Source organism: Lactuca saligna, chromosome 5, assembly GCF_052625555.1.
Source record: "Lactuca saligna cultivar CGN05327 chromosome 5, ASM5262555v1, whole genome shotgun sequence".
In the NCBI taxonomy this organism is placed as follows: Eukaryota; Viridiplantae; Streptophyta; class Magnoliopsida; order Asterales; family Asteraceae; genus Lactuca; species Lactuca saligna.
In genome coordinates this window covers 244283553-244355641 of record NC_136421.1, presented here as the reverse complement: position 1 = coordinate 244355641, position 72089 = coordinate 244283553, and the positions used below count along the sequence as shown (strand labels likewise).

General features: G+C 40.2%; 1 protein-coding gene and 2 non-coding genes across 3 annotated transcripts; 1 reads left to right on the top strand and 2 right to left on the bottom strand.

The window, feature by feature from the left end:
• The first annotated feature begins 37837 nt into the window (after nucleotides 1–37837).
• Nucleotides 37838–38909, top strand: LOC145046456 (uncharacterized). Its single transcript, XM_078994741.1, has 2 exons — nucleotides 37838–38477; nucleotides 38578–38909. Exons 1-2 carry the CDS (start codon nucleotides 37838–37840, stop codon nucleotides 38907–38909), a joined length of 972 nt encoding a protein of 323 aa, XP_078850867.1.
• A 5161-nt stretch (nucleotides 38910–44070) lies between these two features.
• Nucleotides 44071–44177, bottom strand: LOC144999033 (small nucleolar RNA R71). The gene has a single exon (XR_013660560.1). It is a non-coding gene; the product is annotated as a small nucleolar RNA R71 (small nucleolar RNA).
• A 10921-nt stretch (nucleotides 44178–55098) lies between these two features.
• Nucleotides 55099–55205, bottom strand: LOC144998998 (small nucleolar RNA R71). The gene has a single exon (XR_013660528.1). It is a non-coding gene; the product is annotated as a small nucleolar RNA R71 (small nucleolar RNA).
• Nucleotides 55206–72089: the final 16884 nt, after the last annotated feature.

Sequence of the window (72089 nt, the reverse complement as noted above, 5' to 3'; positions counted from 1 at the left end):
CATGGATTGGTTGAGCCAATTTGGAGCTGTTATAGACTATGAGCGCCAACTGGTGATGATACGAGACCTTAGTGGGGGAGTACTGATGGTGTACAATGAGGGTACCCGAACTGGGTCAACATTTTGTTCGGCTACCAGAGCGAGACAGAGTTTACAGCAGGGCTTTAAAGGGTTCATAGCCTATGTGATGGACACACGAGTTGCCGCTGAGAGGCCGAGTTCCATCGAGGAGGTCCCGATAGTATGCAAGTTCCCGGATGTTTTCCCCGAGGAGTTGCCAGGTGTGCCTCCGGAGAGGTAGGTGGAGTTTCACATTGATTTGGTTCCAGGAGCAGTGCCTATCACCAAGGTGCCTTATCACCTTGCACCATCCGATACGTAGGAGTTATCCTTACAGCTTCAGGAGCTACTGGGGAAGGGGTTCATCCGACCAAGTAGCTCACCATGGGGAGCGCCGATCCTTTTTGTTAAGAAAAAGGATGGTTCACATAGGATTTGCATTGATTACCAGGAGTTGATCAAATTGATGGTCAAGAACCGTTATCCACTACTACAGATCGATGATCTGTTCGATCAGTTGTAGGGTGCATCTTGGTTCTCTAAGATTGACATGAGGTCAGGATATCATCAGATGAGGGTGCGGAATGAGGATATCCTAAAGAAGGCGTTCAGGACTCGTTACAGGTATTATGAGTTCGTGGTGATGCTTTTTGGACTCACCAACGCACCCGCAACATTCATAGATCTCATGAACAGGGTGTGCAGGCCGATGTTGGATCATTTGGTGATCGTGTTCATCGATGATATTCTAGTGTATTCGAAATCTAGAGAGTAGCATGAGGAGCAACTGAGAGAGATTCTCGGGGTATTGAGATCGGAGAGGCTATACACCAAATTCTCCAAGTGTGATTTCTGGTTATGAGAGGTCCAGTACTTAGGGCACCTCGTTAACTAGAATGGGATATTGGTCGATCCGGCCAAGATTGAGGCGGTTATGAGCTGGGAGGTACCGAGATCCCCCACCAAGATCAAGAGTTTCCCGGGGTTGGTCGGCTATTACCGGAGGTTTATCATGGATTTCTCCAAAAATTTTTTTCCTCTTCACTAGGTTTACCCGGAAGGGCGTTGCTTTTATTTGGGGTCCTGAGCGGTAGACCTCGTTCGAGACTCTTCTCCGGAGGTTGTGCGAAGCCACGGTGTTAGCCCTTCCAGAGGGAATGGAGGATTTTATGGTGTACTGTGACACATCTATATTGGGACTAGGTGTGGTGCTTATGCAGAGAGGGCGTGTGATATCATATGCATCGAGGCAGCTGAAGCCCCATGAGATGAGGTATCCCACCCAAGATTTAGAGTTGGGGGCAGTGATATTCTCCCTCAAGATATGGCTTCATTATTTTTATGGGGTTCGGTGTACCATATACATGAACCACAAGAGTTTGAAGTACCTGATGGGTCAACCCAACCGGAACATGCACCAGAGGAGATGGTTGGATGTGGTAAAGGATTATGACTGCGAGATCCTGTACCACCCGGGCAAGGCTAACGTTGTAGCCGATGCCCTAAGCCATAGGATGGAGAGTGCCACGATATGAGACATTTGTATTAGGATTATGGTGATGACTCTGGTGTTGGATACCATATGAGAGGCCCAGGCAGAGGCTGTAAGACTGGAGAACCGCAAAAGAGAGCGAGTGATGTGTCAGGTGAGGGATTTTGACCTTTTGGGGTCGGATTTGGGTGCCGTTTGCGGGTAGGGCACATGCCATACTGATGGAGGAGTCGCAGAGATCGAGGTTGTCAATCCATCCCGGGGCCACTAAGATGTATTTGGACCTGAAGAGAGAGTATCGGTGGCCCTGTATGAAGAGGGATGTTGCATGGTTTGTTGAGAGTTGCTTGACTTGTCGCAGGGTTAAGGTCGAGCATCAGCATCCGCATGGCAAGTTACAGCCACTTGAGGTTCCACAGTGGAAGTGGGAACAGATTTCTATGGATTTCATCACCAAATTGCCAAGGACTGTGAGGGGTGTCGCTGCAATTTGGGTGATCGTTGATCGGCTAACGAAGAGCGCTCATTTCCTTGCAATCAGTGAGACCTCTTCTATAGAGAGGTTAGCAGAGATATATGTGAGGGAGGTGGTATCACGGAATGGAGTACAGATCTCGATTGTGTCAGATCGAAATGTACGTTTCAGTTCTAGATTTTGGAAGAAATTCAATGGGGAGTTGGGTACGAGGTTGCATTTCAACACTGCATACCACTCACAGTCGGACGGGCAGAGTGAGCGGACAATTCAGATGCTCGAGGACATGCTTCGAGCATATGTGTTGGACTTCAGAGGAAGTTGGGACACGTACGTACCATTAGCTAAGTTTTCCTATAATAACAACCACCATTCGAGTAATGGTATGCCTCCCTTCGAGTTGTTATGTGGGTGGAGCAGTCAGACCCCCATTTGCTGCGGAGAGGTAGGGCAGCGAGTAATGGGGAGCACTGAGATAGTGATTCAGACGACTGAGTAGATACAATAAGTGGGAAAGAGGTTGCTGACAGCTCAGAGTTGCCAGAAGAGTTATGCAGATAGGCGACGATCCGAGCTTGAGTTTCAGGTTAGAGACTTCGTACTCCTGAAGGTATCTCCTTGGAAAGTAATGATTCGATTCAGGAAGAGGGGTAAGCTGGGGCCCCAGTACATCGGTCCTTTCAAAGTGACCGCAAGGGTGGGCATGGTAGCATATCATTTAGAGCAACCTGCAGAATTGATCCAAATACATGATACCTTCCACGTGTCTTAGTTGAGGAAGTGTATAGCCGATGAGTCGGCGGTAGTGCCACTAGAGGATATTCAGGTGGATGCGAGCCTAAATTATGTTCAGAAGCCGATCGTGATCCTGGATCGGAGGATCAAGGTTCTGAGGAACAAGGAGGAGTCCCTGGTTCAGGTCCAGTGGCAACATCGGAGAGGGTCCGAGCTGACTTGGGAGCTGGAGTTAGAGATGCGAGAGCAGCATCCAAAGTTGTTTGCAGAGCGAGACTTCGAGGGCAAAGTCTGATTCTAGTGGGGGAGAATTGTAACATCCGGAATTCCAGGTATCCTATTTTAATTAATTATTTTGTGTCATGGAGAGGAACTCGACGAGTTAGCGCTTAAACTCATCGAGTAGGATCGTGATTGCTGACTGGATTTAATGAATGGACTCGAAGACTCGACGATTGAGGAGCTCAGATCTACCACCATTTGATCAGAAGAGGCTGCTAGAGGTATAGATCTATGCTCTATATCGTGTTTATGGTGATCCACTTGAATCTAGGGTTTTCTTATGCCTTCTTTAGCTTGGATTCGATGTATATGAGGTCCCAAGGTGGAGTTCTTCTTAGATCTGGACCTTAAGAGGTCCAGAGAGTCCTATCTATCCTGGTTTATGCTATTCCATTAGAGATATGAACCTAAGTTGCCGTTTTAGAAGCTATTTCACGAAAACGGTCTTATGTGCGTTGCATGGGTGTAAAGATTGGACCTTCATGTAGTCATTGAGCATTGGGAAGTCAGATCTATAGGTTAGAAGAAGAAATTTGACCGTAGAAGGTCATTTGAGTGTTGCCATGGAAGGAACTCACCGAGTCGATAAGGGGACTCGACGTGTCGAGTCGGGGTTGCCCCGCGATTCATGACCAGTGGTAACCTGTCGAGTGGAAGGTTCACTCAACGAGTCGAGTGAGACCTCAGAAGAATTCAGGGGACACACTTGGACTTGTCGGGTCACCCATATGCACTCGACGAGTTTGGTCAAAGTTTGACTGTTGACTAGATTTGACTTCCGTTGACCTTGCGGTTTTGGTCAAGCTGATTCAAGAAAGGTCAAAGAGGGGTAGAACGGTCTTCTACCCATTATTAGAGATGAGAACATGAGAGTATTTTTATTATAGATGTTATCTTGTTTATAGGAGGAGGCTAGATCGGGATATTCGAGCACGGGAGTTTATCCGGCTTCATACGAGGTGAGTCTTCTCACTATACATTACCGAGAGTGGTATCTATGTACAGACCGGAGGGTCTTATGTGTTATGTGTATGATTGAGATTATGTTCCTTGTAATATATGTATGTTATATGTTATATAGACCGGACTAGAGAGTCCAACGATATAGACCGGACTGAAGGGTCCGACGATTCAGACTGGACCAGAGGGTTCAGCGAGCTATGACCGGACCAGAGGCTCCAACGAGCTACGAGACTTGAGGGTTCTACTGAGACACCTAGACTGGAGGTTCGTCCTGTGTTATAGCCTTGAGTGGCGTATGTGTTGTATGTCGTATTTTGGGGAACTCACCTAGCATTTATGCTTATAGTGTTATCTGTTATGTGTTTCAGGTACTAGCGAGGATTGCGGGAAGGCGCCGGCATGATCCGTACACACTAACAGAGGATTGTATTTTGTGATCTTGGTATATGTTTTATTATGATGATATTTTGACGAACATCAGATTTGAAAATATTGTATGAGTTTTATGTTGTTTTGAAAAATGAAAAATTGTTTTAAATTTTCACTTCGTTACAGGATTAAACCTACGGTTGTTGGAATCACTTCATGGAATTTATCACGAGTGATCGCAAGACGATAATATCATATTGCCTTGAAACCCAGATGTATGGTTTATTGCTTGCAAGTTTGTTGTGGCATTGATAGTGCGTAAACGCATCAGTAACTTGATGTTATAAAATGCATTGTTGTGCATGATTTGATGAGTGAATGGTAAATACATATAAGTCGAAGTTTATCTGCTTTTATCCTAAGAGGGTAAAATCGATATCGGGGCCCCTCGATGATTTGGTTTGACTTATGTGTCGGGCCTGGTCAGGATTGAATTGATGTGTTCAATTAACTTCTATGTCATACAAATATGAGATCGAGATGGAAACTCATGGACAATAAGTATGACTATGTTCCATGTAATTGTCTGCACGATATCCAGAACGGAGGACTATGCGATCCCTTATCTAAAGGACAGGTTACTGATAAGATCAGAGTTCGATAGTGTCTTTGAGAGCTACAATTGCTAATCGGATCCCAAAGTCGTACTTGTATTTGTAGTTATTAGAGTTATCTAAGCGGGAGACTATTGGATTAATGTCTAAGTCCATAACTGTAGTTGGTATGTACTTGACCCGGTTGTGCATTGTCCTTTTCGGTTGCCTTCACCAAAGCAACTTGACAAGTTGATTTATGGAGAGAGAGAGAGAGAGGTTATTATGGTTTATTAATATATTATATAAATAATATATATTTAAAGATAAATCATATTAGTTATTTAATATTAATCAAGAATTAATTAGGAAATTAAATTTGTGATTAAAAGAGATTAATTAAACTAGGGGGACTAGTATTGCCAATTATAAAATACTTGGATTTGCGCTATGGATCCCTATGGAAATAAGGGGGGGGGGGGGGGAATTAGTGTGGGAGCCCACTCTGATTTCGTCCAAGGGCCTTATTCCAGAAGGCTCTTGGAGCTGCTTAGGGCCTAAGCTATCCAATTAGGGTTTTGACTGAAACCCTAGCAGCTCAGCTACTTAAGGACCCCTATGGCTACAAATTTCAGCCACCTGAGAAACCCTAGAGTTACTATAGCCGAAATTGTGCCTCCTCTCCCTCTCTTCTCAATCATCTTCTTGCCTTGGTGTTTGTAAACCATTAGAGGTATTACACTTGTGATACTAAGCTCTTGAAGATTAAATATTCTTGCTACTATCAATGGTAATCATCTAAACTTTTATCAGATGTGGATTTCAATTTTTATAGAATGCTAGATTAGGGTTTACAAGCTTTGGATAAATTTGCATGTACAATAGAGAAACCTAGATCCAAAGCTTTAGGGTGTTGCATGTGTACATAGGAATGTTCTTTTCCTCAAAACCTATCACATACTACCTTCCACATCAATCCGTACTTTCCTCAAGAATCCCCATTGACTCCACTAAGTCCCTTACATTACTACTGCTTTCCACGCTAATCTCATCCTAGGCTTACCCTAGGGTAATCTTCAACCCACTCTCCGCCATCAGTTGTATAAGAAGTCACCATTACCTTTCCCTAACTAGCTTGTGAATACCATAGATATTACTAAGACAAGATAATTCTTCAAATGAGACGTCTCTCCATACAACGGTTAGACTCAAACAAGAGATACGAAATAGGGATAAACCTAACCTTCTGAAATCATTTAGTCCTCGTAACATGTAACTTAGAGTATTTGTTTACTAGTTAGTTAAAGGTAACTAGGACTCCTAAAAGCACCAAGGAAGCAACATTCGAGCATTGAGTAACCAAAACCAAGCATATCCTAATCAGGACATCATATCACCGACTAATCAGTACTAAAATTCCGTTAAATAAGCTCATACAGTAGGCATACAAGGCATCCTTCCAAGATCCTTAGATCTAATCTAGCATGTAGTTCACATATTCAGGATTCATATCACTACATAAACATGTATGGGTAATTTGGGAGAACTCACTTGAGCTCGACTGATTGCATGCAACACACCCTTTTCTATTTTTAAAAATCCTTTTGATAAAAATGATTTTCTTTTGAAAAATTTTCATACCAAGTTCTCAGTTTCAGTTCAGACACACCTGGGAGTGTGCCTGAATCCTTTAAACCAAGGCTTTGATACTAAATTGTAACATTCATAAAATACCGTCCCAAAAATTTAATTTTTAATTATTAAATAAAAACCATAGTTATCAAAACATCCGTCAAAACATAAGTCAAAGTATTCAAAACATAGCAATCAGAGTATCAATATCAAAACAACAGAGTAAACATCCCAGGCTAGGACATCATGGTGTGTGAAATGCAGTCATCCCGAGCTCTTTCCTTTGCTACTAGAAGTACCTGAAACCAAAACTAAAAACCTTAAGCACGAAGCTTAGTGAGTTCCCCCAAAGTACCACATACCATACACATAAACACATATATTGGGCCCTCGCCCGACATCAGGCCCTACCTGACATCGATCCTCGCTCGGTATACATATCTGTTTTTCCCAGGCCCCTTCTGTCACTAGGCCTTACCTGTTGTACACATACAATCAATACCATATAATCATGGTACACATAAATAAATCATACACAATACTATACGTTATAGTCTTAATGCATCGCCTATCATGAGCCTTGCCCCTACTCTGCTAATGATGAGATTTAGAACCCCGTCCACACTCAGCTAGTGATGAGATACAGGACCCTGCCCACATTCACTTCCCTAACCAGGAACATACAAGTATCAAACAGACAAGAAGTATAATCAAACATGTACATATCTATTGGGTACCACCCGATATCGAACCGTAGTTCGGAACACATATAAACATTCATCGGGTTCTGTATGGCATCAGATCGTAAACTGGAAAGCATACAAACATTCCTTGGGCACAGCTCGATATCGGACCTTGGTTCGAAAAACATACATTCATAAATATGGGCCGACATTGGTGCCTTCGACCCGTTCAAACAGGAGGAAAACTCACCTCCATTGTAGGATGATAGCTGAAAAGTCTCTACCCCGGAATCAGCTCTACTCACTCCCTGAACCAAAAAAACCCCTTTGATACCATTGCAAATTCATAACCCTTTAGGGTTAACTATGTTCAAAGTCAAAGTCAAGGTCAAACTCAAACTCAACGCTTCGAGTTGACTCAATTCGTCGAGTTATTCCTTCAATTCATCGAGTTTCCATAAACCACAAAATCGTGATCTCTCATATCAACTCACCGAGTTTTCCCCAAACTCGTTGAGTTCTTCCATTTCAACATAACCGGGACACTTAGAATCAACTTGTCAAGTTCCTATGATGAACTCGTCGAGTTCGTTAGATTGTTAACCTTCTTAATGCATTAAGCCTTTATTCTTCAGATGTGAACCCAATACTCTAGATCTAGACTAGAAATACCTTTTAGAAGGATAAAGTTTCCAACTTTACCCATTAATCCCTTCCTAAAGAGAATAAGCTCAAACCCAACCCAAAAAGGGCCAAAGTCTTAATCTAAAACCACCAAAACTATGAGGTAGACCATGAGGTCATAAATTCTGACCATAAGAACCAAAATATCACATAAATTTCCTAGCTTTCTCTACATACATGGCCATTAGAAGCTCAAAAGGCCAAAATGATGGCTTAAAGGTTGCATGGGACTTCCATGGCCATAAAGTTGGCACCTTTATGCCCTGAAAGTCCTTCAAGACTCTAGATCTGAAGTGATTTCCATTTGGGACGTCCAAATCTCAACAACCATTATACTTGGACCAAAACATGAAATAAAGCATTCTAAGACTAGATCTAAGAATGCCATGGAAAATGTTGAAGCTTTATAGCTCAAATGAACCAGAAACGAAATCCAACTTCTGGATTTAGAATCCTCCTACACGTTCATGCTCCTCCTTCAAGCTCCTCCTTCTTCAAACTCACCAAGAATGCACAAGATTAGCTCACAATCACACCAAATGGCTTAGGGTTTCGAGATTAAGGGTTAGGAACTTGGAGGCTAGAAATGAGGCTAAACCCTAGGGCTTAAGTTATTTAAATAGGGTGCCAAGTACTGATTTTAGGGATTCCCAAACGCCGTCCAACTTGTAAAATTGATCCTCGCCAACTCATTGAGATGGTTTTTAAATTCCCTCATGCCAAATTATTCCAACTCATCGAGTTCCCATCCTTGAAATCGATGAATTGGCCTCTTAATTGAAGATTTTATTTCCTTAATTAGCCTTCTGAAATCTAGGTGTTACAAAAATATTCATAAATAAGTCTAACTTTTTATTAGCATTATTATAACCATAGTTCTATTACTATTGCTAGAATTCTTTATATATATATATATATATATATATATATATATATGTGTGTGTGTGTGTGTGTGTGTGTGTGTCTGTGTGTGTGTGTGTATATATATTATTGGATTAGTGTATAAGTTCATAACTATTTTGGTATGTACTTGACCCGATGGTGCATGGTTCTTTTGGGTTGCCTTCACCAATGCAACTTGAGAGGATGCATTATGGAGAGAGAGGATTAATTATGATTTATTAATATATTATGAGAATAATATATTAAAAGAGAAATCATATTGGTTAATTAATATTAGTCAATAATTAATTAAGAATTAATTTTGTGGCTAAAAGACATTAATTAAACTTAAGGGACTAGAACTGTCAATTGTATGATAGTTGAATATTGGGCTATTGGAATCCATATTAGAGGGGTGGACAAATTCTATGGGGAAACCCATTAGAAATCATCCTAAGCCTCTAAGGAGGGAGTCCATGGGTTGCTTAGGGCTTAAGCAGTCAAATTAGGGTTTCCTTGTTAGATAACCCTAATAGCCTCAATATTTAAGGATCCCTAGAGCACCAAAAACGTGGCTAAGAGCTTCCTTAGGGTTTCCACACATTTTTGGGTGCCTCCTCTCTTATCATTCTTCATCCTCTTGCTCTTGGTGTATGTGAGCCATTAGAGGAGTGACACTTGTGACTGTAAGCTTTCTAAAGCCATTACAAGGAGGATTTGAATTGTTATTACTATATTGATGAGTTATAAGAACTCTTTGATCAATTAGATATTTCTAACAGGTAAATAATAAACGTAAAAACAGTGAAACAAAACACAAGTATGGATCTGAGTGAGTCGAATGATTAGATTACTCAATCCTCAGCAGAGCTTGACTAAGAACTTCCATTGTAGAGGATACTAGGGTTAAAAAATCAAAACGATAAACACGCTTGAAAATGCTTATCTAATCGCCGTATCCAAAGATGCATGCAAGCATCTATATATAATAAACCCTAAACAAAACTCACGGATAGACAAGCCCATACCGGAGACAAAACTTGGACTAACTAACGAGCCCAAAAGACGCAACACAAAACTAGTCCTAACAATCTCCCCCTTTGCGTCAATTTGGAGCGAGACTATTGTTTCTTCTTGCTTGGACCAGTTGCGGGAACCTTCTTGGTTGTATCAAACAGACGAGGGATAGTCGCGAGAATTGTCTGTTTGAAGCGAATGTACCATTGAATCATATCATCAAAGTACTTCTTGTCATCCGCTGTGTTTTGCTTGCACCGATGGATGGTCCCTAAGACATGTTCCAGACATGCAGTGGTGTAGAGATGTTTGTTAGCCAAAGCGAAAAGACATTTCTAGCCTTCGTTTCGGGTAAACATGACAAAGTTTCTCTTTGGGTCAATGTTACCCATCTGCATCACGTTGAGATCACTGGCTGAGCCAACAGGAGATATGGTAGGCTTTTTCTTGAATACACTCGCTATCTCCTGATCCATCTGGGCAACTTCCATGACATAGCATACAAGCATCCTCTTAAACTGGTCGATGATCGGACCATATTCTGCTTCGTTTGTAAGAAGGATGTTGTGCAAGATAATCCAGTCATGGGGATTTAAGTTGGGAAGATCCGCAAGTGAGATGGCATGTTCGGTCTTGGCAGATCCCTGCAGTATCTTGAACCGAACGTTGGTAAAGTTTCCTTCCCTGTACGGATTTAGGACCCAAACACTGATGATTTTCTGAGCGCTCCATGTTTGGTATTGTGGTTGACCGGCCCTCAGATAGAATTCGACTAAGTCCCGGTCAACCTTTGGATGAGGATGAGGGAACTCAGCAATGTTGGCAAAAGCATGAAAAATGAACGCCTTGCGGGTCAGTGGCATATCGAACTGAGAGTCGATAGTGTTAGACCGATCTAAAGAGATCACCGGTTCTAGCCACAAGATACTGGGTGTTTCGATGGCTTCTTTCATCAGCTTCTCAAGAGTCCAAGGAGGAAAAAGAGTTTTCATGCTCTCGAGAAGGTTGTGGGCTTCTTTCTGTCTTCTTTTGGCTTCTTCAGCCTCTCTAGCCACACGAGCACTGATGTCTACCTCTTAATCACGACCTTGCTTCTTCAGAAGGTCGGCAATAGTCTCTTTATCATCATCGTCGCTCTCCTCAGCAATTTTCTTGCCCTTGTCTTTTACACCCGAACCTGAGGATTGGCCTGTAAGAGGAGGTTCGGTTGTTTGTGTTGCTGTTGAAGTAGGAGGCGGTTGAGACACATTCTCTTTTTCCCCCCCTTGTTTTGGAATGGAAATGAAATCAAGGAGCCCTTCAATCTTGCTCAGGAGAGAGAGGGTAGGAGCAAGATTTTCCGCAAGAGAACGCCTCACAGAATAGTTGAGTATTGGGTCATGTGCTTCCAGGATGTTAGAAATAGCTGAGTGGACATCCGAAACACACGATGAAATGATCTCCCTTTCAGATCGAAGAGAGTCAATCTCCTTTTGAGAGTTGGAGAGTTGAATACTCTGGACCTTCAGAGCGGTGGTCTTCCTAGCAAGAGCGTCCATGAGGGAGTTCTCAGCCGCTAGATCTTCATGAAGCTTGGCTAGGCGTTCTTCAATGGTCGTCTGAAATGCTGAGTGGTCGTCCGAGAGAGTTTGACGAAGAGAAGAAAACGACTTCAGCTCTAATGCAACGGAGGTAGCCAGCTGGTGGACAATGGGTTCCAGCTTTGTTCTGGTCGCTTCAGCACCCTCCTGTAATGACTGTAACAAAGAAGAAGCATCAGTCAATAGTTTATCGACTTTTTCGGTCGCCGCCTCATAGGCTTTGGTTGAGGCATCAATGGCTGCAGTGGCGGAGTCCAGAGATACTTGATGAGCTTTGGAAAAAGCATCAACAATTTTCTGAATGGAAGCCTCAGAGATGGTAGACTGAGATGTAGAGGAGGAGGCGATGAGCGAATCAATTTTATTGTGAAGCTCCTTGAGATGCCTCTTTGTGACAGGAGCATCGTCATCGTCATCACTCTGAACTTGATACGAACTATAATAGACCGAATCAAAGGTCATGTCCTCTCTGCCAAGGCATGGTTCTTCACTCTCGGTTGCAGGAGCAGGAGATGAAGGTGGTGGAGAGGGTGGAGGCTCGGTAGTTGTAGTGGGTTCGGGTTGGGTTGTATGTTCGGTAGTTGGTGGTGGTTTAGGTGCTTCAGTAGGAACCCCCGTATCAAATACGTTGGTTCTTACTTCTGCTGTGGTGGTGGTTGCTTCGGTAGAGATGGGAGGGGGTATTGGGATGGAGGTAGGTGGAATTTCAGTGGTGGAAGTTATGGGGGGAATAGAAATAGGAATTGTAACTAGTGGAGAGGAGATTAGAGAAGAGGGAGAGTGAACTTCAGGGGTTGGGCATTGTGGTGGAGTGTTACCACGAGGAGAGCCTTCAGAAGCAGAACTCTCTTCCTCAGATTCGCTTGAGGATGAAGCGATGACCAGCTTTCGCCTCGGTTGTGTTTTTCTCCTCTTCAGCGGTGGGGATTGGGCAGCCTTGGTGGTTTTTCGTTTCTTGGGAGAGGGGCCTTTCGCTCCCTTTGCAACCTATTTTTCTTTGCTCTTTTCATTCTTCTTTCCCCTTGGAGCAGGCTTGTCGGCGTCGTGAATGGATTTGACCATCTCAGGAGTGAGCTCTCTAGGATCAGAGCAACGAATCTCCTTGTAAGTTCGAATGATACGGCTATCGGCAGGAACATCTCCAAACATCAACTCGGGGATGGAGCCAATGAACTGAAATTTGGATGCATCGGAGACTATTATCTTCGTAGTATGGAAAGTACTAATCGAAGATAGTGGGACACCAGCAACAATGGGGATGTGATACTTTTCCATCACCCATTTTGTGACTAGAGTTCAGAAGCGAGCACAGGAGATTTCGGAATGCCGAGATGTAGAGGCCAGACTCTGAATCAGCTGCTGCCATAGGACCGACCCATAGTCCAGGTTGATACCGTTGTAGACCCCATAAAGAATAGAGATGAACAGCCGGCTTGCTCCATCCGATCCAGCACTGCATTCAGACAACCCTTTGAACAGCACTGTAAACAGCCCATTCCACTGAGGAGGCAGGCACGACTTCTTGAACTTCGTGATTGTTGTGAGCACCTCAGTATATCCCATATTATAGAACATAGAAAATATGTGGCCCACTAGAATGGATTCATGGTTAACCCTAGATGAATCGGATTCAAACCCTAAAAGTGAGCAGAATCGCTGCTTGGAGATTGACGTCTTGTGATCAAGAATGTCGAAGAAGATCCTATCGACAGATTTATCATAATGAGCAGTGGCGAAAATTTGGGATAAACACTCCATAGGAACAACTTCAGCTTTGGTGAGAGCAGGAGCGATCGGCGAGTACTTGAGGCATTCAATGATGGGGAACATGAAAGCGTCGTATGCATGAGGAGTAAGATCGATGATCAGACTCTGTTGGGGATGAATCGGCAGGATGTGTGAAATAGCATGAACTGATGAAGAATATGCCATTGTTGTGAAGAGGTTGGGAGAGACGATGAACAGTAGAATACTTGCGGGTTCTTGCTCTCTGAAATTTGGGTGCAGTAAAGAGGTAAACAATGGTTGAAGTTACGTTTTATACTGATGGTAGAGGAGCGAGAAGAATCGTTCCCAAATCTTCAAGAAGAATACGAAGGGATTTCCGGAAGGGATTGGTGTGTGACAGCTCGTATGATCGATGATTACACAGGAGAGAGAATGTCAGTTCCGAGTCACACGCCTTCCCATCAGGTGCTGTTTTTTAAATGAAATGATTCCAATTTGGACGCCTGGCCTTCTAGCGCCGTTTGAAATCAAATTAATTGATCTCCCGCCTGAGTCAACACTTATCTTTTTAGATTAATCGTCATCTTAGAGCAAAATTAACCACGTGGATCAATATTAACCACAACCCTTTTATTACTTCGCATCCCATTAAAAATTATGCCTTGTAACTTATGAAACCAGAATGTTGGAAAATCAAAAGGATTTTCGTGCTTAGTGTGTAAAAGAAAAAGAAATAAAGCAACACATATGAGGAATTTTGTGATGTCAATAAAGACACGAAAGAATGGATCCCGGGTACGAATCTCTTCCTTCAAAGTCAAGAGAGACTTTAAAGTGTTTGTATGGTTTCCCGTTGAATAACAATCAAACACTTATTGAGAAGTGTTGAAAGGCTTCTTTTGATTAGGCTAATTTGGGTGGCTTTCGTTTCAATTCAGAATTCCTGATCTTGATATAAGACAGAAAGCGAACGAAGTACTTGTGAGACCAGTGTAGTTTGTTGAACAAGTAGGTTTGAAATGATTTAAGTGGCAAGGTAAAGATAGTGTATAGAAAATCTCAAGAAAAATTAAAACTGAATTCCAAGGGAAGAAATGTTATGGCATTTAACAATTTCATAGGAATCACACAAAAAGGAATTAGAGATTTCAATCCGTCAATTCATTAGTGAAAGCTAGAGAAAAATAATTTGTCACTGTCAATGCGTAGTAGGTATTGAAGTTTGGGTTTCACTTAGCACGTAGTGGCACGAAGCTAAGATCATGAACACATAAATTGTGTAACGATAAACCTCAGTAGCAATTTCTGAGAGTCTCAAGGGTTACGTGTGTGAAGCGAATGAGATGGAGAAAGGTAGTGGAGATGGTGTAAAGAAACCAAAGTACCTCTGCTGTTAAAATAGGGACCAAGCAGAGAACTCTTATCTCATGTGAGAAGAGAGTTAGGTAGCTCATGATTAGAATAAATATGAGATCCTAATTGGGAAGACAAGGTTTGTATATACCAAGTCAGTAAGGCTATTATTCAGAATCAGGTGAGGCTTTGGACACATATAGCAGCATGCTTCTAGGGACACTTAACTAGTGAAATGATTTCCCCACAAATAGACACACAAAAAAAATAAGATTCAAAAGAAAAAGAAAAAATAAAAATATTTTTGGAGTTTTTGAATTCACGAAAAGAAATTAAGAAAAAAAAATATTTTTGGAATTTTGGATTTAAAGAAAAATAAAAAATAAAAAAAATGAGATAATAAAAAAAATTTGGAACCGAACCCGAGCGTTCGGTCTATTTCGGGTAAAAAAAATTTTGGACCCGAACCCGAGCGTTCGGTCTATTTCGGTTGTTAAAAAAATAAGTTTGGAAAAAAATGAACTTTGAAAATAAGAGAGATGAGATTTGAGAAAAGGATACAAAAGGTTTACAACCAAAGAAACTACCGTTGCGCAATAAGCGAAGATCAGATGACACGACCGAACCGAGTGTTCGGTCTATTTCGGTATACCAGACAAGACCCGAACCCGAGCGTTCGGTTCATTTCGGCACACATAAGATCCGAACCCGAATGTTCGGTCTATTTCGCTTCCACTTTTAATTTTGAGAAGTAGTATTTGGTATTGACTCCGATTCCATCATTCCTAGTCCTTGTAGAATTTTGATGAAAGATGCTTCAGGAAGAGCTTTGATGAAGATGTCAGCCAGTTGATCAGTTGTTCGAACAAAGTGAATTTCGACGTTTCCATCTTCCACATGATCCTTAATAAAGTGATACCTCAGTGCAATCTGCTTGGTCTTCGAATGTTGCATTGGGTTATGACAAATCCTAATGACACTTTCACAGTCGCAATATAGTGGGATATTTTTCATATTGAGTCCATAGTCACGAAGCTGGCTTTGGATCCAAATCACTTGAGATATACAGGAGGCAGCTGCGATGTACTCTGCTTCGGCTGTAGACAGAGATACACATGTCTGTTTCTTTGATTGCCAACTAACCAACTTCCCGTCTAGGAATTGGCAGCCTCCAGTAGTGCTTTTCCTGTCTAAACCACAACCTCCAAGATCTGCATCTGAGTAGGCTTGAACGAAGAACCCTGAGTTTGATGGATACCATAAACCGAGAGAGGTGGTTCGTTTCAGATACCGAAGTATGTTTTCCACTGGAAGCATATGTGGTTCACGAGGATTTGCCTGAAATCTAGCACAATAACACACAGAGAACATTATATCAGGCCTGCTAGCAGTAAGGTACATTAAAGAACCTATCATCTGTTGATACAACGTAATGTCAACTGCCGGTTTTTCCAAGGATGGTGTGACCTTGGTGTCGAATGCCATTGGAACTTTAACCTTTGAATCTCCCATCATGCTGAATTTAGCAAGGAGAGTCTTGGTGTATGCTTCCTGGTTGATAAAGATGCCTTCGAGTCCCTGTCTAATATTTAAACCAAGGAAAAAGTTAATCGGACCCATTGAGCTCATTTCAAATTTAGTCTCCATCAGCTTTCTGAATTCAGCTGTTAAGCTAGGATTCGTTGAGCCAAAGATGATATCATCGACATAGATTTGAACAATCATAAGGTGGTTACCTTCCTTCTTACGAAAGAAGGTTGGGTCAACCGAACCTTGTTTGAATTTTGACATCTTTAAGAACTTGGTCAGTGTTTCATACCATGCCCTAGGTGCTTGTTTCAAACCATAAACCGCCTTGTCCAGAATATAGCAGTGATTGGGGTATTTTTCATTAACAAAGCCTGGAGGTTGCTCCACGTATACCATTTCTTCAAGTTCTCCATTCAGAAATGATCACTTTACGTCCATTTGGTAGACCTCAAAGTTCTTGTGTGCACCATAGGCCAGAAATATTCGAACAGATTCCAGACTAGCTACAGGAGCAAAAGTTTCCTCATAATCAATTCCTTCCTCCTGGCAGTATCCTTTTACCACGAGACGAGCCTTGTTTCGAATAACATTGCCTTCCTTGTCCATTTTATTTCTAAATACCCATTTAAGACCAACAACTAAGGCGTCTTTAGGAGTTGGAATGAGGCGCCAAACCTTATTTCTTTCGAATTCGTTAAGTTCATCTTGCATAGCTTGAACCCAGTCAGAATGATCAAGAGCAGTATTCACTGTCTTCGGTTCAACTTTTGAGACGGAAGAGTTATACATGCAGAACTCTACTTTGGAGAATAGAGATGTTTGCTTTGCCTTCAGTTAAGATCGGGTCAGGACCTTTTCAGAGACATTACCCACTATCTGGGATATAGGATGATCTCTGGTCCACTTAACAAGAGGATGGTAATTTGGATCCAATTCAACATTCACCATTTCTTCTAATTCAGATTGGCTATCGTCATCGTAAAACATATCAAAATTCTCCCCCTTGATTGATGAGCTTTCCGGTGTGGCTAGTATTTCTAGTGTTACAGGACTTCGGGTGTTGTTGTGCTTTCGGGCTGTGTTGAGCTCTCTGGCAGTGTTGAGGTTTCGGGTGCTACAGTACCTTCGGGTGCAGTAGAGCTTTCGGGTGCAACGGGAATAGAGTGCTCCCCCTCAACTTGTGAGCTTGGCTGTTTCGAACTCAACTGAAGCGCCTTGCTGAGGAGGTTTGTTTGGAACTTGCTCTCATTCACCCATTCGTTTGGCGGCATCTTCAACGATTTGCTTCAGATGGTCGATTTTGTTGTCTGCTGCCTTGGCTTCAGAGAGAGTAGCTTTCTCAGGTTCATCGAATAACTCCACAAACTGCTCAAACAAATTAGCAATCGAGGCCGTGACTTGACCTGTTTGAGTGAAAATTTCTCCAATTGCTTCTTCAGTAGCCTTTAGATTTTTGATGTAGCTGTCATCGAAAGTCACATAATATGTTTCTTCAATCTTCCTCGAACGCTTATTTAAGACCCGATATGCTTTTGAAGTAAGAGAGTATCCCAGAAAAATCCCTTCATCAGCTTTAACACCGAACAAGTTACGATGTTCTTTAGAGTTGAAGATGAAGCATCGTGAGCCGAATACATGGATGAATTTAACGTTCGGCTTCCTGTTGTTGATGATCTCATAAGGAGTAAGAGAGAAACGCTTGTTGAGATAAGACCTGTTCTGCGTAAAATATGCTGCAGAAATAGCATCAGCCTAGAAATATAAAGGTAAAGAAGCGAAACTTAGCATCGTTCGTGCCGCCTCACACAAGGATCGGTTTCGTCTTTCGACAATTTCGTTCTGTTGAGGTGTGTAGGGGGTTGAGAAGCTGTGACTGGTTCCTTTTTCTGCCAAAAAGTCTTCAAATTCTTTGTTCTTAAACTCCAGTCCATTATCGCTCCTGATGTTGCGAACGACTTTTGTAACGCCCGCAGATCCGGGCTAGTCAATTTAGAGGCAATATGGGTTGAAAATGACTTTTCGACAAAAGATTATTTAGAATAAATAATCTTAACCAAATTGTAGAATATGTCACAAGGTTTCCGTACATATAAAGAACGCCGAAATCCGAGTTATAACGAAGAAGTTATGGCCCGTCGAAGTTTTACGGCAAAACCAGCACGGCACCGGGAAGCGTAAATAGTGAATTTACGATAGAGCGAGATTTATCCTTAGCAATCTAAACCAAAGTCGTAGAATATGTTAAACTAAGAGCGTCGATAAAAAGAACACCCAAATCTGACTTCGTATGAGGAAGTTATGATTTTTCTAAGATTCGGCTTAGCAGTGCACGACCCGAAACTCGAATTTTAGTTTGAGCGGTTTTTGGCTTACGTGACCTAAATGAGAGTTCAAGATCTCATTAATAGGAACTCAACGGTAAAAATACAGACGAAAACGGAGTCGGTATGAAGGAGTTACGAATTCTTCGCGGTCATTTAACAGTCTAAACGCCTCGTACTGTTAAATTTAAGATCAGTCGAGAATTAGCCGACGGAGTCAAAATGAAAGTTGTAGATATTATTTTTACCTACGCGTGGATATAAAGAACGTCAAAAACAGAGGTTGTATGTGAAAGTTACGGATTTTAGAAGTCGGAAGTGTGCTATGCAAAAATGGGTGATGTGGCACAATCTTGGCCATTGCTTTCTCCCCAAGTCTTGCCACTAGATGGTGACATGTGGCACCAAGTTCAGCCATTTTCACCCTATAAATACCACCTCTCCCACCCTCATTTTCTTCACACCTTTCCCATTCTTTCTTCTCTTTACTCTCTCTCTAGAACCTCTCTCTAGCCCCGAAATCCCCCGAAAAGCCTAGGGAACCTCCCTAGCACGAGGCGGAAGCCCCGGAGTGCTCGACGGCTCCGAGAAGAAGAGCTTTTCGGCTCGGAAACGCTGCTCCAAGCAAAGCCTGGTTTTCTATAAAACCCGTTGTAAGTGAGCTACGCCTACGCTATTTTTAATATAGTTTTTATTTAATTATATTAACGTTATTAAGAACATATAATAAATACTTGGGCTATTATTATGGGTTATATAAGTATTTTTTTAACGCTTATATAATAGTAATAATAGCTAGACTATTAATTAGTCTCGGCGAATAATAGACTAAAATCTATTGGTGATAATACTAGGTTTCGTCGAAAGAAATTATTTTAAAGTAAACGAAGCGCTGTCCGAGTACCGAGTCACCACCTTCTCAGGTGAGTGCATGGTCCCTTTCATCTTACACATAGATATGAAGTATTTATTATATAATTTACGTGTTGTGAGTGCATGGTCCCTTTCATCTTACACATAGATATGAAGTATTTATTATATAATTTACGTGTTGTGAGTGCATGGTCCCTTTCATCTTACACATAGATATGAAGTATTTATTATATAATTTACGTGTTGTGAGTGCATGGTCCCTTTCATCTTACACATAGATATGAAGTATTTATTATATAATTTACGTGTTGTGAGTGCATGGTCCCTTTCATCTTACACATAGATATGAAGTATTTATTATATAATTTACGTGTTGTGAGTGCATAGTCTCTTTCATCTTACACATAGATATGAAGTATTTTATATAAACTACGTGCTATGTGTGCATATTATCTGAATACTTGCTGTCTATGCTGGATGAACGTTTTATACATGTTTTAAAGGATTTAAACTGTATACGTATTTTATATATACGAATATGTTGGGTATGATGATGGGTAGATAAATGATGATAGATAGAAGATGATGTGAGTATACATTCGCAGCTATAGACTTAGTGCCTATGGGACAAACACCGGTAGCTATGGACTTAGTACCTGTTAGACGTTGGTAGCTATGGATTTAGTACCTGTTGAACATTGGTAGCTATGGACTTAGTACCTATTAGATAAAGACTGGTAGCTATGGATTTAGTACCCGATGAATAGACTATAGCAGCTATGGAATTAGTGCTTTATGAACGAACATTGGCAGCTATGGATTTAGTGCCAGTCCTAGAACCCTGGAAGTAAGGGACTTCGGAATAAACGAATGAAGAATAGATGACTCTTAGGATAAATCCTTAAAGAGTAAAAAAAAAAATAACGGGGATGGGTAATTGGGTTGATTCTTTGATTGAACATAATAATTATATTATTGTGGGTTGAAAACCCTATGTACTCACCAGGTTTCCCAACCTGACCCACTCAGTTTATTTATATCACAGGTGTTGATACGAAGTCACTTTACACTGAGAGATTTAAAGAGATGTAGATCACTAGTGTAAATACATGTAAGTTCTGTTTATGCTTATGTTTCTGTATTAACGATGACATCCCAAACGTTTTAAATGAATAAAAATACGTTTCTTCGAAAATGTTTTAATAACGTATTTATCGTGTTTTTCTGGGAACAAATTCCGCAACCTTTTTATAAAATGAAGTACTCTGATTTTTATAAAGCATAAACAAAATCGGTCTTTTCTGGCCGTGAAAATGGGGATGTCACAGTTGGTATCAGAGCATTAGTTTAAGCGAACTAGGAATATGGATTTATTTCTAGACTTAAACTTAGAATGCTAAGCGATGATTGTGAGGTGTGAGCACTAGATTATTTTAGGAATTGTGCCTAAAATGCTTTTATGTGCTAAATACTTGTGCCTGATATGCTGTTAGTTGTTCGGATCTATGGTCTGTTGCCGACCGGATCTGGAAACCTTATGTGTTTAGGATTCTAAACGTACGACTACGATATTAGAACTAGCATATAAACGTTTCGGAGTGATAAGGATGATTTAACCATCAATCCTAAGTAAAGATCTAGATTCACCTTATTCGGTGTATAGATCAAGATGGCAAGAAGCCGTAGTGGAAACATGAATGCAAATGGGAACAGAAACCAACCCCCAGTGATTGAGCAAATACCGGTGATAGAAGCCGCCGCTGAGCCAGTCACAATGGCCGGAGTGCAAGCGATGATCCAAGCGATGTTGGATCGTCAAATGGAGGAAACCAGACGTTTGCTCCAGCAAAATCGTGAGGAAGCCACTATTCAGATCGAACAGCCCGAGTTGAACGAAGGGCGGACTGAGGAAGGAAACTACAGTGGGACTGTTGGTCAAGTCAACCCACCAATAGTTCGACAAAACAACCAAGATGACGAAGTCGAGAGGAATGGATGCAAGTACAAGGATTTTCTGACTTGCAAGCCATCGACTTTCACTGGAAAGGAGGATCCGATCGGGGTCATGGATTGGATCTCGGAGATGGAGTTAGCCTTCATGACATGCGGTTGCAGAGGGAAGCTACAGACCACATTTGCAGTGCGTCAGTTTCGAGGAAGTGTTGTACGTTGGTGGAATACCTTGGGGAAGACTCTGAGCCCTAATGAGCCCCTGCAACTGACATGGGCAGAATTTCTGGTGCAATTTAAACGAAAGTACTGCTCAGCTCAAAACCTGCTTGAGTTAGAGAACCAGTTTCTAACCCTGACGAAGGGAAGCATGTCAATCGATGAATACACGAACAACTTTATAGAAAAGATGGAGTTTGCCTTGCGTCTTGTTCCGGATGAGCTGAAGAAAATCGACAAGTACGCAAAGGGACTTCCATGGGAGTACGCGGTGCCAGTGCGTCAGGCACCTACTCTGGAGGCAGCTATCTGGGCTGCCAAGTCTGTGGAAGATATGATTAAGGGAAGAGCTGCCAACAAGATTGAGGTTGGCGAAAAGAGGAAGTTTGAGGAATCTATGAGGCCCAATAAGAAGATCAAGTCTGGTTCAAAGGAGTCTAGCGGAGGAGGAAACAAAGTGAAATGGTGCGAGAAGTGCAAAAAGAATCACTTTGGGAAATGTAGCGAAGAAGTGACTTGCTACAAGTGTGGGAAGACCGGACATTACGCCAACGAGTGCAAAAGGGTGTGTTATGAATGCCGTGAAGAAGGGCATGTTGCTAAGGATTGCCCGAAAAAGAAAGAGGCGGAAAAACCAAACATTCCGCCAAAACCGAAGGCAAGAGCATTTCATATGATCCTAGACGAAGCAGATGACAATGCGAGGATTCAGGAATGACGGCTTGACATCCAAGGATCGAGTTATAATGTAGCCATAGAATCATATGATGTAGCCTGTTAGAGGCATAGTCTAGGGTGAACTTGAACACCTATGTAATCGTTTCAAGAAATGATATAAAACCTTTTTTTTGTTATCTGATGTGTTGAATGATTGTATGAATTGTTGCATGGTGACTTGGGAAACTGCGGGACAATACTTGGGACGAGTATGAGTAGGTGTGAATGGTAGTAGAGGCCTATACTACCGGAAGCACAGGACTCACACTTGGATCAGGGAAAGTCACAAGGTTACCAAGAAGCCAGTAATTGATTTCGTTTTATTCAAGTATGCCGTTACCATTGTTTCGGTAATGACTAAGAAGATTGTTGTTATCCCAACCCTTGTGGTCATGTCACATTGAGTCCGACTACGATGAGTAGGTTACGTGGTTCAGAGAACCAAGTTTGATATAGCGTCCGACTTAAACCAAACGATTAAAAATCAAAGAGACCAATAGAAGTATCGGCTCGACGCTAAAGAAGTTGGTAGCTAGAAATGCTACATGTTAAAGTGTGATTATATCACATTAGAACGTGAAGGAAGGAATAGTTTATTTCAGAATTTAACTCTAAAAGACCTAAGTCTAAACGAGCATCACATGATGATACGTCGTAATCTGGAGTCTAACCTGAAGAAGATAGCAGGTGCACAATTAAGTACTACTTACAGACAATAAGTCTAAAAGATAGACTCGAATGAATAAAGAAGTTATAATTATTACCAAGGATGAAGAGATGACGTATGGAGTCAATATACGAGCCCTGTTTCGTTGATGATTCCGGGACGTAATCATCCTAAGGGGAGATAATTGTAACGCCCGCAGATCCGGGCTAGTCAATTTAGAGGCAATATGGGTTGAAAATGACTTTTCGACAAAAGATTATTTAGAATAAATAATCTTAACCAAATTGTAGAATATGTCACAAGGTTTCCGTACATATAAAGAACGCCGAAATCCGAGTTATAACGAAGAAGTTATGGCCCGTCGAAGTTTTACGGCAAAACCAGCACGGCACCGGGAAGCGTAAATAGTGAATTTACGATAGAGCGAGATTTATCCTTAGCAATCTAAACCAAAGTCGTAGAATATGTTAAACTAAGAGCGTCGATAAAAAGAACACCCAAATCTGACTTCGTATGAGGAAGTTATGATTTTTCTAAGATTCGGCTTAGCAGTGCACGACCCGAAACTCGAATTTTAGTTTGAGCGGTTTTTGGCTTACGTGACCTAAATGAGAGTTCAAGATCTCATTAATAGGAACTCAACGGTAAAAATACAGACGAAAACGGAGTCGGTATGAAGGAGTTACGAATTCTTCGCGGTCATTTAACAGTCTAAACGCCTCGTACTGTTAAATTTAAGATCAGTCGAGAATTAGCCGACGGAGTCAAAATGAAAGTTGTAGATATTATTTTTACCTACGCGTGGATATAAAGAACGTCAAAAACAGAGGTTGTATGTGAAAGTTACGGATTTTAGAAGTCGGAAGTGTGCTATGCAAAAATGGGTGATGTGGCACAATCTTGGCCATTGCTTTCTCCCCAAGTCTTGCCACTAGATGGTGACATGTGGCACCAAGTTCAGCCATTTTCACCCTATAAATACCACCTCTCCCACCCTCATTTTCTTCACACCTTTCCCATTCTTTCTTCTCTTTACTCTCTCTCTAGAACCTCTCTCTAGCCCCGAAATCCCCCGAAAAGCCTAGGGAACCTCCCTAGCACGAGGCGGAAGCCCCGGAGTGCTCGACGGCTCCGAGAAGAAGAGCTTTTCGGCTCGGAAACGCTGCTCCAAGCAAAGCCTGGTTTTCTATAAAACCCGTTGTAAGTGAGCTACGCCTACGCTATTTTTAATATAGTTTTTATTTAATTATATTAACGTTATTAAGAACATATAATAAATACTTGGGCTATTATTATGGGTTATATAAGTATTTTTTTAACGCTTATATAATAGTAATAATAGCTAGACTATTAATTAGTCTCGGCGAATAATAGACTAAAATCTATTGGTGATAATACTAGGTTTCGTCGAAAGAAATTATTTTAAAGTAAACGAAGCGCTGTCCGAGTACCGAGTCACCACCTTCTCAGGTGAGTGCATGGTCCCTTTCATCTTACACATAGATATGAAGTATTTATTATATAATTTACGTGTTGTGAGTGCATGGTCCCTTTCATCTTACACATAGATATGAAGTATTTATTATATAATTTACGTGTTGTGAGTGCATGGTCCCTTTCATCTTACACATAGATATGAAGTATTTATTATATAATTTACGTGTTGTGAGTGCATGGTCCCTTTCATCTTACACATAGATATGAAGTATTTATTATATAATTTACGTGTTGTGAGTGCATGGTCCCTTTCATCTTACACATAGATATGAAGTATTTATTATATAATTTACGTGTTGTGAGTGCATAGTCTCTTTCATCTTACACATAGATATGAAGTATTTTATATAAACTACGTGCTATGTGTGCATATTATCTGAATACTTGCTGTCTATGCTGGATGAACGTTTTATACATGTTTTAAAGGATTTAAACTGTATACGTATTTTATATATACGAATATGTTGGGTATGATGATGGGTAGATAAATGATGATAGATAGAAGATGATGTGAGTATACATTCGCAGCTATAGACTTAGTGCCTATGGGACAAACACCGGTAGCTATGGACTTAGTACCTGTTAGACGTTGGTAGCTATGGATTTAGTACCTGTTGAACATTGGTAGCTATGGACTTAGTACCTATTAGATAAAGACTGGTAGCTATGGATTTAGTACCCGATGAATAGACTATAGCAGCTATGGAATTAGTGCTTTATGAACGAACATTGGCAGCTATGGATTTAGTGCCAGTCCTAGAACCCTGGAAGTAAGGGACTTCGGAATAAACGAATGAAGAATAGATGACTCTTAGGATAAATCCTTAAAGAGTAAAAAAAAAAAATAACGGGGATGGGTAATTGGGTTGATTCTTTGATTGAACATAATAATTATATTATTGTGGGTTGAAAACCCTATGTACTCACCAGGTTTCCCAACCTGACCCACTCAGTTTATTTATATCACAGGTGTTGATACGAAGTCACTTTACACTGAGAGATTTAAAGAGATGTAGATCACTAGTGTAAATACATGTAAGTTCTGTTTATGCTTATGTTTCTGTATTAACGATGACATCCCAAACGTTTTAAATGAATAAAAATACGTTTCTTCGAAAATGTTTTAATAACGTATTTATCGTGTTTTTCTGGGAACAAATTCCGCAACCTTTTTATAAAATGAAGTACTCTGATTTTTATAAAGCATAAACAAAATCGGTCTTTTCTGGCCGTGAAAATGGGGATGTCACAACTTTTCTCAGTTGCACTTCAACCTGCTTAATAAACATCTTTAGCTTATGAGTAGCCTCAGATTTGTGCTTCAGAAAGAACACCCATGTAAACCGTGAAAAGTCATCAACGACAACAAGAATATACTTGCTACCGCCAATACTTTCGATTGATGATGGACCACACAAGTCAATGTGAAGTAACTCAAGTGGTACAACAACTTTAGTGTTAATAATGGATGGGTGACTTTGACGACTCTGCTTCCCCATTTCGCACGTAGCACACAAATGTTCTCTATCATATTTGAGCAACGGGAGACCCCTGACATGACCTCCTGTGACAAGCTTGTTAATATCTTTGAAATTGAGATGTGAGAGCCTTCGGTGCCACAACCAGCTTTCGTCAGAATGAGCTTTGGATAGAAGACATATAGCTGGATTTCCTTTGATTGGTTTGAGATTGGGTGGAAACATTTCGCCTTTCCGTTCTGATTTGAGAATCACTCTTTTTGTTTTCTTCTCGATGATTTCAGAGCATTCATCATCAAATGACACCTTGAGACCGGTACCTCCCACCAGTTGAGATACACTGATAAGGTTATGCTGTAGCCCTTCAACGTACGCCACCTTTCTTATTGTGAAGTCTCCATTGGTTATCATCCCATAACCCTTTATCGTTCCATAAGAATTTTTTCCGAACTTGATATTTCCACCATTTGGAAGAGATCGAAATTCCCTTAGCTCTTCCTTCCTGTCATGTGACGTGAGCAGCCACTATCAATATACCATTCTTCGTCGAACTGCTCGTCACTGATAACCTGCAAAAATCAAGCAGATTTAAGAACCCAAAGTTTCTTGGGTCCACGTGAGCCTTTCACAGGAACAGGAATAGTAAGTGAGACATCAACAAGATATGTTCTTTTTATTAATGTTGATTCATCTTTCTTCTTAATAGTGAATACTTTAATTTTGTTAGAATTTGTTACAGTCGGTTTGGATTCAGGTTTTGGCATTTGGGCCTTGGACTGCTTTCGGTCATTCTTGATAGAAGAAATTTTCGTTTTTCCTTTCAAATCTATAGAAGATTTCAGATTTTGAACTGGAACTGAGTTGGGTTTAGAATGAGAGGAATCAGAATGAGATAGTTTGGACTGAGAATGTTTCCTGACTTGAGGTTCTAAGTGACCCTTTTGGTTTTGGTCATTGGAGGGACTGAACCTTGAACTTCGGTAGCTTTTGCTTTTGGACCCGAACCTGTGCTTTCGGTTGCTGTCATTCTCTGAACCGAACCTGTCCTTTCGGTTGTTATTTCTCTCTGAACCGAACCTATCCTTTCGGTTGTTATTGCTCTCTTGCTGCCTGAAAGCACTTTTCTCTGACTTTGAATTTTTATCATGATAAGAGAAATGGGCGTTTTGAGATCGCCAAAACTGCTTTCGCTCTGAGAGATTCTTTTTGTATCTCAGATTCCTTTGCTGCTTTTGATCCTCCACTTGTCTCGGCTGTTTGTGGATGTTAGCTTTTTGCTTCTGCTTCTTGTCAGCCGTTTCACTTTTCACAGATGATGTTTCGCTTGTGGAAGTGAGTTCTTCTATAGGTACGTCTTTTGTTCCACTTGTTCTTGGCACGTCGAAGTTGTCAGACTTGTTCAATGGTTATGGTACATATCTGCCTCTAGATTTCCAGGACGTCCGCTCAGATAGACCAACAGTCTCGTCGACATTATCTATAGGAGCAGACCAGAAAAACTCATCACAACCATTTGCGTTATCTTCGTTTACTATAGCAGTGAGTTCGGTTGTTTGATGTTCGGTTACTCCTGTGACCTTATATACCTGATTTGGTGTTGTTCTCACCTTTTGGTACACAACAACCTTTTCTTCAAGAATTGGGGACTTATTTTGGGACAAACGAGCAAACTCCACAGAATTTTCAGAAATAAGAACATTCGACTTCATCCTCTACAGAACATTCGACTTCATCCTCTACAGAAATTTCACTCATATCATCGTCCCCATTAAGTTCAGATGCGTTTTCAACATCAATTTTATTTTCAGAACTTAAATTGGCATTCAATGAGTTAAATTTTTGTATGGTTTCGGTCCTTAGTTTTAGCTTATCGTTTTCATCCAAAAGGTTTTTAAGCATGTCCTTATGGTCTTTGGACTTTATAAAAGATTCGATTTTGTCCAGACCATACATGTAAGTGCGATTCACATCATCAGACGAAACAACACTTTCGCAGTTATATGCTTCAGCATCGATTTCATCCTCCTTAAACTCAAGGAAGGGCAAAATCATGCGATGAATTTTCTGCCCTATTTCACAATTTAGATGCAGTTGAGTGATGTTAGCATAAAGACGTTTAGCAATCAAACAAAAAACATTTCGCTTTTTTAAAAGTTTTAAATTGTCTCTTTGTAAATAAATGTTTTCATCCTTCGACTTAATCAGCTCCGATTCTTTTTGCTCTATACACATCCTTCGCTCCTCACTTTTGGATGACACCCTGCTTATTTGGTCAATTAGGTTAGAATTGGTGACCCGTGTTTGAGTTAAACAACTATCCAGATTTGAGATTCTTGAATTTAAGCTATTTAATTCTTTTTCATAAGATTTCTGTGGGACTTTGAATGAAATAAAAAGAGATTGTACCTTCTTGACCAGTTCATCGAGCTCATTGATCTGCACACGAAGAGGTTTTGTTTTGAAGCATAATTCCTCTCGCTCCTTGGTGTCCTCCTTTCCACCATCAGTATTGTATCCCCTCATATGAGATACATCAGTCACCATCAAACACTTCCCACTGCTTTCGTCACCTCTTGCAACACATGCCTTTCCATGTGAAGGCTTTCTCACCTCATCATCCTCCGAGTCAATGGACCACACCTCCACGCCACCGAACTCGTCATCTGCTGCCGAAACCTGTACAATAAGAGCATTCATAGAAGGGTTAGAAGCAGCTTTCTTTCTCTTGATTTCTTCAAGCTTTTTCATCAAGATAGCCTCTTCATCTTTTTCTTCATCTTTCTCTGCCATCTTCTTCAGAACACAATCCTTAGCATAATGGTTCTTTCCTCCACATTAATAGTAGCTAACACCTGAATCTCCTTCAACTTTTGCCTCTTTCTTTAGATCCTCTGTCTTCGGATCCTCCCTAACCTTTTCAGAACTATATCTTCCCTGCCAATTTCGGTTCTTATTGGTAGGGAACCTTTTCTTGATGAACCTCTTGGGATTAGACACCATCATTGCATAATCCTCTGAAGTAAGATTATAGTCTTCCAGGTTCAGATCTTCATCTTCCACTGCATTCTTGCCCTTTGATAGGAGGGCCAAGGAACCCAAACTCGAGACCACATTCTTTTCTTGCATGACAATCTTTTCTTGGGATTTCAGAATTCCCACCAGCTTTGCCAATGAATAAGACTTGAACTGCTCATGAGCTTTAACTGTAGACACGACAGCTCTCCATTCAGATCTTAGGCCATTCAAAAAGGTGACCTTTTGTTCAATCAACTTCCTTTCTATATCATGTTTGATCATCTTGCTAAGAAGATAATTGAAGCGATCAAACATCTGAGTGACAGTTTCATCAGAATTCTGCTTAAATTCACCAAACTCAGACAAAAGCAAGGTCTGAATAGAATGCTCCAAATCTTCATCTGTGGAATACAACTCTCATAACCTGTCCTAGATTTCTTTGGCGGTAATGCAGGAAATCACCAACCTAAACGTGTCGGATTGAAGAGCAAATCGAATTAGTCTCAATGCTTGGATGTTGCACTAAAACTTCTCCTTTTCGTCTTGAGCAACATCTTTCACATCTTTTAACAGATCCTTATACTCTTTCTGAGTTTTAATGATCTTAGATGTTCCTGAGTGAGCAAATGGTCCAGACACAATAGCTTCCCATATAAGATACCCATTATCTTCAGATCCGATGACATAGTCTTCAAAGTGATGCGCCCAAACTTCGTAATCTTGGGCGTAAAGAATAGGAATCTTTGTTGTTGATCCAATGCTGTTTGAGATGTTGATAGGATTAGATTGAGAATCCTCCATGCTTGATCATTTAACCTGTTTGAAAGATCAGACTTGTAATATATACTATCAGGGCAAAACGAATAAATAATGAGATACGTCAATTATGGAGTGACGGCTTAATAAATATCAGTTAATGCGGAATAAACCCTAATCACTTCTTTCACAGAAGAGATGTGTATGAATTACACAACCTTCTGCTCTGATACCAATTGATGAGTTATAAGAACTCTTTGATCGATTAGATCTTTGTAACAAGTAAATAATTAACGTAAAAACAGTGAAACAAAACACAAATATGGATCTGAGTGAGTCGAATGATTAGATTACTCAATCCTCAGCAGAGCTCGACTAAGAACTTCCGCTGTAGAGGATACTAAGGTTACAAAATCAGAACGATAAACACGCTTGAAAATGCTTATCTAATCATCGTATCCAAAGATGCATGCAAGCATCTATATATAATAAACCCTAAACAAAACTCACGGATGGATAAGCCCATACCAGAGACAAAACTTGGACTAACTAACGAGCCCAAAATACGCAACACAAAACTAGTCCTAACACCAACCCCATATACACAACCAACACATAAATACCATAAGCTAGCTAGCTTGTACAAACAGTCAAACCAATCTAACATATCACCAATCATAACATCATCCTATATACAATGATACCGACCTAACATGTCACTAACATATCATCATCCTATATACCAGGATACCGACCTAACAGGTCACTAAACATATCACCATGCAATAACCAGGATAACAATAAAAAAAGGTACGACATTGGTGCCTTAAACCTTATTAGTATACTGAGCACAACTCACCTCACAAGTAGTGCTGAGCTGAAATGAAAGTCTCCGACCGCTCTCTCACCGAAAATCCCGAACTATCTAAAATAACAAATACTAAGTTAGCAATTGGGATATCAATCTTGACCAAGGTTCCCACATAGGGTAATAGTCCATTTTGTCTTTTCTCTAATTTGGGCCAAAGCCCAATACCAAATCCATGATCCAAAAGTCCACATATATAAGGGCCATCATTGGCTCAATTTTTCCCATTAGGACCAACTCCCTAATTGGGCCTCATTTTAAGATCCATTACCAAAACTAGCCTAAAATACACCTATTCAGAAAGTCCAGCAAGGCCCAAGTCAAACTGATCCAAAGGCAGCCCAATCCCAAAGCCCAATTCGTCAAAAGCCCAACAGAGGGTGTACGTGGGGTGTACTCCTATAGTACGCTGGGCGTACTTCGCCTTGCATTGACCACCATCGGGTTGGTTGAATCAATATGTTGGGCATACAGAACTTACGCGGGGTGTACACAAGTTTTACCAAAAATCTAATAAGTGCTTAATGGCTTAAGCACTTAAGTCCAAATTCTAGATCCATCAACCAAATGTGTCTTAGAACCATAAAGTCTCAAACTTTAAGACTTTGGACATCCATAAATTTCTTAATATATGGTCTTAATCCATTAAGACTTTTCTACTACATACACGGGACACTTTTTAGCCATTGGGACATCATTTTTATCACTTAGGACCCTTCCTAGGGTCTGAAAGGATACCTTATCACGTTCAAAACACCACATGCACAATATTGAGACTTTTTGGGACAAGAAAGGTGTCATGAAGCTAATAAGGCAAGATTTACATCATACAAGCATAAAGGTTGGAGCTTTTTACCTCCTAGAGCTTCTAGAGGACAAGATAACTTCAGATCTTCAAGCTTGCCTTCCTTCTCCAACTTCTTGATGCAATACCTTATTCTCCAACTACTCAAAACACATACTTTTAGCTCACACACTCAAGAGAGGGGTTAGGGTTTGGGGAAAACAGCTCAAAACTATGGAGACTGAGTTGATGGAGGGTTATGAGCTCATAAGGACATTTATATAGCACTCAAACCCTGAATATTTGGGTTTCCATTTGACATGAGTACGCTCAGCATACATAAGTGTACGCCCAGCGTACTAGTGTGCGCTTAGCATGCTCAACATATCTAATGTACGCTTAGCGTACTCTTCTTGATCCCAAAGTTGCAACTTTAGCCCTTAGGCTTCTCTTGGATTCACTCTTCTATTCTCAAGGACTATAAATGACAAAATAATAATAAAAGATAGGATTTGGAAGTACCTGCAAATCCCGAGATGTTACAAAAATTTTATTTTTTATCTAGATATTTTGTTTCTTGAATAAGGCAATATTATTATAGTATCGTACTTTCAAAGTACAATGTTATTGTACTTTCAAAGTACAATGATATAATTAGAGAAAAAAGTTTGTGAAAATGACTAAAGAGTACATTACATAAACAGATGATGATCACGTATGGATGTTTAAGAAGACATGCATCATGATTCTAGTTCTTCACATGAGTATAATCCTGATGAATATGAGGACATTTTAGGTCTGATACTTTTTATTTATAGAAAGTTGCCAAAGTACATTGTTATTATTTTTATTTATACCTTAAAGTATGTTGTTATTATAAATACATTGACATATAGGATAAAAAGTATACTATGTTATTATAATTGATAACATGCTCCTATATATAATAAGCCAAAGCACATTGCTAGAACAATTTAAAAGCGTAGTAGATTTACTAACTATATATGTTTGTCTTACAATTTTAAGGAGAAATATTATGTAATGAAATGACCATCATGCGTGAAACTGAAGCACAAAGGAAGTTGCAAAATGGAGCAGATGCGAAAAAAACATGCCTTGCTTGAAGCACAAATGACGGTTTTTTCAAGCAAAACAATTGTCCCAAAAATCCATCACAAGGAAATTAGTTTATGTTTCTAATCCAAACAATTGATAATCATATTTTGTGGCACTTGTTAGTTATGTTTAAACAATTGGTAATCCTATAAGATGTATGATTTTTAATTAGGTATGTGGGAAATTAGTTAGTGTGTTATTAGACATATAAACAAATACAGTAACTGTATTTTGTGATCATTTGTGATTGTATTTTTTTATGTATTCACTTTATTTTATTTTCTGTATTTGTGTGGAAAAAAATTGGATTTTATATTTTTTACTACTTTCAAAAAAAAGTGGAATCATCTGTCGCGAAAGTAATGAGTATCCGTCGGTAAATCGTCACTAAATGTGTCAGTCAATAATTTGTCACTAATATAATCTGACGGTAATCCGTCACTATAAAATGTCCATCAGTAATCCGTGACTATTTTGTCGGTAATCTTGTCGTTGCCCTTTTGTCGGCAATCCATCACAATTTCCGTCGTAAACCCGTCACAAATAATTATCAACGGGGCTTTTTACGATAGACTTAATTCCGTCGGTATTCCGTCAAAAATCAGATTTTAAGACGGATTTCTGACGGATATGGCCATCGAAAAGTACCCAATTTTCTAGTAGCGTTCCACCTCTTTCTCTACTCCCTCTCTCTCTATTCTTTTTCTAGCATGTGCTTAAGAACTTATATTCTATGTTGGTTTGTATGTTTTTAACTAAAATATGAAAGATGATATTTTTATGTATTCTGGGTTGTATAAGATGGAAGAAATATGAGGAAAAAAATGCATATGACAATGAGTTAGGATAATTTTTATGATAAAAAAGATTAAGAAAGGAACGTTTGTACTTTGTACCACAAATAAGTTGTGTAGTAATGAAGAGTTGGATGCAAACAAAATTTTGCTTATTGTATATCCCAACAAAATTAATGTGAAATGTCAAGTCTAACGTATAAACATGTACATGATGCAATAAATTACATCAAAGGTAATTCAATCTCCCGTTCCTTTTTAAATTTTTTTTTTTCAGTTTTCTTAGTATATTTGTTTTGTTTTTTTAAACAGTTGTTAGAAAAAATTACCTATTGTTGTATCGTGTATTACACAAATTAAATGTAAAAACCCATATATTATATGAGTTAATTAAAAAAATTAATTATAAATATCTAAATATTTAAAACCTTTAGGTTTATAAGAAAATAAGAAAAATAATGAATTATTAAAATTTATTTTTTTATATTTTAAATTTAAATAAATAAACAAAATAAAATACTAAGTTTTGATTTCAGAATTTTGAAATAAAAAGGTATGTCCATTAATGAAATTGATTTTCATTTATTACTACATTTATTGTAATTATTACATTAGAATATTGTTTGGAATTTATTAAAATAGAAAAACTCATAAAATGACATGTGGAAAACAAATTAAATCAAAATAACTACAAAATGATATTTCACAAATTGAATAAGAGTGTGAAATGTGGCAAAAAAAAAAAAAAAACTCTTCATTTATTAGAATAAATTTAACAATGTATCTCTAATGATTTGTTGCATGAAACATTTTTTTTGTAACTGTAATGCATTTGAGGCTTTGATTCTATTGAATAACCAAAAGTTTCTCGGTTAGGGGTGTTCGTTTTGATAAATCAGTTTGATCCGATCAAATCAAGTAATCCGGTTTCAAAAAATAGTTCAAAGTAACTAAATAAAACTTTTTAGCTATCAATTATAATTTAACAAAGAGCTTTTGATAAGAAGTACTATCTTGGTTGGAAGTTTCTAATAATCAAAAAAATAACTTAGTAAATTTACAAATGATTATATATATATATATATATATATATATATATATATATATATATATATATATATATATATATATATATATATAAAATAAATAATAACTTGTTATTCGGTTTTTTGGAATATTTGGTTCTTATTTTATAAACCAAAACCAATCCGAAATCCAAAAATAATAATTCGGTCTAGCTTAAAATCAATCCAAAAGTCCGAATATCCGAACAAAATAGTCCAATTCAAATTGTCCGATTGAATAATTCAGTTTTAACCAAATAGTAAACAATTCTATTCTTGGTAGCAATTTGTTTGATTATTTGTTGCGTGGAACATAATAAAACTTAATGACGTAAAATAAGATATTTTTGTATGTATGATAGCTTATTTTATTTCCTTATTTTTATTAGTTTATTTTAGATTTTTAGATTTTTTTATCATTAATGCATTGTATTTTATTTATTTTTCTTTAGTATGGATCGTACCGGGTGCTTGTTATGTTGCATGAGATATTTTGTAGGTTTTTCGGTGCTTGTTGCGGTTGCGGGTTGATTGGAGACGGGCTTAGTGGGCTCCCGAGGCATTATTGGGCCTGGCGGAATCAAAGAGGAGGAATTGGGCTTTGAAAGATATTGACTTGGATTATTTGGGCTTATGAAGATGGATCATAAATTTCTAATTTTGGGCTTGGAGCATCCATTTTGTGGCTAAATGATGATTGGTGCATTTCAAATTACATGGACAAGGAGGGGGGACGAAAGGAATCTTTGGTAGTGGAAGGGTGGAGTGGCTTGGTGGACCAATAGCATTACAACAACATTTGCGCGGGTGGAATTTTCGTCGCGCGGGTACCCGCGCAACTGCCCAGTTTGGGCATTTTGGTCATTTGGCTTGCCATAACCCTTGGGGATCAGATCTAGAAGCTCATTCACGATTTTCCACCATTGGAGACCTGTAAGAGGCGATTTTGGGAGCTAGAAACCATTTCCTTTCATCTTTCCAAATCTTAGGTAGTTTCTTTATGCAATTAGATTATTGTTCTTGTTACTTTGTTGCCATGAGTGGCTAATACTCTTATTTGGTTGACTTTGGCTGAAAACCAATGAATGTTTGTGGGTTTTGAAGGATTTATGTTGATTATCAATTTATTCCATGTTTATGATTCTAGTTTGCAATTCTTATGTTTATTTGATACTTTGATCATGAGCTTAGTATTTGATTGAGCAATAGTTGATTTATTTCATTGATTTTGCATTGGATCATTGAATTTATCTAGAACAAAGGCTTTATGATGGTAGAAATCATCTCTAGCTTATGAATCATATCTCCTTTATGGATTTGTAAGCATTTGACATCCTCTAAGAATTGGGGATTCCTTCATTCTTAAGGCTAATTGATTTCTTGGGATTAATTGCTTCAATTGACCCTTGATCTTAATTAAGAAGGTGTGTTGTGGGCTTCCCTAACCTCCATACTACCTATGAGGAATCTTGGCATATCATGCTTCATGATTGCTATAACCAATTTGGGATGAAGGATAAGCTTTGTATTAGATCCTAATGATAAACACACAAATGTTCGTTGTGTTGAATTGCCTTAGTTAACCAATTATTCACAATCTTTGAGCATCTCATCAACTTGCTTAATTGCAAGGTTTTTAGTTATTCAAGTATTTTAGTTTTCAAGTAATCAAACACCCCCCCCCCCTTTATTTTAATTGTAGTTAGTTAGTTTAATTTCACTAGTTCTATTGAATTGCATTGGTGATTGAATACAACTATTTCCCCGAGGATCGATACCCTTTTTTACCATTATATTACGTTTATTTAGCAATCAAAGGGTGTAATTTGCTTGGTAGGCTTGACATCCCAACCAAGTTTTGGCGCCATTGCCGGGGACATTGGTTTTTTGTTATTTGATTGTTTATGCCTAGGTCTACAAGAACCGGTGAACTACTCTACAATCCAGAAATTGAAAGAGAAGCAAAAAGGTTGAAAAACTTAGCCAAACAAGCAAAGCAACAACAACTAGTTCAAGCTTCTTCCTCTTCTCCACTAATCAACATAGAAGATCAAGTTCATACTTCAAGTGATACCGATACCAATCCGAGTTCTCCAATTGTTGGTCATTCCTTTGAAGACATTCCATTTGAAAACCACATAGCCATGAATCACACTCCACCTCATAATCCCAACCCAATCCCAATCAATCAAGATGCCAATACCCCACCCCATCAACCAAGACAACAACCACAAGAACCTCTCATTGATATGCCACCTTGGAATCAAACCCCTCCTCAAAACCAACCTAATTATCAACCACCACAAATACAAAACCAACACTTCCACCAAAACAACCAACCTCAAAACAATGCTTTTCAAGTTCAACAACAAGTACATTACCCAAATCAACCCAATTACCAACACCCTCCGATGTACCAAAACCCAATGTACCCACAACAACAACCTCCTTACAACCAATACCCTAACTACCAACCTTATCCACCACCAATCTACAATCCCCTACAATACCCTTACCCACCTTATCATCAACCACCCAATTACTTGCAACAATATCCCAATAACCCCAATCCACCCAATCCTCCTCAAGAGTTGACACTTAGACAAATGATGGAAACGGATGTTACTCATACACCTCTTGCTATTGTTTATCCCGCAAACCGTCGAGGGATTAAATTGAAGTCAAGTTTCATCCATCAACTTACCAAGTTCCATGGTTTGGATAGAGAAGATCCTCAAAAGCATTTAAAGTCCTTTCATATGATATGTGTTAGCATGTTGCCTGACAATGTGACATTGGATGATTTCAAGTTAACCGCATTCCCGCTCACCTTGGAAGACAAAGCTAGAGAGTGGTGATTCAACTTACCACCGGGATCTATTCACACATGGGAAGAGTTACTCAAGGCCTTCAATAGCAAATTCTATCCCACCTCCCGGATATCAAGCCAACGAAGTGACATTTTGGGGATTCTTTAAGGGGAAAATGAAACATTTCAAGATTTTTGGGAGCGCTTCAATAATTTGTGTACAAGTTGTCCTCAACACAATATACCCGAACAACTACTTCTTCAACAATTTTATGAGGGTATGAATGAAAAAGATCGGAGGATGATTGATGCTTCAAGTGGTGGTGACATTTTCAACAAAACCCCTCATGAGATCCGATTACTTTTTGGTACCATTTCTCAAAATCAACGGAATTTTGGGACTCGAAATGACATGAAGAGAAATTCTACACAAGTGGTTGATGAAGTTAGCAACACTCAACATTTGGAATCAAAGCTCTTGGATTTGACTAATGTGCTAAGTCAAATGGTGGTGGGAAGTGGTCAACAATTGATTGTATGTGGTATTTGTGCAATGACAAGTCATTATACGGATAAGTGTCCCACACTTGGAAGTGAACCGGAAGATGTGAATGCAATGGGCGGATATCAAAGTCAACCAAGACCCATGGGATTTCAAAATAACTTCAACCCAAATTGGAGGAATACCCAAAACAACCCTTATCCACCAAAGCAAAATCCACCAAATCTTTTGATGAGACCCTAACATCCACAATACCAATCCCAAAAACCTCCATATCCACAAAATTCTTATAACCCTCCACATTTACCAACACCCTCCACAACAAGGTCAATCAAGTGGTAACCATCAAATGAGCCTTCAAGAACTTGTTACTTCTCTTGCTCAAAGTCAAACCCAATTTCAACAAGAAACCAAGAATACTTTCTCCAACATTCAAGCACAAATTGGAGACTTGGCAACCGCTTTAAACAAGATAGAACAAAGGGGTAAACTTCCATCACAAACCGAGAAGAACCCCAATGTGAATGCCATCACCTTGCGAAGTGGGAAAACACTTGGAGAAAGTCAACCTAAAAGAGTTTCAAGAGAAGAAGAAGATGAAGTGATCATAGTGGAACCTCCAAAAGTTGTGGTTCCTCCAAAAGAACCGGTTGTACCAAATGTTGATCAACCCGACCCTTCCAACAAATCCATCAAACCATTGGTCATACCACCACCTTTTCCATCCCGTTTGGCTTCCTCAAAGAAACAAGAAGAAGAGAAAGCGTTTCTTGAGACTTTCCGCAAGGTTCAACTCAACATTTCACTATTGGATGCCATTAAGCAAATCCCACGTTACACCAAATTTCTTAAGGATTTGTGCACCAACAAGAGAAAATTCAAGACAAATGAGAAGATTCAAGTAAATGCAAATGTATCCGTGGTCTTCCAAAAGAAGCTTCCACCCAAATGCAAAGACCCGGGAATGTTTGCTATACCTTGTACCATTGGTGATTTACATGTTGAAAGTGTCATGCTAGATCTTGGAGCCTCAATCAACGTCATGCCATACTCGGTTTTTTCAATCTCTCAATGTTTGACCTTTGGAAGAAACCAGAGTCATTATTCAATTAGCGGACAAGTCAAGTGTATTTCCAAGAGGCATGTTGGAGGATGTACTCGTTCAAGTTAATCAACTAGTATTTCCCGCGGATTTCTATGTCATTGAGCTTGAAGAAAAGACTCCTTCCAAGTCATCTATTATTCTCCTTGGAAGACCCTTCATGAATACCGCTCAAACGATTATTGATGTCCACAATGGGAAGATCACCATGGAGTTTGATGGAGAGACCATTCACTTCAACATCTTCGAAGCAATGAGATATCCTAGCAATGTATCTCCATTGTATCGAGTTGATGTGATTGAGCCAATCACCCAATAATTATTCGAGTTATCAAATGGGAATCTTTTGAAGATGGTGCTTAACATGAGTCTTGAAGGTGAAAGTTTGAAGAATACCATGGATATGTATACATTGGATTCCGAAGTTGAAAATATTGTGAAGGCTTTAGAAATTACTAATTCCAAAAAGAGGGATGTTTCTCAAGTTGCCTTATCTCATTCTCCAATCAAGATGCCACCTTCCATAATCCAACTACCCAGACTTGAATTGAAAGCTTTACCTAGCCATTTGAAATATGCTTATCTAGGTCAAGATGGGACTCTACCAGTGATTATCTCTTCTCACTTGAACGACTTTGAAGAAAACCAATTGATTGAAGTCTTGAAAGAGCATAAAGAAGCCATGGGGTGGACCATAGCGGACATCAAGGGGATAAGTCCTAATGTATGCACTCACAAGATACTCATGGAAGATGATTGCAAACCTAGGAGGGAAGCCCAACGACGATTAAACCCTCCCATGATGGAAGTTGTCAAGAAGGAGATAATCAAGCTACTTGATGCAGATATGATTTATCCAATTTCTGACTCCAAATGGGTTAGTCCGGTGCAAGTGGTTCCCAAGAAAACGGGAATCACGGTTGTTGAGAATAACAAAGGTGTAATGGTACCCACTTGAGTTCAAAATGGATGGAGGGTGTGCATTGATTATAGAAAGTTGAATTCAAGCACGCGGAAAGATCACTTCCCTCTTCCTTTCATTGATCAAATGCTCGAGCGATTGGCGGGGAAATCGCATTATTGTTGCCTTGATGGATACTCGGGTTTTCACCAAATACCCGTTGCCCCCGAAGATCAAGACAAAACAACTTTTACATGCCCCTTTGGCACATTTGCTTACAAGCGGATGCCATTTGGATTATGTAATGCTCCCGCCACATTCCAAAGATGCATGGTGAGTATCTTCTCCAAGTATGTTGAAAGTATAATCGAAGTGTTTATGGATGATTTCATCGTGTATGGCAATTCGTTTGATGAATGTTTGGGTAACCTTAAGAAGATTTTGAAAAGGTGCATAGAGAAAAAGTTGGTTTTAAACTTTGAGAAATGTCACTTCATGGTTAATCAAGGAATCATTTTGGGACACATCATCTCCAAAAAGGGCATTGAAGTTGATAAAGCCAAAATTGATGTCATCCAAACCCTACCTTACCCAACATGTGTTAGAGAAGTGAGATCTTTCTTGGGTCATGCGGGATTCTATAAAAGATTCATCAAAGATTTCTCCAAGATTACGCGACCAATGTGCCTTCTTCTTCAAAAAGATATCGATTTTGACTTCAATGTTGCATGCCAAGAAGCCTTTGACAAACTTAAAGACTTGCTCACTTCCGCACCAATAATCCAACCTCCAAATTGGGAGCTTCCATTTGAAATAATGTGTGACGCAAGCAATTTTGCTATTGGAGCGGTCTTAGGTCAAAAAGAGGGAAAAGCATCACATGTCATCTACTATGCTTCTAAAACATTGGATAATGCTCAAGCCAACTATTCCACCACTGAGAAGGAACTTCTAGCCATTGTATTCGCCTTGGAAAAATTCCGGCAATACCTTCTTGGGACAAAAGTAATTGTATATTCCGACCATGCCGCATTAAAGTATCTCATGACCAAGAAAGATGCCAAACCATGGTTGATTCGTTGGATTCTTCTTTTACAAGAATTCGATCTTGAGATAAAGGATAAAAGTGGTGCCGAAAACCTAGTTGCGGATCACTTAAGTCGGTTGAATGTTGGCGATTCTTCTTCTCCTATCCTTGATGAATTCCCGGATGAGCACCTCTTCCATATCTCAAATTCAATTCCATGGTATGCGGATATTGTCAATTACTTGGTTACTAAAGAAATTCCTCACACCTTTACCAAGCACCAAAAGGCCAAGTTGAAGATTGATTCCAAATACTACGTATGGGACGACCCTTATCTTTGGAAACATTGTCTGGATCAACTAATACGGAGGTGTGTTCATCAAAATGAGGTCGAGTCAATTTTAAAATTTTGCCATGAATATGCATGCGGGGGACATTTTGGTCAAAACAAAACCATGCGAAAGGTGCTTGAATGCGAACTCTATTGGCCAACAATGTAAAGAGATACCTATCTATTTTGCAAGAGTTGTGATAGATGTCAAAGAACGGGTACCATATCCATGAGGCATGAGATGATTCAAAGTCCTATCCTTATTTGTGAAATCTTTGATGTGTGGGGAATCGACTTCATGGGTCCCTTCCCCGTTTCGTTTGGTTATACTTATATACTCTTGGCAGTTGATTACGTTTCAAAGTGGGTTGAAGCAAAGGCTACACGGCATGATGATTCAAAAACTATAATTGACTTCTTGAAGTCAAACATTTTCGCAAGATATGGTGTACCGAGAGCCTTGGTGAGTGATAGGGGCACTCATTTTTGCAATAAAATGATGGAAGCAATGACAAAGAGATATGGTGTCACACACCGGATATCAACCGCTTATCATCCACAAACAAATGGCCAAGCAGAAGTGTCAAACAGAGAAGTCAAACAAATTCTTGAAAAGACCGTCAACACTACCCAAAAAGATTGGAGCTTAAAGTTAGAAGATGCTTTATGGGCGTATCGGACCGCCTACAAAACTCCAATTGGTATGTCTCCATTCCGCCTTGTCTATGGAAAATCTTGTCATTTACCGGTAGAATTGGAACACAAGGCATATTGGGTGGTTAAAAAGTGCAATTTCACTCTTGAAGAAAGTGGAAAGCACCGAAAAATGCAACTTCAAGAAATCGAGGAGTTGAGAAACAAGTCTTACGAAAACGCAAGCATCTACAAAGATAAGTGATATGTGCATAATTAGTTAATTATTTAGCATATATTCTTAGTTATTTTTGATTAATTATGAGAATAATGTGGACAAAAGGTACTTAAAATGTTGTGAATTTTGTTTTCAGTCCAAAAGATATGCTTGGAAGCAAAAAGGAGAAAAGGGAAGCAATTGAAGATCAAAGAGTGAAAGAAGGTGATATACTCGGCGAGTAGAACGACCCTACTCGGCGAGTACACGAGGATATTCCAGAAGATAAATACGACTGTTGATTCAAGACGGATAAGTATGGATCTACTCGGCGAGTTGATTCTGCTACTCGCCGAGTACACCCTGTTTTGGGATATCTATAAAACACGAATCCTTATCTCATGGGATGATACTCCTGGCGATTTTTGAAGGTTTAGCTGCGACTAAGAGATTCAGAAGACGCTAAGGAACCCTAGGCTTCAATATTTGGAAGAATTCAAGCAATTAGGTTAATTCTACCACTTAGACTTAGGTATTGAATATGTTTACTTTAGTAAACTTTGTTTTTATGTTTGTTTCTACTGCAATTATGAGCTAAATTCGTTTTTGTTTCTGTTTGGGGAATACCAAAGAACTCCTATGGTTTGATTATTGATTATTGCTTAATTGTCTATTGGTGATTTATTAAATTAAGTTTGTTAAAGAACCTTATGTATTAATCACTACTATTTTCTGTTAATTGGAAGGCAATTAGGTTGCATGAACATCACTTAATTGTTAACCTCATATGTCTATGTGAATGCTAAACCATATGCTTAGAAGTAATGATTATGAAACTAAGATTAATAAGAAAATAGGAAGATTAATGTGTGAGCTTGTTTGAGAAACCATCAACAAGAGGTTAATTGAATTAATAACTTAATTGACCATTACAAATCTTATTCAATCCAAATAATTAATCTAGGGAATTAATTAGTTTAAACACTTGATCAACGCTTAAATTAGTTAATTGTCTAAGGGTTAGGAGTAATGAATATGAACTTAACTATTATAATTGGTAACCAATAGCAATTAATCTACCTTAAACTTAAATAACCATAGGAGTGAATTGGTTGAACCTAAATAGAAACATCTTTATCAAATTTGGTGAATAGTTGTTGCTTTAGTTAATTAGTTAATTTAGTTTGTCTAAGTTTCTAGTCTTGCAAAACTAGAGAAAAACCCTTTACTTTTATTATTTGTTTTAGTTAAAATTAGCTATTAGTTTAATTTTCCGTTCCCTGAGTTCGATACCTTACTTATCAATCTATACCACTTAAAGACAGGTTCACTGCCTTTGTGTGCTCAAATTATTAATAAAAAGTAGGGATAAAACTAGTTGGTTTTACACACATCAACTTTTTGGCGCCATTGCCGGGGAACGGTTCTAAATAATTAAGCTAATTCCTAATTTTTTCGATCCTTTGTGTGAGTTTACTTGCATAAAGTTCATTTATTGCAATTTAGTAATTAGTAATTAGGTTTTAGTATCTGTTTTAGTTAGTTTAAAACTTATAAATTTTTTTGAAATATCACTGATACTTGCCGAGTGCAATCGCACCTACTCGGCGAGTAGCAGTTTAGTCAGCAGTAGATTTTCTTTATTTTTACAATCTTTTTGTTCTTTTTACGCTTTTTATTTGATTGATTTCAGGACTTTCATGACCAGAGGAGCAAACACACCACTGGTACCCCCGTTTGAAGACCACGAATCCGCATTGAAAAGAAACAAAGGGAAGGACGTGGAGAGTTCAAGCACACCAAAGAAATCACCATTGTCCAACTTGAAGACTGTTTTTGGGAAAAAGAAGAGCAGTAAATCAGGAGCTTCTAGCGCTTCTTTGATAATTCAGGAGCCAATTCAAGAAGACATTGGATACGAGAGCGAGGAAGAAGAGGAGGCAACGTACGAGCAAGAAACCGAGTCGGAGGAAGAGTTAGCGTTCACTATGGCTAACATTGATGAAATCCCCATGGGAGAATGGAAGAAGAGGATGCACGACGACCATGGTCCGGGACTTGTGCAACCCGCAATTCCCGCGACTGCTACCTTCGAGCTAAAAGGTCATATCCTAGCTTCACTCAAGGAAATACCTTTCTATGGGAAAGATCATGAAGATGCCTACAAACATTTGGATGAAGTCAATGATGTTGCTGATTACTTCATTATTCCAAATGTAACCCGCGAAACTCAACTACTTCGTATGCTTCCGGTAACCTTCAAGGGTGCTGCTAAAGATTGGCTCAAGTCACTTCCCCCCGGATCAATCACTACTTGGGCCAGAATGAAGGAAGAATTTATGATCACTTTTGCCCACCATCCAAGATAGCCAAACTAAAGAAGGCCATTGCAAACTTTGAACAACAAGCTAGAGAGTCTTTATATGAAGCATGGGAGAGGTACAAAGGTCTGTTAAGAAACTGCCCACACCATGATCTAAACAGTCAGTAAGAAGTTTCTATCTTCTATGATGGAGTCAATGTCACAACCCGGCAGTTGCTAGACTCGCAAGGCCCACTTACAAAGAAGCCACCCCCGGTGATTAAAGAATTGATTGAAGAATTCTCTAAATACTCTAGAGAATACCACAACCCTAGGAATGATGTCACGAGGGGAGCTGCATATGCTGCTACTGAAGATTTATCCGCGGTCATGGCCATGTTAAAAACCATGGATAGGAGAATGGACAAAATGGATCAAACTATCCATGCTATTCGGGTGGGTTGTGAAAACTGCAATGGACCTCACCTCACTAGAGATTGCCATTTGGATGAGAATGGCAACAAGAAGGCACAAGCATGTTATTCGAGCGGTGACCGGTATGATGAGGACTGGCGCAAACAAAAGAAAGAGCGGCTGCCTTACGAAGAGTACAAGAAGGCCAAGGAGGAGAAGTATAGACAAAAAGGGAGAGGCTTTTATCAAAAGGAGGAGCCGGTGCAAGAGAAGAAGCCAAGCTTGGAAGATATGCTTACTAAATTTGTGGCTGCTTCCGAGAAAAGACATAGTGACCATGATGCTGCTATCCAAGAAACAAGAACCATGCTCAGGAACCAGCAAGCATCCATCCACAACATAGAAACGCAGCTTGGGCAACTTACTCAACAACTAAACCAAAGGTCACCGGGTGAGCTTCCTAGCAAAACTGAGAACAACCCACGAGGCGCACAAGTAAACATTGTCACAACAAGAAGTGGGAAGATCATCACTCCCCTGGTCCCCATTCGAACTGAAGCAACCAGGGACTCGCAGAAGGAAGGAACGGAAGAACAAGCAGAAAACCAAGATTCACAATCTGAGAGTTCTACTCGCCGAGTAGGGCCGATGGACTCGGTGAGTACCCCAGCAAAAACGAATGAACAGCCTCCTTTGAAGCCATACCAGCCTCCAATAACATACCCAGCCCGAGCCAAGAAAGAGAAGCAGGAAGAGGAATATCAGAAGTTTCTAGACCACATTAAAACTCTTCAAATCAATATTCCTTTCATTGAGGCCATCATGCAAATGCCCAAGTATGCTAAGTTCCTTAAGGAACTCCTCACCAATAGAAGGAAGATGGAGGAAGTGCAGAAGGTAGTGCTTAATGAGAATTGCTACTCCGCAATGCTAAACAAGTTACCAAAGAAGAAGGGTGATCCGGGGAGCTTAACTTTACCTTGCCAATTTGGCAACTTGGCTGCAATTCATGCCTTAGCTGATTCTGGAGCAAGTGTGAACCTTATGCCATACTCGTTCTTTAAGAAGCTAGACCTCCCGGAGCCAAGGCCAATTCGAATGGCAATTCATTTGGCAAACAAGACTGTCACCTTCCCAAGAGGCATTTGTGAAGATTTTCTAGTGAAAGTGGACAAATTTGTCTTCCCGGCTGATTTCATCATTCTAGACGTGGTGGCGGATCCGCAAGTGCCGATTATCCTTGGAAGGCCCTTCCTCAACACAGCTAGCGCTATCGTAGACATGAGAGATTCTAAGCTCACATTGCGAGTTGGGGACGACTCAGTAACATTCGGGGTAGACCAAGCCATGAAGTACTCAAGGAGTAGTGACGACACGGCTTTCTCAATCGACATGCTCAACGAACTATTGGAGGAAGACATACCTGAAGATTCCAGCAAGTTTGCAGCTTTGGATGAAGCATTTGACCCAGAAAAGGACTTATTAGAGATTGAAAGACTGTTGGAAGAAGCGGAGTATGAAGAAATAATGAAGCAATCTGAGAGCCCTACTCGCCGAGTAGACCCGATCTACTCGTCGAGTACATCTAAAGAAAAGCCAGAAGTCGTGAATGCAGCTGCAAACTCGCCGAGTACCATACCTGCACTCGGCGAGTCCGTCACTAAGAACAACCAAATGGAGCTTAAAACACTACCTGACCATCTGGAGTATGCCTTTCTGGAAGAAGGAAATCAGAAGCCTGTGATCATAGCCTCGGATCTATCCAAGACGGAAAAGGAAGAACTTGTACACGTGTTGAAGAAAAGGAAAAGAGCCATCGCATGGAGCATCTCCGACATCAAAGGAATAAGCCCATCCTATTGCTCTCACAAAATCAATTTAGAAGAAGGAGCAAGGCCGGTGGTGCAACACCAAAGACGATTGAACCCGAACATGCAAGAAGTCATCAAGAAGGAGGTGGTCAAGCTCTTAGATGCAGGAATCATCTACTCCATTTCCGATAGTCCATGGGTGAGTCCAGTCCAAGTGGTGCCCAAGAAAGGAGGAATGACGGTCATCACCAACGAAAAAGAACGAGTTAATTCCAACGCGAACTGTAACCGGTTGGCGAGTGTGCATCGATTATCGAAAGCTAAACGATGCAACTCGCAAAGACCATTTCCCCCCTCCTTTCATAGATCAAATGTTAGAGAGACTATCAGGCCATAGCTATTACTGCTTTCTAGATGGGTTTTCAGGGTATTTTCAAATACCCATAGACCCAATGGACCAAGAAAATACCACCTTCACATGCCCAAGTGGGACTTTTGCCTATAGATGCATGCCTTTTGGACTATGCAATGCACCTACGACATTTCAAAGGTGTATGACCGCCATATTGCATGATATGGTGGAAAAGTTCATGGAGGTCTTTATGGATGACTTTTCTGTATTCGGATCTTCTTTCCATGACTGTCTCACAAATCTTGACTCAATGCTTGCTAGGTGTGAGAAAACCGACTTGGTCCTAAATTGGGAAAAATGTCACTTCATGGTCAAGGAGGTTATAGTTTTGGGACACAAAGTCTCTAAAAAGGGAATTGAGGTGGATCGGGCAAAGATAGACACCATTGCCAAATTACCCCCACCAACTAATGTGAAGGGCATTAGGAGTTTTTTGGGACACGCAGGTTTTTACCGGCGTTTTATAAAGGATTTTTCCAAAATCACGAAACCTCTAACACAATTATTACTAAAAGATGCACCCTTTAATTTTACTAAAGAGTGTTTAGAGGCATTTGAATTTCTAAAGGAAAAATTAACTAATGCCCCGATCATTATAGCACCAAATTGGAACTTACCCTTTGAGATCATGTGTGATGCTAGTGACTATGCACTAGGAGCGGTCCTTGGTCAAAGGGTTGATAAGCACTTTCAACCCATCTATTATGCAAGCAAGACCCTAAACCCCGCCCAAGAGAATTATACTACTACTGAAAAAGAATTGTTAGCCGTGGTTTATGCTTTTGACAAGTTTCGCCCTTACTTGGTTTTATCTAAAACCACTGTTTTTACTGACCACTCGGCTATCACGTATTTGTTTTCCAAACAGGATGCCAAGCCAAGACTAATACGATGGGTGCTGCTTCTTCAAGAATTCGATATAGAGATACGAGACAAGAAAGGAATGGAGAATGTAGCGGCCGATCATTTATCTAGGCTCGAGAACCCGCAATTGCAAGAAGATAAGGATGGAGACGACTTTCCGGATGAATACATTATGGTGTCCGTGGGAGAAGAGCCATGGTTCGCAGACATAGCTAACTATTTAGCTACAAATTATGTCCCAAAGGAGTATAGTAGTCCACAAAAGAAGAAATTCTTTGCGGAGATCAAATATTACTTTTGGGACGATCCATACCTCTTCCGAAGCTGTGCGGATGGAATTATAAGAAGATGTGTGTTCGGGAAGGAAAGCCGAAGAATACTAGAACATTGCCATAGCGGGCCCACGGGAGGACATCATGGAGCACACTATACCGCAAAGAAGATCTTTGACATTGGGTTCTATTGGCCTACAATCTTCAAAGATGCAGCCCAATATGTCAAAGAATGTGATGCTTGTCAAAGGGTGGGAAACATTTCATCTCGAAATGAAATGCCACAACATAGCATTCAAGTGTGCGAGGTGTTCGACGTATGGGGCATTGACTTCATGGGACCTTTTCCCACATCCAAAGGAAACAAGTACATACTAGTGGCGGTCGATTATGTCTCAAAATGGGCGGAGGCGCAGGCTTTACCTACAAATGACGGACGGGTAGTGGTATGATTCTTAAAGAAACTATTCTCCCGGTTTGGTGTTCCGAAGGCCCTAATTAGTGACTGAGGCACACACTTTGCCAATGATCAATTGGAAAAGGTGCTCAAGAAATATGGGGTGACCCATAAGTTCTCCACGTCATACCATCCACAAACGAGTGGACAAACTGAAGTGACCAATCGAGCCTTGAAGCGTATTTTAGAGAAGTCGGTGGGAAGCAACCACAAGGAATGGTCGGATAAATTGGATGACACGCTATGGGCATTTCGTACCGCTTTCAAAACACCTATTGGTACTACACCATATAGGTTAGTTTATGGAAAGCAATTCCATTTACTGGTTGAGATCGAGCATAAGGCATATTGGGCTTTAAAGAGGTGAAACTTCGATATAGAAGAATTGAAGACCAACCGTTTGATGCAAATGAATGCCCTTGAAGAACTCCGAAATGATGCTTATTCTAGTTCGTGGCTCTATAAAGAAAAGAACAAGAGATGGCATGATAAAAGAATCAAGAGCAAAGACATTCATGAAGGCCAAAAAGTATTGCTTTTCAATTCCCGATTAAAACTTTTCTCGGGCAAACTTAAATCAAGGTGGGATGGTCCCTTTTTGGTCAAGACGGTGTTTCCACACGGGGCTATAGAATTGATATCAAGAGACGGCACACCATTCAAAGTAAATGGTCATAGAGTGAAGAAATATGAAGAAGGTGTCCCCCGAAATGAAGGATTGGAGGAGCTGCTACTGTGCGGAATTGCAAACACGTAGACGGGGCGGAGTCCAACTAATGACTCCATTAAAAGAAGCGCTTCTCGGGAGGAAACCCGAGTTTCAAGTTTGCATTTTCTTTCCTTTTCTTTATTTTTTATTTTCATTCTTCTTTGTTTATTCTATGTTTCTAAGTGCTTGAGGACAAGCTATGCTTTAAGTGTGGGGTGGAGGGGCTAAACAAATGAATTGATACATTAAAATTGGCCAAATTACAAAAATTTTCAACCTGTGACATCTACTCGGCGAGTATATCGACTATACTCGGCGAGTAAATGCCTGATTGCAGCCATAAGTTGATAACACGCGTGTCTACTCGGCGAGTAGACCCAGTCTACTCGGCGAGTAGCCGGTTCAAACCCAGTAAAATAAAGCCTGTAAAAAAATGTTATTATTCACTTATTCATCCCAACACTCGCCGAGCACTTCCTCTCAGCCGCCTCTCTAAGCATTTTTCAAGATCTCTCCAAATTTCTTCTTCTTTCTCTTCATTCAAGCAACAAGGTAACATCTTTACCCTTTAATTTCATGAAAGGTTCAATCTTTATCACATATCTTCCCATATTTGATGTGATTTCGGATTTGGGGAGTTTTTCCCAATTTTTAGGGTTTTGATTTACTCATGAATTAGATGTTGTTATGAGTAATTTCTTCAAGATCTATGGTTAGATAAGTAATTACAACAAAACCCTATGAACAATTTGGACTATTGCACAGATTACACAGATCCGATCTCGATCTGTCAAGAAGTTCATACTACTCGCTGAGTAGGTTCGTGTACTCGGCGAGTAGGTCACAATCAGATCATAAATTTTCCTGTTTTAATTACTGGGTGTTGTTTGTTGCTGTGTTTTTGATATGTGTATGTAGATAGCATGGCAAGAAGAGGTCAATCCTCATGTGGGGGAAGCCATGGTGATATGCCATGGTTAGCCTTTCAACAAATCACCTCCAAATCATCCAAAACTCGAGCCCTAAACGGGTTGGAAGCACTTCGATAGAAAGAAATCCACCTACCGAATGCAGTGGATTGGGGATGGATGGGCAATGTTGGCTTGGAAGAGGAACTCACCCCATATTTGGTGAAAGATTGTAACTTGGGTTATGCCAACATCACTTGTGATGGTTGGTTGCAATTGTTCAAAATCCAAGAGCCGGTATACGCAGAGTTGTGCTGGGAATTCTTTGCTACCATCTCATTCCGAGGTGGTAGTGAGTTTTACAATCCTAACACGATCTCGTTTTCTTTGGGTGGGGAGCTGCGACAATGCAGCATGGTTGAGTTCTCTTGGCGGTTGGGCATCTACGACCAAGACATGGCGATGACGGATTTTTTTGAAGCCTTCTTGGAGAATACATACAAAGAACTTCCCGAGGAGGTGGTGGAATCAACATGGTGGAGTACAATTGTTAACCGAGTCTACATACCTTCCACTGCTCAAGAAGGTCATATCCGTTCTCCGATCCACCGACTCATTCACCGGTTCGTTGCAAGCACGATCAACATGCGGAAGGATGGGGACAAAGTTCCAACCCTTGATATCTTCTACTTGTGGAGTATCATCACTCCCGATGTCTTCTGCAACCTTCCGTACTGCATTGCTAAATTTCTTGAGGAGGGGGCGGTCAAGGAGAAGATAAATTCGAAGATAAATGGGGGCATGTTCATTACTCGGCTTGCGAAATCATTTGGGATCTTGGATTTGCCGCAAGCTCAAGCGCTAACAATTATCCACCCTCCTCTGTTCAACACCGCACTTTATAGGAGGGCTCGGATAGTTGAAAATTTTGGTGATTCCTTTACTATTCCGAATGAAGATGAGCCGGCGGTCCCCGAGGAGCTGGGAAGGCAGGTTAGGCCAAGGAGTGAGCGGGTACGGGAAGACCCACCGGTTATTCCGGTGGAGGATAACGAGGGTTGGAACCAAGTAGATTACCGACACTACTTGGATGATATTGGGCGAGGGGTTAATTACACCAATCAATCCTTCGAGTATCTTTTCCAACAAATGCACATTGCCCCGCGACCTGGACCCGGCTACCCTTATATTATGGATTGGGACGAGAGGATGCGAAGAAGGGGTGGAAAAGGAGGTAGTGGAGCTGGAGGAGCCGGAATGGAAGAGGAAGATTGAAGATTTTGCTTTGCTTTGTTTTGTTTTTTTTATGATGTTTGTTTTAAGACAATTGTGGACATGTTGGATTTGGTTATGTATTTGAAATATTAGTGTTACTGTTAGTTTTCTTTTCAGGTATTGAAGCTAGGAAGCATGCTAATTAGGAAGGGTCAAGAGAGGAATGAGAGTCTTTATGAGTGATTATGGAGTCTTGTTCCTAGGATTGAGTCCGTACGAGTCAAGAGTCTTATGGAGTGTTGCTGCTTAGGAAATTCGCGTGAGAGTAGATTTATATTTCCATGTCAACACCAAAGTTAAGAGAGATAGTGGTTCAAAGAATTCTGGAAATATACGCCCTACTCGCCGAGTGCACTAACACTACTCGGCGAGTACATCTGCTTTTACACGAACTGCTTTGCCATCGAGTTCTACTCGCCGAGTTTGCTCGCCTACTCGCCGAGTAGCCTGCTACAGGAGGAGTTTCTGAATTGCTCTGGCTAATTTTTCTGCACCATTCATATACTCTTTATGAATTACTACTGAAGATTGTTCAACAACCCTTTTCCTTGGAGTTTTTCGAGCTATCAACCACACGAGACGTATGACGCCCGTGCCATGGATGAGCTGTTCCCATGGTTAAAGTCAATAGAAGAAGGATTTGAGGAGGAGAGTGTCAACCTAGCGACTGCTACCCAGGGGAGTTTGTTCCAACTTTCTCTCTATTTGCATTTTTAGTTGGTATAATATGCAATGAGGGCATTGCATAAAATAAGTGTGGGGTCGGGGGTTAGTCACATCTTAGAACACTTAGAATCTTAATTTAGGCTAATTTTTAAAAATTGTTGCATACCAAAACTGCTTAGGTCTTAAATTAGAAAATTTTGGTAAAAAAATTAGGATTCCATATTAGAATTGTGTTAATAATTTCATGAAAACCCAAATGTTTAGTTGAGCCTATATACATTCTAGTGCATTTGTGGCTTCCTTATTTCAGTGAAATCATGAGACAAAAATACAACCTTGCTCAGCCTGAGGGATGCAATATGTTTAGCAGCCTAAACCTGAAATGTATCCAGGAAAGTTTTTATCATTAGCCAATAAAGGTTGAGATTGAGCGCCCCTACTTAAGCATGTAGGGATTTGAGTGAGAAAAAAATTTGAGAAATACATGAAAAAAAAATTACTAGAAAAATTTATAGGAATTTTGGAGCAAATGAAGTGAAGATCTAAAGATCAAAATTCCAAGAAATCCAAAAAGTTGAAGATACCCAAAGTCAATACAAGTTGGTGAATTCAAAGATATCAAAGATCAAATATCAAGAAGGTGAAGAATTCAAAGAGCTCCATAGTGGTATCAAAAAGTTGTAATTCTAGAATATGTATGCTTGGGTTGCTCAATTAAAAATACCTTGAGGGTAAAGAGATTTTCTGAGGATGGATTCAGAGGGTTGCATAAAATGAGCATAGTTCGGGGTGAGTGGGAGAATGTTTATGAGGATTGTGAGTATTTGAAGTATGGGGGGTTTTTAGGAAATTTTAGACACAAATGCATGCGTTGCGGTCTTGGCATAATGGTTGGGTTGGATTGGAGTTATTACATGTGATTCTAATATGTTTAAAATTTAGTTTTGCTTGGGGGCAAGCAAAAGTCAAGTGTGGGGTATTTTGATATGTGCATAATTAGTTAATTATTTAGCATATATTCTTAGTTATTTTTGATTAATTATGTGAATAATGTGGACAAAAGGTACTTAAAATGTTGTGAATTTTGTTTTCAGTCCAAAAGATATGCTTGGAAGCAAAAAGGAGAAAAGGGAAGCAATTGAAGATCAAAGAGTGAAAGAAGGTGATATACTCGGCGAGTAGATCGACCCTACTCAGCGAGTACACGAGGATATTCCAGAACATAAATACGACTGCTGATTCAAGACGGATAAGTATGGATCTACTCGGCGAGTTGATTCTGCTACTCGCCGAGTACACCCTGTTTTGGGATATCTATAAAACACGAATCCTTATCTCATGGGATGATACTCCTGGTGATTTTTGAAGGTTTAGCTGCGACTAAGAGATTCAGAAGACGCTAAGGAACCCTAGGCTTCAAAATTTGGAATAATTCAAGCAATTAGGTTAATTCTACCACTTAGACTTAGGAATTGAATATGTTTACTTTAGTAAACTTTGTTTTTATGTTTGTTTCTACTGCAATTATGAGCTAAATTCGTTTTTGTTTCTGTTTGGGGAATACCAAAGAACTCCTATGGTTTGATTATTGATTATTGCTTAATTGTCTATTGGTGATTTATTAAATTAAGTTTGTTAAAGAACCTTATGTATTAATCACTACTATTTTCTGTTAATTGGAAGGCAATTAGGTTGCATGAACATCACTTAATTGTTAACCTCATATGTCTATGTGAATGCTAAACCATATGCTTAGAAGTAATGATTATGAAACTAAGATTAATAAGAAAATAGGAAGATTAATGTGTGAGCTTGTTTGAGAAACCATCAACAAGAGGTTAATTGAATTAATAACTTAATTGACCATTACAAATCTTATTCAATCCAAATAATTAATCTAGGGAATTAATTAGTTTAAACACTTGATCAACGCTTAAATTAGTTAATTGTCTAAGGGTTAGGAGTAATGAATATGAACTTAACTATTATAATTGGTAACCAATAGCAATTAATCTACCTTAAACTTAAATAACCATAGGAGTGAATTGGTTGAACCTAAATAGAAACATCTTTATCAAATTTGGTGAATAGTTGTTGCTTTAGTTAATTAGTTAATTTAGTTTGTCTAAGTTTCTAGTCTTGCAAAACTAGAGAAAAACCCTTAACTTTTATTATTTGTTTTAGTTAAAATTAGCTATTAGTTTAATTTTCCGTTCCCTGAGTTCGATACCTTACTTATCAATCTATACCACTTAAAGACAGGTTCACTGCCTTTGTGTGCTCAAATTATTAATAAAAAGTAGGGATAAAACTAGTTGGTTTTACACACATCAAGTTTTTGGTGCCGTTGCCGGGGAACGGTTCTAAATAATTAAGCTAATTCCTAATTTTTTCGATCCTTTGTGTGAGTTTACTTGCATAAAGTTCACTTATTGCAATTTAGTAATTAGTAATTAGGTTTTAGTATCTGTTTTAGTTAGTTTAAAACTTAGAAATTTTTTTGAAATATCACTGATACTTGCCGAGTGCAATCGCACCTACTCGGCGAGTAGCAGTTTAGTCAGCAGTAGATTTTCTTTATTTTTACAATCTTTTTGTTCTTTTTACGCTTTTTATTTGATTGATTTCAGGACTTTCATGACCAGAGGAGCAAACACACCACTGGTACCCCCGTTTGAAGACCACGAATCCGCATTGAAAAGAAACAAAGGGAAGGACGTGGAGAGTTCAAGCACACCAAAGAAATCACCATTGTCCAACTTGAAGACTGTTTTTGGGAAAAAGAAGAGCAGTAAATCAGGAGCTTCTAGCGCTTCTTTGATAATTCAGGAGCCAATTCAAGAAGACATTGGATACGAGAGCGAGGAAGAAGAGGAGGCAACGTACGAGCAAGAAACCGAGTCGGAGGAAGAGTTAGCGTTCACTATGGCTAACATTGATGAAATCCCCATGGGAGAATGGAAGAAGAGGATGCACGACGACCATGGTCCGGGACTTGTGCAACCCGCAATTCCCGCGACTGCTACCTTCGAGCTAAAAGGTCATATCCTAGCTTCACTCAAGGAAATACCTTTCTATGGGAAAGATCATGAAGATGCCTACAAACATTTGGATGAAGTCAATGATGTTGCTGATTACTTCATTATTCCAAATGTAACCCGCGAAACTCAACTACTTCGTATGCTTCCGGTAACCTTCAAGGGTGCTGCTAAAGATTGGCTCAAGTCACTTCCCCCCGGATCAATCACTACTTGGGCCAGAATGAAGGAAGAATTTATTGATCACTTTTGCCCACCATCCAAGATAGCCAAACTAAAGAAGGCCATTGCAAACTTTGAACAACAAGCTGGAGAGTCTTTATATGAAGCATGGGAGAGGTACAAAGGTCTGTTAAGAAACTGCCCACACCATGATCTAAACAGCCAGCAAGAAGTTTCCATCTTCTATGATGGAGTCAATGTCACAACCCGGCAGTTGCTAGACTCGCAAGGCCCACTTACAAAGAAGCCACAACCCTAGGAATGATGTCACGAGGGGAGACGCATATGCTGCTACTGAAGATTTATCTGCGGTCATGGCCATGTTAAAAACCATGGATAGGAGAATGGACAAAATGGATCAAACTATCCATTCTATTCGGGTGGTTTGTGAAAACTGCAATGGACTTCACCTCACTAGAGATTGCCATTTGGATGAGAATGGCAACAAGAAGGCACAAGCATGTTATTCGAGCGGTGACCGGTATGATGAGGACTGGCGCAAACAAAAGAAAGAGTGGCTGCCTTACGAAGAGTACAAGAAGGCCAAGGAGGAGAAGTATAGACAAAAAGGGAGAGACTTTTGTCAAAAGGAGGAGCCGGTGCAAGAGAAGAAGCCAAGCTTGGAAGATATGCTTACTAAATTTGTGGCTGCTTCCGAGAAAAGACATAGTGACCATGATGCTGTTATCCAAGAAACAAGAACCATGCTCAGGAACCAGCAAGCATCCATCCACAACATAGAAACGCAGCTTGGGCAACTTGCTCAACAACTAAACCAAAGGTCACCGGGTGAGCTTCCTAGCAAAACCGAGAACAACCCACGAGGCGCACAAGTAAACATTGTCACAACAAGAAGTGGGAAGATCATCACTCCCCTGGCCCCCATTCGAACTGAAGCAACCAGGGACTCGCAGAAGGAAGGAACGGAAGAATAAGCAGAAAACCAAGATTCACAATCTGAGAGTTCTACTCGCCGAGTAGGGCCGATGGACTCGGTGAGTACCCCAGCAAAAACGAATGAACAGCCTCCCTTGAAGCCATACCAGCCTCCAATGCCATACCTAGCCTGAGCCAAGAAAGAGAAGCAGGAAGAGGAATATCAGAAGTTTCTAGACCACATTAAAACTCTTCAAATCAACATTCCTTTCATTGAAGCCGTCATGCAAATGCCCAAGTATGCTAAGTTCCTTAAGGAACTCCTCACCAATAGAAGGAAGATGGAGGAAGTGCAGAAGGTAGTGCTTAATGAGAATTGCTCTGCCGCAATGCTAAACAAGTTACCAAAGAAGAAGGGTGATCCGGGGAGCTTAACTTTACCTTGCCAATTTGGCAACTTGGCTGCAATTCATGCCTTAGCTGATTCTTGTTCAAGTTTTTGTCTTTGCTAGGTTTATTCACAGGTACAATGGCAAGGGACAAGACCATTCACGCATCTCATGGTTCTTCGCGTGAAGCTCAATCCTCGGGGCCATCCAAGAAAATGTCCACCGACCATGTTGATAGTGATGGGAACCTTACCCTCACGAGTGCCCGAAGCCGGGAGTTCAATTCCAACCTTCAAAAGCGTGCAATCCGCGCCACAAAATTTTACCACCAAGATTCTATGGATCAACTCGGCCTTGACCACCACTTGCGACAAATATTTTTCCACATTGGTTGGCACCAGTTTCTCGATCTTTCTGCACGTACCTACAAGCAGCCCACAATCAAATTCCTCTCCACCTATGCTCGCAATGACACGACGAGGGTACTCACTTTCAAACTCCAGGGTCGGCAGCACCGACTCAAGTACAAAAAACTCAACAAGATCATGGGCACATATGACATCTACAACTCCGAAATTTACAGCTACCAATGGACTCAATTCAAAAGCTTGCCCAACGTAGACTTTTGGACCTAAATCACGAGCCTGCCCAAGTTCAATCCCAGTCGCCAAAAAGACCCGTTTATCATACATCCTTGCTGGAGAATTGCCCACCAGATCCCATCCACATCTATCTTTGCTCGTCACGAGCCGGGACAAATCAACACCGTTGAGTTGTATTTCTCTATTGCATGTCGCGCCACCGTTGGTCTTTACCCGATTTCGCCACCTTCTTTTTAGACAAATGTGACAGCCTCAGGACGAAGACCACTGGTGACATTTGTATTGGAGGTCTCATTACCCTCATTGGTTTGGGTATGGGCCTTCAATTTCCAGCATCTGAATATGTACCAGTGGATGATCCACCTCTTTACCTTCTCGATTGCATTACTCTCATGCGGATGGAATTAATTCTACCTCATCCTAATCTTCTTGGACATTTCTCTTAGCTAAACCATGTCAAGGACCCAGTTTACATCTTACCCAATCCAAGTATCTCCACCTTCACCACCAATGACCCCGAAACATGGTTTTTGCCTCAAGACTTGCCAGACGATGATGACGCAGCCGCGGATGATGACATGCAGGTGGATCCTGACAATGCTGATAGCCCATTCGAGGCCGAAGACCATTATGATCTCCCAATCCGCCAGCTACCTCCACCTCATCCAGATCAAGCCTCTGGGTCACACTTTCAGCCCTCGCGAGAACACTCCCAGCCACAACATGACTACCACTCATACCAGCAACCCAATGAGCCCGACCCTGCACACGAATTTCCTCTCGATATTTATAGTCAGCTTGCTTCCTTGCGCCTCCAGGGCAATACAAACACCGCAGCCATCCATCGCATAGAGGAACAAAAAGCACGCACCCACACTTACATGGAGGACCTATGGTATCATTTTCGGCCCAAGGACGGTTATCCTCCTCGCGAGCCTCCTCCATCTTGATCCCGGTATGATCCTTCCTTACTCTCATCCTAAGCATTGAGGACAATGCTTAATTTTAAGCTTGGGGTGAGGTAATCTAATCTTTTATTTTTATTGCATTTAGGTTGTATATAGTTGCATTTAGAGTTAGTCATTTAGGGCATTCATAAAAATTGCATAAAAAATTCAAAAATATTGCATATTTTCTTTCTTTCTTTTCTAATTTTCATACTTTTTAGATGCATTCTAGTTTAAGTTCATGCATTTTTGTTCTCTCTTGTCTTCTCATCCCTACATGTACCATAGCGCCGAGTCATAAGTATTGAATCATAGATTGGTCCTCGGTCTTGATATGGAATTCCTTGTATTTGATGAATGGGGCACGTTTTGAGCCTCACAGACCACTTTGAGACCGCTTGTGTGGGGGTCAGATGCAGGTAGCTTGATTGGGTCTAGGTGCAGAGGGAAGTGGTTGGTCATGCCAATGTGACTAGCCCGGTAAGGTATTTTGAAGACATTGAAGATATTGAAGACTCGCATCTTGGTTTTGGAGGGAGTACCCCTTAGTACTCCCGAGTCTCGTCCGAGCCTTGTTTAGTTAGATTTTCACCATCTTTTTTAGGATAGGTTATCATTTTTCTAGGGGTCTAGAGTAGATAGTTAGATAGATTTTGTTTATCACACCTTGCATTGAGGTGCTTGGTGAACTTTGAAGTGGGTCCCCCAATTCACATCTTTTGGGACCAAGTCTTTTCGGTAACATTTTTGAGTCATTCCCCACCCTTTTTAGTTGATATTGGCACATTGTCAATGATCATTAGGTGTTCATATTAGCCTCCATCTATCACTCAATGTTCACTATTGGAGTCCTATGTTACTTGGTGAAAATCCTTAGACCTTCCAAGAAGCAACACAAAGAATGAAGAAATTTGAAAAAGTGAAGAAAATAAGAGCCTATTAAAGATGATTCAAGAAAAGCAACAAAAACAAAGAAGAAAAAAATGAAGAAAAAGAGCAACACAAAAAGAAGAACAAGATTCCAAGTTCAAGACTTATGTTATATATCTAGTTTGCAAAAAAAAAAAAAAAAAAAAAAAAAAAAAAAAAAAAAACTGGATGTCAAGCAGCAAATGTGATTGAAGACCCAATAACAGAAGTTCAAGATTGAAGATTTAGGTTGTTAGGTTTAGATTTAGGTTAAGTATAATTTTTATTATTTTATTTTATTTTTGATTTTTGGTGAGAAAAGGCCCCGACGATGAGACGGTAGACTGTAAAAGACAGTACAAGGGAGAAGCCTCTGAAACCGGATGTTTGCCCGGAGACCGTGCTGCAAAACCCTATTTCATTATTATACACTTTGGCCTGACAAATGTAGGAATCATAGTGTGTGAAGAGGCGCCTTTCCTTCGTGTACTATGGTCTACATTGGTGATTTAAAGTGCCCCCACTGGGCACATCTCTGTTTCCTTTGTCTTGCACACCGCGACCGCATCCAGCCGTGATCTATTCACCCATCAAGTGGTTGAGAATGTGGTTTATGGCTCTAAAGCGGGGAACATTTTGAAGATGCGTAGGGTCCATTGAAGGACTAATTCTGACCATGTTGACTGATGTTGACCAAGTTCTATGGTATCTTTCTTTTTCCTTTTTAGATAGTTCATCCCGAGCTTATTTTTAGTCTTGTTCTAACTTGAGGACAAGTTAGGTTTAAGCTTGGGGTGATTTGATAGCTTATTTTATTTCCTTATTTTTATTAGTTTATTTTAGATTTTTAGATCTTTTTATCATTAATGCATTGTATTTTATTTATTTTTCTTTAGTATGGATCGTACCGGGTGCTTGTTATGTTGCATGAGATATTTTGTAGGTTTTTCGGTGCTTGTTGCGGTTGCGGGTTGATTGGAGACGGGCTTAGTGGGCTCCCGAGGCATTATTGGGCTTGGCGGAATCAAAGAGGAGGAATTGGGCTTTGAAAGATATTGGCTTGGATTATTTGGGCTTATGAAGATGGATCATAAATTTCTAATTTTGGGCTTGGAGCATCCATTTTGTGGCTAAATGATGATTGGTGCATTTCAAATTACATGGACAAGGAGGGGGGACGAAAGGAATCTTTGGTAGTGGAAGGGTGGAGTGGCTTGGTGGACCAATAGCATTACAGCAACATTTGCGCGGGTGGAATTTTCGTCGCGTGGGTACCCGCGCAACTGCCCAGTTTGGGCATTTTGGTCATTTGGCTTGCCATAACCCTTGGGGATCAGATCTAGAAGCTCATTCACGATTTTCCACCATTGGAGACCTGTAAGAGGCGATTTTGGGAGCCAGAAACCATTTCCTTTCATCTTTCCAAATCTTAGGTAGTTTCTTTATGCAATTAGATTATTGTTCTTGTTACTTTGTTGCCATGAGTGGCTAATACTCTTATTTGGTTGACTTTGGCTGAAAACCAATGAATGTTTGTGGGTTTTGAAGGATTTATGTTGATTATCAATTTATTCCATGTTTATGATTCTAGTTTGCAATTCTTATGTTTATTTGATACTTTGATCATGAGCTTAGTATTTGATTGAGCAATAGTTGATTTATTTCATTGATTTTGCATTGGATCATTGAATTTATCTAGAACAAAGGCTTTATGATGGTAGAAATCATCTCTAGCTTATGAATCATATCTCCTTTATGGATTTGTAAGCATTTGACATCCTCTAGGAATTGGGGATTCCTTCATTCTTAAGGCTAATTGATTTCTTGGGATTAATTGCTTCAATTGACCCTTGATCTTAATTAAGAAAGTGTGTTGTGGGCTTCCCTAACCTCCATACTACCTATGAGGAATCTTGGCATATCATGCTTCATGATTGCTATAACCAATTTGGGATGAATGATAAGCTTTGTATTAGATCCTAATGATAAACACACAAATGTTCATTGTGTTGAATTGCCTTAGTTAACCAATTATTCACAATCTTTGAGCATCTCATCAACTTGCTTAATTGCAAGGTTTTTAGTTATTCAAGTATTTTAGTTTTCAAGTAATCAAACACCCCCCTTTTATTTTAATTGTAGTTAGTTAGTTTAATTTCACTAGTTCTATTGAATTGCATTGGTGATTGAATACAACCATTTCTCCGAGGATCGATACCTCTTTTTACCATTATATTACGTTTATTTAGCAATCAAAGGGTGTAATTTGCTTGGTGAGCTTGACATCCCAACCAATGTACAAGAAGTTATACGTACAATAAGTGGACAAATAAAAAGTAGTTTTCTATTCTATCAATTAACGCTTTTAATTAATAGTATGTGCTGTTGATATGTATCATCGCTTCAATTAATCAAGTCTTTAGGAGACTTACGGCATAAAGGAGATAGAAATGCAAATACAAATAATTAAATAAAAGTAAAAAATTTGTAATCGTGTCACCTTGAAATTTGAAAATATATTTGCATAAGATCTGGTATTTACATAGAAAACGTAAGCCTTTAATGACTTATAAAGGTGGTATATGTATGAATGAAGAAACCGACAATTTATTTTTATTTATTTATTTATTTATTTTTTTGCACATGACGAGTGACATAGGCAACAAAGTAAAACATGAATAAAATACCCAAGTAGTAGAGGCAGATATAAAAAGTAAGTTTGAAAATACTTAGATACTACATGTAAGTAAATAAGAAAAGAAAAACGAGAAGGTGAAAATTGGATGTGCAATATTAGACTACGGAATGCTACCATGCTATCTTGATTCCAAGCCTCCACATTTTACCTAAGCAACATACCTTAATTCTAAGCCTCTATATTTCACACAACATAGAAGTACAAAAGTTGGCCTGATTAGTCATTTAAGCATCCTCCATGTGCCTGCAACCAATCAAAAAGATATACAAAAGCTCAACAAGTACATAAGTTAAAAAGAAACAACAAACTTTAAATTTAGTGTAGGACCATGAGAACATATCAATACATATAGGACTTTTAAGGGTAAGAAACCATTTTCCATGTACATAATTAGTTAGTATCGTTTGTTTTTTCAAACCATACTTCCTTAAAATGATTATTTTTATACAAAATAGGCACTCTAGCCGGCTATTATCTGTTTAACCTGCTATGACTATTCCAACGAAAAAGCAAAAGGACTTCATGACATGAGAATTCGATGATGATGGTGGGGGTGCATTAGATATGTTCAGTTGGTCTCAACAACTTTCGGTACTTCCATCAATAATGAAGATCCATGAACCATATCACTCCATGATGGTGGGGTGTGAGAGATCAATTTCCTTAATCATTTCATAAGAGAAATGGAGCACCTCTTCTTTATCTTGCGATTCCTCGTATGCTTTAAAGTTTAATCCATCATCGTTTTCTGGAAGAACAACCGGAAAATGGTCCAACACTAACAACACCTTAATTTCTTCTCCTTCCACACGTCTTCAACAATTAATGGTCCAATACCACCATCACCTTAATCTTCCATAATTCACACACCTACACACACTAATGTCGTGGATAGGGCACAGATTTTACTATTTCAGTACATGAAAAGGATGGGTCGGGCTTGAAGGGTCAAGCTATCTTGATTGGCATATGTGGTAATTGGTATTCATCAGTTTGTGTTCCCCACTTACAAAGCTTTTAAAACAAAGATGTCCTCTTGAAACCCAGAAAATAAGAAAAAGAAACAATAACCAGGTGGTTAGATGGGATATTGCTGACGCCGGAAGAAAACCTATTCATGAAATGTTGACTCCCTTTGGTTTTCCAAATGCTAGAAGAAACCCCGATCGGCGGATTCAGCAGAAAATGGAAAGCTAATGAGTGGCATGTTTCCACATGTTGCTTGCATTTACAGAAACCGCATTCATGAAAGAACACACCAGGAGAACGAGACTCGTGGGGAAAAAAATAAGAATCCGGAGAATAATTCTGACATCGGTGCCGGAAAAGATAACCGCAGACACGCCCAAGATGCCAAGAACAGGCAGTAGCCGGTTGGTGACGTTAATAAAAATCATTTTAGGGATGTACGGTGTACAAAAAACGATAATTAGTGTACATGAGACAATAAATTACCCGAATAAGCCAATAACCTATACACACAGGGCCCGTCCAAATGTTTTTCATGCCCGACCAAAAAAACTCAACAATGTTATGTGTTTATATCATACAACTACATCAAACCCATATAACACATGCAATTATCGCACCATAACCTTTTCTTTTTTCTAATTATATAATAACTCATGTTTATACAACTCCTGGATACAAACTTCAACAAAAAAATTAACATGTTTATACAAACTTCAACAAAAACACTGTGCCTGTATATCTCTTGAATAAAAACATCAGTTATCCTATCAAAATTCACACTTGCTAAAAAACCAACTTTGAGCATTCAATTTCTCCATCAAAAGCCTAACAGCTAAATATGAGATTAAATTTCTTTCTCAAACACTTTTAGTCTCATATATAAAGATAACAACTTAACAAAACAATCAACCATTAACCAAATTATTAAAACAACAATCAAAAAGTAATATTTTTGTTGCTTGAACTTCTTAATAGCAAGTAAAGCAAAAAAAAAAAAAAAAAAAAAAAAAAATTACTTACAAAAAAGTTATAGAAGAATAATTCTGAAAAGCAATTACAAATTCAATAACAATTCTTAGATATTAGCAAAACAATCCTAAAAACATTATAGAACAAAAATGCCAAAAAAAAAACAACTCCACATTAAGAAAGTTTTAAGAATTTCAAATTTAAAGCCAAAGGGAAAATTGAGCAATTGGGAAAATATGAAAGATCACCACATACATATTTTCAATTTTAATCTTATGTATGAAAAAATATTGCATTTTTACCCCTGGGCTTGAGAAACTTTGCAAGAATGGCCCATAGTGGCATTTTGGTCCATATATAAGCATCATTATCAGCTCAAAATCCATCTAAGAAAATGTCGCTCTAGAAAACCCTAAGTGAGAAGAGTGCATTTTGAGCTTATTTGTGTGCTTTGGTGGTGTTCTTGAAGAAGAAGAAGTTGGTACAAGGACTTTAGAGCTTGGAAACAGGTTGGATCTGAGATTCTCTCCTTCTTAGCAACCTCAAGGATGTAAAAAGCTCATAACTTGGTCATCTTATCTTGTAGATCTAGCCTTTTCTTCATTTAGGAAATTTTTTGTCCCAAAAATGGTGATTCTTGAGCACGACATGCTCTTAATCGAATAAGTCGTCCTTTCAGACCAAATGAGGGGTCTTGAGTCATAAAAATGTGGTCTTAATGCTTATTTTTTTCCCCATGCATCCTCTAGAAGGTGTTAAGAAGTTGGGATTTTTGTGTATTAAGCACTTAATAGGCATGCAAAGTCATAAAGTTTGAGACTTTATAACTCTTAGTGGTATTTTGGCCATGGATTTAAAATATAGATGTGAAAGCTTAATGCATTAAGCTCTTATAAAGGAAATAAAATTTTGTGTGTACGTAGTCAACCTCCCGACTCCAATTAAAGCTCGAGTACGCCATGCTACCTCTTGAGTACGCCCCACATACAAGCCCTAAGTTGAATTGATTGGGTTAACTCGGCTAGGTTGACTCGATTGACTTGTTGATTTTGACCAGTTTTGACCAAGGGTATTTTGGGAAAATGTAATTAATTAAGAATGGGAAATGTTTTGACATTTAGGATTTGGGTTGAGCCAGTTATCGGAGTTGGGAGTTATTCAAACTGCATTCAGAGTGTGAGGTGAGTTTTCCTCACTATACCAGTGGTTCGAAGGCACCAAGGCTAGCCCACTAATTTATTTATACTGTTCAGGGTAATGATATGATAGTTATAATTGTTCAGTAGATCCGTATGATTATCTACATTTATTGGCTCTGTGCTTATGTTTGTTTGTTGCATATGTCGATATGATAGGTTAGGTTGATGCGGTCCTAATTTGTGTTATAGGCCAAGACAGTCGAGGACGACCGGATAGGTTGTAGGTCATACGAGGTGGAGTGCAGATAGGTTGTAGGCCCTATGAGGCAGTCCAATCATGCCGAAGGCTCGTAGAGCAGTCTAGATAGGTTGTAGGCCCTACCAGGCGATCCATTTAGGCTGGTTTTTCATAATCTATGCTTGTTTGTTGTGGTGTGCTGGTACTTTGGGGGAACTCACTAAGCTTTTGTATACTGATTTAGTATTTGGTTTTAGGTACTTCTGAGGATTGTGGGAATACGAAGGCGTGATCGTACACAACTTCCCAATTTTTATGTTTCGGTTCACGGGATAACTCTGATTTGAAATAATGCTTTTGAAACAATGACTCTTTTTGTAAACAATATTGATTCATGGTTGGTTTTAAAAATTTTAAATTTATTGTGATTTTTGGAGTGTTACAAGTTGGTATCAGAGCGTTGGTTTGAGAGAACTGGATGAGGGTTTATGTGAATCCAAACTCAAACTAAGGAACTGCAAAAGTTTTTAAAACAATTTTTAGTAATTGTTTTTAAAAGTAAACAAGGAAGGATGCGATTTGTACGATCAGCCAGAGCAAGAAAGTATACCGTAAGTTACACACACTGTTATTTGATGTTATGTTATGTTAGAACAACATGCTAGTTGTAGAATAGGGATATTCAGGAATTACATGATAGAATTTTCTGATACACGATGCCTTATTTCCTATAGATTTCTATTGTTGATTGTTGTATGAATCTTTTAGGTGTGAACGAAATATTAATTGAATACATTAAGTCACATGTTGCATGGGTTAAATAATTTTAGGGTAAAGGATTTGGTCCTACTGTACAGCTGTTGTCCGAGTCCAACCATTGTAGAGTTTAATCTTTTAATATAAGATTATTTAAGTTATGTTGCATGTGATTGTATTCATGCAGTAGTTAACTCGCACCAATGGGGGTCGTTTGGCAGTTAATGTTAGGTTGAGATGTGGATCCTAGGATAGCTTAAGGAGTATGAAGTGCTCATGATATGATTTTGTTGGAAGTCCCATGGAGGGGTTATATGTAATCAGCCAACCAGTTGAGGAATGTCTAGCCTTCCACTAGGAAGTGAGAATAAGATGTATGTGTGATGATCTTCTTAGACAAACACAGGTAGGTCCAGAAGGTAGTATGGGTCCATACTACTGGAAGCACATTACTCGTACGTGTAGCAAGGAAGTCACAACCCCTAGTGTTTCATTATTTGGAATAGCCCATATGATATAAATTGCACTTTATCTGATAGTTTCTAGTTTATTTGAAACACTCCAAAAATACAATCCGAAAATTTCGTTTTTAATTCAATTAAGAAAACTATAATTCAACCATCATCATATAGAAAAATCATAAATCGTGTATCTCAAGACATGATATCAGATACTGTATCAAAATCATGTAAAAATATCAGAGTCTGAAACATCCTAGGCTAATCTATGGTGTGTGTCATGCGATCATCCCGAGCCCTCCCTTGCTAGTGGAAGTACTTGAAACAAAAACTAAAAATCGTAAGCACGAAGCTTAATGAGCTCCCCTAAACTACCACATACCATAAAAATAACATACAATCATATCTTGGGTCCCGCCCCTGCTACATCGAGTCTAGCTCGACATCGGCTTTCACGATATTGGGCCCCGCCCGACATCGAACCCTATTCGACATCGGGCCCCGCCCAACATCGAGCAGATTTTGGCATACATATGAATATATCAACTAACATATAACATAAGCACATATACTAACATGTAAACACTTCTCGGGCCCCGCTCGGCATCAAACCGAGATCCGAAAACATACTAACATTCCTTGGGAACCGCCCCGGCATCGAACCGAAGTCCGGAATCATACTACCATAACATACTAACTAGACATTCTTTGGGCTTGCCCCGACATCGGAACTAAGTCTGGAATACCTAACACATAACAAACACATGCAGGAATCATAAAGACATCAAGCATACAAGCATTCCTCAGGACCGCCTGCGCATCGGATCGAGTTCCGGAAAAACTTATGAATCTACATCGGGCCTCGCTCGACATCGCACTGTAGTCCGGAACTACTACTATCTAAACAAGTCGAACTTGATGCCTTAGACCCATTCCTACAGGAGAAAAATCACCTCGCAAAATGTAACACCGTAAATTTCAAAACAAATTTATCAAATTTTATAAAACATAATTCACTTAATATTCATAAAACAACCATATTTGAACATTCAATCCAAGTAATACAAAAACCCCAAGATCTCAAAATCATAAATCCCATACGTGTGTATTGATCAAGCTAGCGCCTTCCCACGGTCGTCACTAGTACCTGAAACAAATAACACCAAACACTGTAAGCACAAAGCTTAGTGAGTTCCCCAAAATACCACATATAACACATATTAGCCACTCGAGGCTATAACTCTGTGGGTCCATGCACCTAAACTCTGTGAACCCTCATGTTCTAACTCTGTAAACATGCACAACATAAATCACAAAGAATAATGCAGCGCAACACATAACATATAAATATAGCATACAAGCACTATATCACATAACTCTATTTACCTACTCAAGTTAAAGTATAGTGAGAAGACTCACCTCGCGTATCTCGGTAATTCGTAAATCCCTGAAATCACTAGTGCTCGATCTCCCGAGCTATAGTCCTCCTATAACACAATACATCTCTAATTAACACTTTCCCAACTAAGGTTGACTATCCCTTAACAAGTCAACATAGGTCAACACTGGTCAATGGTCAATGGTCAAGAGTCAACTTTGACCGGACTCGGCGAGTGCACTATAGCGACTCGGCGAGTCTATACGCATACACTGATTTCCCTGGGATCCTCACTTGACACAACGAGTATTCTCTAACTCGACGAGTTCCACCTGGCATGAGTTGTGGGGCCTCCACGACTCAACTCGCTGAGTCTCAAGAACAACTCGGCGAGTCCCAGCTTGACTCAGTCCACCTGTCAACCCACTCTGACTCTCCCTGACTCACTGAGTCAATCCCTCAACTCGGCAAGACCACTCGCTGAGTGGTGCTGGGCAATCTTCATGCTACTCGCCGAGTCAATTCTTTGGATTCGACGAGTCCATGCCATGCAACGACTCAAACTCACTCCTGAGGTCAGATCTGTTCCACTAACTCATAGATACAGTCCTTCCAAGCATATTTATCACGTAAAGTCGCTATCTTGATGTACATACAACATCTATATGACCATATATGATGATTTAGCCCCAAATACCACAACTCAAGATCATAACCTCCATTGCTCTTCATAAAGCTTGATAAGTGAGGCTCTCTGGACCTCTATGGATCCATATCCAAAGCCTCATCACTAGAAAGGGACTATTTGGGCATCAAATCAACCCAACAAAGGCCACAAGAAACCCTAAATCCAAATATACTTCATAAAACAGAAGATGGGCTGAATTAATACCTCAAGTGTGATGATCTAAGCTTCAAATCCACAGTATAGCAACCTCCTTTGCTTCCTCTTGGTTAGGACCTCCTTCTTCTTGCTAAACAACACCACAAAGGTCAAGAATGGCTTCCTTTCTCTCTCAAAACGCTCAAGCACTCTAGGGTTTCTCTCTATGGATTGGTGAGCACAAATGACGGCCATAAGGCCCTTTAAATAGGTCTCAAACCCTGGGAATTAGGGTTTCATTACACAGCGTGGACTCGCTGAGTCTACTCTTGGACTCGCCGAGTTCAGACGCGAACCCGCGTCCAAAATCGTGATCCTACTCAGCGAGTTTGAGCTCCAACTCGCCGAGTCCACTCACAATTCTCCAAAAATACACCAATAATAAATACCTGGAAATTCTGGGCTGTTACAATTCTCCCCCACTAGAACTAGACTTCGCCCTCGAAGTCTCGCTCTGCAAATAACTCCGGATGCTGCTTGCGCATCTCACGCTCCGGTTCCCAAGTCATCTCGGACCCCTTCCGATGCTGCCACTGAACCAAAACCAAAGGTACCTCCTTGTTCCTTAGAACTTTGATTTTTCGATCTCTGATTGCCACTGGTCTCTCAGCATAATTTAGGCTCGCATCCACCTGAATATCCTCTAATGGAACCACTGCCGACTCATTGGCTATACACTTCCGCAATTGCGACACATGGAAAGTGTCGTGAATCTGCCCCAACTCTGCTGGCAAATCCAAACGATAGGCTACCCTGCCTACCCTCGCGACTACCAGAAATGGTCCGATATATCGGGGCCCCAACTTTCCCCTCTTCCTGAGTCGAATCACTCCTTTCCAAGGAGAGACCTTCAGGAGCACAAAGTCGCTGACCTGGAACTCAAGTTCGGACCGGCGTTTGTCCGCATAACTCTTCTATCGAATCTGAGCAGTCAATAACCTCTGTCTGACCTGCTGGATCTGCTCTGTCGTCTGAAGTACGATCTCAGTGTGGCCCATAACGCGCTGTCTGACTTCTCCCCAGCAAATGGGGGTCCGACACCTCCTCCCATACAACAGCTCAAAGGGTGGCATACCGATGCTCGAATGATGGCTGTTGTAAGAGAACTCTGCCAAGGGCAAATACGTATCCCAACTTCCCCCGAAATCCAATACACATGCTCGGAGCATGTCCTCGAGCGTATGAATCGTCCGCTCACTCTGTCCGTCTGTCTGGGGGTGATATGCGGTACTAAAATGCAGCCTAGTACCCAGCTCCTCATGAAACTTCTTCCAGAATCTGGAAGTGAAACGTACATCCCGGTCTGAGACAATCGAGATCGACACCCCATGCCGAGATACCACTTCCCTCACATACATATCTGCTAACTTCTCTACGGAAGAACTCTCGCTGATAGCAAGGAAGTGAGCGCTCTTCGTCAACCTGTCCACAATCACCCAAATTGCATCAACTCCCCGAGCATTCCTTGGCAATTTGGTGATGAAATCCATGGTGATCTGTTCCTACTTCCATTCAGGAACCTCCAATGGCTGCAACTTACCATGCGGTCTCTGGTGTTCGGCCTTAACCCTACGGCAGGTTAAGTACCTCTCAACAAACCACGCAACATCCCTCTTCATACAAGGCCACTAATACTCCCTCCTCAAATCCAAATACATCTTAGTGGCCCCAGGATGGATCGAGAATTTCGACCGATGTGCCTCTTCCATCAAAATCGTACGCGTTCCTCCCACAAACAGTACCCAAATACGCCCCTGAGAAGTCATGAGCCCTCGACCATCAGTAACGAACTCCGATACCAACCCAACAACTCGCTCTCTCTTCTGGTTTTCCGACCTCACTGCCTCAGCCTGTTCTCCTCGAATGGTGTCCAACACCGGAGTCATCACGGTCAATCTCAAACATACATCTCGCAACGGGGAACTCTCCGCCTTGCGACTTAAGGCGTCGGCTACCACATTAGCCTTGCCTGGATTGTACAGGATCTCACAATCGTAATCCTTAACCACATCCAACCACCTCCTCTGCCGCATATTTAGGTTGGGCTGATCCATTAAATACTTCAGACTCTTATGGTCCGTGTATATCGTACACCGAACCCCATACAAATAGTGGCGCCAAATCTTGAGGGCGAACACCACTGCCCCCAACTCTAGGTTATGGGTGGGATACCTCGTCTCATGAGGCTTCAACTTCCTCGATGCATATGCTATCACATGCCCTCTCTGCATCAACACCGCTCCCAACCCCAAGATCGATGCATCACAGTATACAACAAAGTCCTCCATTCCCTCCGGGAGGGCTAACACCGGGGCCTCGCATAACCTTTGGCGAAGCGTCTTAAAGGAGGCCTGCTGCTTGGGGCCCCATGAAAAAGCGACACCTTTCCGGGTCAACCTAGTGAGTGGCACTGCGATCTTAGAGAAATCCCTGATAAATCTCCGATAATAACCGGCCAGCCCTAGAAAACTCCTGATCTCGGAGGGTGACCTCGGCACCTCCCAACTCATCACCGCCTCAACTTTGGCCGGATCGACGAATATCCCTTCCTGGTTAACAAGATGTCCAAGGAACTGGACCTCTCGCAACAAGAAATCACACTTGGAGAATTTGGCATAAAGCCTCTCCGATCTCAGAACTCTGAGAATCTCCCTCAAATGCTCCTCATGCTGCTCTCTAGATCTCGAATATACCAAAATGTCATCAATGAATACAATTACCGACCGATCCAACATCGCCCTGCACACCCGGTTCATGAGATCCATGAACACTGTCGGGGGCATTGGTGAGTCCGAAAGGCATCACCACTAACTCATAATGTCCATAACGCGTCCTAAACGCTGTCTTCTAGACGTCCTCATCTCGCACCCTCATTTGATGGTATCCAGACCTCAAATCGATCTTGGAGAACCAATATGCTCCCTGCAACTGGTCGAACAAATTGTCGATCCTCGGTAACGGGTAACGGTTCTTGACCGTCAGCTTGTTCAACTCCCGGTAATCAATGCACATCCGGTGTGAACCATCCTTTTTCTTGACAAACAGAATAGGTGCTCCCCACGGCGAGCTTCTCGGCCAAATAAACCCTTTCCCCAGCAGCTCCTGAAGCTGCGAGGATAACTCTTGCATCTCTGGAGGTGCAAGACGATAAGGCACCTTAGCGATAGGCGCGAACCCCGGGACCAAATCAATATCGAACTCTACTTGCCTCACGGGAGGCACACCCGGCAACTCCTCTGGAAAGACATCCGGGAACTCACGCACTATGGGAACCTCCTCCACCGACCTCGGCCTCTTGGAATCAACCTGCGTATCCGACACATACGCCACAAAACCCTTACAGCCCTGCTGTAGACACTGCCTCACCCTAGCGGCCGAACAAAACGCTGATCCAGAACGGGTACCCTCGCCGTACACTGTAAGAGCTCCCCCACTAGGGTCTCTTATGGTCACTAGTTGTTGCTCGCAGTCGATAACCGCACCGAACCTTCTCAACCAGTCCATGCCCACAATGACACAGACATCCCCCATGGCAATAGGAACCAAATCAATCGGGAACTCAACACCGAAAATCTCGAGTACGCACCCACGGATCACCTCCGTGGCATATATCACCTTCTCGTCAGCTATGGAAACTCTCAGAGGCCGACTCAGTGCCTCGCGACTAACACTGATGTGCTGACTAAAAGCCAAAGATACAAAAGACCGACTCGCACCAGAGTCAAATAATACCAAGTCAGGTACGGAATTCACAAGAAAAGTACCTACGCATAACATAATATAAGCATAATATCTCATCATTACAATAAATACACGAAAGAATACA

Excerpts from the sequence above, each read along its gene's own strand:
- LOC145046456 (XM_078994741.1), top strand. The coding sequence starts at position 37,838 with ATGAGCCTTCAAGAACTTGTTACTTCTCTTGCTCAAAGTCAAACCCAA. Across the intron at positions 38,478-38,577 it reads TGCTATACCTTGTACCATTG|AAACCAGAGTCATTATTCAA; the intron begins GTGATTTACATG and ends GACCTTTGGAAG.